Here is a 72,089-nt window from a genome sequence, read left to right as displayed (position 1 = left end):
TGTTCAGACACACACACACAAAAAGACTATCTGTATATCATATCACCTACTTCATGCGGTGGCATCAGATGGAGTTTTGTGGTGTTGGTCAGATGAATGGACGCATGGAAACTGTAAGTACTGAAGTGCGCGACTCAACGCTCAGTAGGCCTCACAAAAAAAAGTTAATATGTGCCGTATGTTGCATAATACGCTCGTTTTTTTTGCAAAACGCTGTTTCAATTTGACTGTTTGGTCTTGGTTTGCAATGGTGGTTGTGTACGCTATCGAATAAATGAAGCAGACACAAGCCATTCGGTTTAGAAACGAGCCCGATAGCATTAGACAGACGAGCGAGAGCAGAATTTCGCTCGCCTGACCACTTGGATACAACGCTGCCTCCTTTTTTTTACGTCCTTCCTTTCCTCTATACGTCCTCCATCTTTTATACATTGTTGCACTTGAATACACAGTCGTACCGCCAGCACCTTTTGGTTTTGTAATGGCGATGCGCGCACGCACCGCCTCGCCACTCTCGTCTGCGGGAGCAGCTGAGAAGTTGCTCTCTCACCGCCGGGGTGGTCGTGGAAACTCCAGCGCTGGTTCCCTCTTGGTCAGGCCGGCAGTAGGTCGGCCACCGTGCTTGGCCCGACGTCGTATAATCAACATCAGCCAACGCCATTCGGTCAGGTAAGCAGTACGTAGGCCAATGTACTGCTTACCTGACCGAATTTACCTTGTGCCGGCCTCTTTTTAGACCGGTGACAAATGCAAGCGTGGGCGATCACGCTTGTCAATTTGCCCGTCATGTAAGCAGACACACACATCTATTCTGTGCTTTTTTTTATTTTTGAAATATGGGTAGTGGCGTTACTTCAAATTCGGTGTAATTCCAGTGAACGTGACACATGAGGCCATCTATAGTGCAATATTCTAGCTAAGAATTCATTCTTACACAAAAATTACAAGGAAGCGCAGCAAGGAAAACTAACGTTGTTATCCCCGAACTATAAATATAATTTTTTCGCATTTTTATAAGACGCCACTACCGCCTAGATGAAGATAGGCATCTGTGGAATAGTAATGGCGGCTGCAACAGCTTGGACGGGTCATTTGACAGGAGACAACCGTCATCGTGCGAGCAGCGTGGTTCCAAGTTTGGTGAGTATATAGGCTCAGATTTATCGTAAAATTAACAATAGGATGACAGAAAAAACGCAACGTCATGTCCTTGGAACGGCTTTATACATCCGTGACCCCCTAAGCTCTCCCACCTCCCGTGCAGAAATCGTGTGAGGCTTAAAAATAGAACGTAGGAAAATCTTTGTTAACAAGAAAAGGTGCAATGTTCCAGCCATGTATTCGCTCTATTCGCTGTTAATGAGAGATGCAAGTTTGGTCCTATAACACTCTTATTGAATACATAACCGCATTTGATTGAACCGCAGTTTCATTACCGACACCCTCAGACTAACCACTTGGGGTGCTGTAAAGAGAAGCACAGTATTTGTGTCGCAGTATCTCAGTACATTGCTACACTATTCAAGATATAGCAATGCATATGCCATGATTTGCGAAACTTGTACAAATGCACGCAAAGCTAAAATTAGACACTACCTTTGGATGAGTGATCACTGCCTTTTTGCGTGCTCTGAAGCTGCTTCCATCATTTTAGGTAGAAAATATTGCCGTGCTGTGTCACTTAATTGAGAGTTTCGTTGCCTATAGCTTGTGGAGCATACTGACGGAGAGCCTCATTGTTTCAAACAATTCAGCTCCTTTCAGCGTAGGTCACAGTATTTACACTACTGTTGAAAAAAGTAAATAATTTATTGCAATATATATATATATATATATATATATATATATATATATATATATATATATAGTGGGAGTAATAATTCAATGGGCCAGTTAGTCTTCGTGAAGGTATGGGATATGGCACAACGGGAGCGTTGTCAACAAGGATAAATATATTTATTTCCCAACAGTTTCGGGAGGGTCCTCCCTTCATCAGGGGATGATTTATATATAACTCATCCCCTGATGAAGAAAGGACCTCTCCCGAAACTACTGGGAAATAAAGATATTTATCCTTGTTGACAACGCTCCCGTTGTGCCATATCCTATATATATATATATATATATATATATATATATATATATATATATATATTTATATATATATATATATATATATATATATATTTTCGGACATTTCCTTTTGTTTTCTTTTATGCATGAAGGTGTCATTATAAAATTGTCAGGTCTATAATCGACTTCCACAAGTAACTTAAGGTGTGTTTTCACCAAATGAAAAATTTGGTGATCATGTTCACATTGCTCCTGATAGTACGTTTTCACTAACCGTATCATCGCGCAATAACTGTCATGCCGCTTAACTGCTACATGCCGTATACATCGTCTCAGTAATATATATATATATATATATATATATATATATTATGACGACTCAGTTGTAACGAGGTTTATTGATAGTGAACTCGGGAACGAACAAGCGCAACGGACCCGACAAAGAAGTGCACGTTCCAAGAAGATGATGATTGTCAGCCAGAACATATGATGATGATTGACTGCTGTTCAGATGACGATGAAGCGCATAATAGATGCCAACACTGATTCCCCCCCCCCGTGGAAGCGGCCAGCCTGGCCGCTGCGGGCGGGTAGTCAAGGTGACGAGGAACGTCGTGTGAAAAGCTTCATGCGGGAAACGTGTACAATTTCGGTGGTGCGTTAACGGCAGTCAGTTGGCACGACAAGAGGCGTCACACGATAGTTGACAGGTGAAGTCTGCTCTAAAACAACATATGGGCCGATGAATCGAGGCTGGAACTTGTCGCAGAGACCAGGTGTGCGAATTGGTGTCAGTAGCAGCACCTCGTCACCCGGTCGGAATGATACCACACGATGAGAGGTGTCGTAGACGGCCTTCCTTGCTTGTTGCGTAGCTTTCGTGTTCATACGAGCGCGCTGGCGGCACTGGGCAAGGCGAAAAATGTATTCTTCGCAAGAAGATGGTGATGGAGGGCCATTGCTGGTGAAGAAGAAAACATCGATAAAGAAAGGAGGTGAACGTCCTTAAACGAGATAAAACGGTGAGTAGCCGGTTGTGCGCTGAACAGCGGTGTTGTAGGCGAAAGTGAGGAACGGTAGAAGTTTATCCCAGTTTCTGTGATCCGGTTGAATGTATACGGCGATCATGTCGGCAAGGGTTCGATGAAATCTCTCGGTCAGACCGTTTGTTTGAGGATGATAGCTAGACGCCATCTTGTGTGTGGTACCAGAAACGCGAAAAACTTCACCTAAAAGCTGTGATAAGAACACCTTTTCACGGTCACTTAGAAGTACACGAGGAGCACCATGACGTAGTATTATGGCCTGAAGGACGAAGTCAGCAACTTCCGATGCTGAACCAGTAGCTACTGAAGTTGTCTCGGCATAGCGTGTCATAAGGTCTACGGCGGTGACTATCCATCTATTTCCAGCACCAGTAACAGGAAGGGGCCCATAAAGATCGACACCGACGACCTTGAAAGGTGTTGTAGGGCACGTCATTGGCTGTAACTGACCAGACGGGAAAGATGTCGGAAGTTTGCGAAGTTGGCACGGAGAGCAGGAACCCACGTACTTTGCTGCGCTGGTAGAAATCCTAGGCCAATAATAGCGGCTTCGAATGCGGTCGTAGGTTTTGTGAAAGCCTAGGTGGCCAGCAGTCAAATCGTCATGAAAGGCGTTAAGTACATGATGTTGAAGAGCGCGTGGCAGAACAGGTACCCAGCGTTGGCCGTCAGGATGATATATGTGACGATACAGCACACCGTCCTGAAATTTGAAGTGCTCGAGTTGTCGACGAAGGCGTGCATTGGGTGGACGCGTAGCTCCTGAGAGTTGGTCTATCATGCGCCGACAATACGGGTCAGCCTGCTGGCGAGAACTGAAGGGTTGTTCATCGTCAATTGGCGGTTGGTACAGCGAGGCGAGCAAGGCAACAGAAGTGGGAGTCACGTCCGCACTGGTGTCGTTGGAGGTGGCAGCTGGAGTGGTGAAGGACACCGTAGGTAGTGGGCAACGAGAAAGAGCGTCGGCGTCTTGATGTTTTTGCCCGATTTATAAATAATCTCAAACTGATACTCCTGTAGGCATAAAATCCAACGACCCAAGCGTCCGGACAAGTTCTTCATTGTAGAAAGCCAGCATAAGGCGTGGTGGTCCGTTACGATGGTGAATTGACGGCCATACAGATAAGGACGAAACTTTGGTATGGACCAAAGCAGAGCGAGGCACTCCTGCTCAGTGATGGTATAGTTTTTTTTTTCGGTGGAAGTAAGCACTCGGCTAGCATATGCGATGATCCTTTCCCGTCCACAGTTATCGCTTTGGAGGAGAACAGCACCTATACCGCAACCGCTGGCGTCGGTATGCAGGAGTGTTGGGGCGGTGTCATCAAAATGGCAGAGTACAGGCTCTAACGTCAAAGCTTTCTTCAATAGGTGAAACGCCGGCTGACATTCCTCGGACCACACAAAGGGTGCATTAGATGCAAGTAGCTTGTGAAGTGGCGCAGCTATTGAAGCGAAATTTCGTATGAAGCGAAGAAAATATGATGCGAGGCCAAGAAAACTTCGCAAATCCTTAAGTCTTGTGGGGCATGGAAATCGAAGGACGGCAGCGATCTTTTCGGGGTCAAGGCGAATACCGTCCTTGCTGACGACATGACCGAGAACCTTGATGGATTTGGTGGCGAAACGGCACTTCTTAGTGTTGAGCTGCAGACCCGCACCGGCGAGGCATGTTAGGACGTCATCCAAGCGCCTCAGGTGCTGAGAAAACGTTGATGAAAAGATGATAATGTCATCAAGGTAGCAGAGACACGTCTTCCATTTCAGACCATGCAGGACGGTGTCGATCATGCGTTCAAACGTCGCGGGCGCATTGCAGAGCCCGAAAGGCATCACGTTAAATTCGTCTAGGCCATCGGGGGTTGCAAATGCCGTTTTTTCTTTGTCGTCATCGTGCATGGGAATATGCCAATATCCCGAACGCAATCAAGGCTTGAAAAGTATTCAGCGCCTTGCAGTGAATCAAGGGCGTCGTCGATGCGTGGCATGGGGTATACGTCCTTGCGTGTGATGTTGTAGGTGCCCGGTAATCAACGCAAAAGCTCACGGAGCCATCTTTTTTTCGTATCAAAACAACAGGGGATGACCAAGGGCTAGTTGATGGACGAATTATTTCTCGTTGGAGCATGTCAGCGACGTTTTCCTCGATGATTTTTCGCTCAGCGAGAGACACGCGGTACAGGGTGGTGATGTACAATAGATGTTCCCTCCGTCTGAATGCGATGCGCTGCAGTGGTAGTTCGGCCCAACGTTGAGGAGCATTTGTCGAAAGAATCGGCGTGTTTCGTTAATAACGCAAGCAACTGCTGCGCCTGCATAGCTGTCAAGTCATCACTGATAAGGGCTGTGAAGGGAGAGGATGAGCCAGGCTTACTCATAGAACGGTCGTTGGTAGAGGCAGGTTTAAGTGGCGTGACGCTGACAGGCTCAGCATTCACAACACAGTCTACTGCAGTGCCCTCTGGCAGGAGAACTTTCTCTGGCGTTTCATTCGTAGCAATGACGAGCGCGGAGCCATGGTGAAAGCGTACGACACCTGATGGAAGGGCTACGCCCTTTGCGAAGCAAGTCGACGAAGGGGACACCAAGACGTCACCGTGGTTGATGTCCGTAGAGATCAGGGTCACAATTCGTTCTTGATGTGGTGGTTGTTCGAGATCTTCGCGAGCGAACAGGCGTAGTGGCTTGTAGACGCCTTTGTCAAACATGAAGTCCGTATTAGTTAGGTGCAGAATCCGTTCACCACAATATATAGCGGCTGAAGAAGAAGATAGGAAGTCCCACCCTAGAATTAGCTGGTGAAAGCACCGGGTAAGCACAGTGAACTTGGTGTAATGCAAAATGTCATCAATAAACACACGAGCAGTAGAAAGAGCAAAAGGGCGGATAGAGTTCCCCTGGGCTTCGACTAGATTGGGTCCATTATAAGGTGTCATTACTTTTTTCAGGCGTTTGCACAAATCATACCTAATCACAGAAACTGTAGCACCGGTGTCCACCAAAGCGTCCACGAGAGCTCCTTCCACCGTAACAGAAACCATGTTGAACGGGCGTGCTGGAGGAATATGAGTCCTACTGTTACATGCAGTTTCTCCTCCGAAAACTGCATCATTTAGTTTTCCGACCGGTTGGCAGTCGTAAACGAGGCTGGCTGAAGAGGAGAGGAGGAGTGACGAAAGGGCGAAGGTGATCGGCGTCGGCTTGAACGGTAAGTGTTCCGCGTCTCAGTCGACGCGGGCGGAGATGGAGACCGGCGCTGTCCAGATGAATAACGCCGAGTGTAAGAATCCCCACTGGAAAAGTCCCGTTCGCGCATGTCGTACCCGCGACGCTCGTCCTGCTGGCGCTTGCGGCAGAAGTGCGATATACGGCCACGATATCCACAGTAAAACCATGTTGGGCGAGACGGGCGCCAAGGCGGGTAGTAGAGGGCGTTCGGTGCACCGGGAGATAGCGCACTCAAGTGGACAGATGGAGGGTCGGGTGTGATTGGCCGGAAGTGGACCGGTGGTGCAGCAGCAACCGGCGTGAATGATGGTAGCGGCGAATTATAGTTTACGTTGCGAGGAGGCGCGGCCGCAACTTGCGCGTACGTTGGAGGGCTAGACGGAGGTGGCTGTACGTAGGCTGGACTGGTGAATGATGTTAGTTCCTCCCTTACGATGTCACGGAGGGCCATGCTTGAAGGCTGTGTGACAGATGGAGAAGGTTGTGAGATGCCCATTGATTGAAGTTCTTCTCGTATGATCTCCCGTATCATGTCACGCAGGTCCCGGTCTGCTGTACGGTGTTCACTATTGCCCGACTGAAGGCGAACAGAATCAAGTTCGTCGAGACGCTGACACGTAGAGACCACGTCAGTGACAGTAGAAGGATTCTGGGCAACAATGGCATTGTAGGCATTGCTACCGATGCCCTTCAGGATGTGGCGCAGTTTGTCCGACTCGGACATCGAAGAATTGACGCGCCGGCAAAGCGCAAGGACATCCTCGATGTAAGATGTGTATGACTCGCCGGGATGTTGTTGACGAGTATCTAGGGCCCTCCTCGCTAGAGCGGATTGAACGGCTGGCGTGCCGAATACTTGGCGAAGCTGCTGCTTGAAGGCAGACCAGCCGGTGAGGTCGATCTCATGGTTCAAGAACCATGTCTTGGCAACGCCCGTGAGATAAAGCGATACTCCGCGGAGCTTGTTAGAATCGTCCCAGTGATAAGTTGCGCTTACTCGCTCGTAGTTATCGATCCAGTCCTCCACATCTTCGCCGCGGAGACCAGCGAAGATTGGAGAGTCACGCTGGTGGTTTACGATGTAAAGAGGAGGAATTGCGGCGCAGTGACGGCTTGCGGCGCAGAGACGGGAGCAGAAAGGGCATCCACCCACTCACTCTGAGACATGTTGGCGGACTGAGGGTCCAAGCGGCGGCCTGAACGGAGCTCCAGCGAGTAGGCGTTGTGAGGAGAGGTACTGGGAACGTCAATCCACCTCCACCACGTATAACGACTCGATTGTAACGAGGTTTATTGGTCGTGAACTCGGGAACGAACAAGCGCAACGGACCCGACAAAGAAGCGCACGTTCCAAGAAGATGATGATGATTGTCAGCCAGAACATATGATGATGATTGACTGCTGTTCAGATGAGGATGAAGCGCATAATAGATACCTACAATATATATATATATATATATATATATATATATATATATATATATATATCTGTGTGTGTGTGCGTGTGTGTGTGTGTGTGTGTGTGTGTGTGTGGTGCCCAACGCATTTCGCTGAACACTAATTGCTTCATCTACGTCATCCGCCGCACGACACATTGATATGAACTCGTTCTACGCACTGTTGAAATTCCGTGATGGACAAAAGGATTTGTAAATGTTGCTGAGAGTACAGTAACTGCCAGGAGAACACTGCGTAACCAATAACGCGGCGCAGAGCACGGATATTCTCCGCCATGGCTCAACACCAGACCTGGGGAAGCACATGCCCCCGCCAGCCGCGGCTGCTCATTGCTAGACCAGCTCCACTGCGCAACACGTAACCATCGCAACACCGCCATTGTGCCCAGTGAATATGGCTGCCATGATATCATTTTCTCCACACTTTCTAGAAGCCGCTGGCTGGGCATGCCCTCTTCTACTTTTCTTTCCTCCGTGGAGTACAGTTATGACCACACTCGCGCTCACTTTCTGCATTAAAGTTCAGTTAGAGTGTATTAGAAGTGCTGAGTGGCGTGACCACGCCTCACCGCCTGATGCCTTCCACGTTGCCCGTAGCGGCGGCGCTGCAGTCGAATAGCACTGACAGAGCCGCGCGCCGGGCGCAGGCACTGCTATGCGTTTCGGCTTCTCCAGAGCACCTTTTTGATGCAGATTCCTTCGTACCTGCCAATCATTCATGTCTTGCACATCATGTCATAACCCTTGAAGTATAACATGCCAATCTGCTGAATTTGATCTCCATAAAAGTCCTTAGGTCCGTTCGATTCGCCTGCACCACGTGAACCAGTTCACGAGGTGCTGCACCTTGCCATTCGTTTCAGCGGTGCAGCATTGACGACCGCTGAACCCTGCCATTCGTTTCGAAAGGTGCAGAAGAGGTGCAGCACCGGTTCACAATTTTTTTGCACCTCCTTTGCTGACGGTGCCGGCTTGGTGCAGGCGCGCGTGCAGCTGAGCAGACGACGCAGCACTTAGACGTAGGTGGCTGAGGCGCCGTACCCGCTTCTACAAATGCGGTGTGTTTTGCCAAGATGTTCGCGCCTCATAAGCTGTCCGCATGTGCGTTTCGCCATAGGTCAGTGTTTTCTGAACGTTGTAAATTAACCGATAGGAAATAAGGCCAACACCTGGTCGGCACATCTTCATTTGTTTCGGGTGTCGTGCTGTGCCTACACCGCTGAACTCACGCTGCACAATTTCTGAACTTCGCGTGCACAGCCGTGAACCGGTTCCGATCGGTGCAGGTGAATCGAACGGACCTCTTGTGAGAGATCGAAAATTATTTAGAAAGGGCGTGTCTTATTCTGATTTCTTCTCTCAACTCTTTCTTCGTTGAGCAGGCGTGTACAATATTAAGAATAACTGAGTCAATTTTTGGTAAGTTAGCTGCGCTCAGAAAGGTGTGAGATGAAAAAAATACCATGTCAAACGCACGCAGAACCAGGAGGTCGTAAGTAGAGGGGCGAGGAAGGGTATTTGAACCCCCCACACCACGAAATGTTTTCGTAATTTAACTCTTCAGGGGATACTGAAAAATTCACACGTATTCACAGCGACCACCGATTGCCAAATTTATTCGTTCTGCTGCACTCTCTTCCCGCCTTAAAAAAAATCCTGGCTGGCCCTGCACCGAACGCTTACAGTTGGCGAAGCTGAATAAAGCGTGCCTCTGTACTCATGCGCGCTGTAAATTTCACCTTTTCGACAGTATGATGTCTCAAAAATAGTTCAAGTCTAACGTAGTTGGACAAAAATGCACGGGGTAAAAATAGTGGCTGTTCTAGGGGGTATCGCATGGATATTGTTAAGGGGTAGTTGATGTGTGACTTAAACGCGTGTACTTGCGGATATATATATATATATATATATATATATATATATATAAATATATATATATATATATATATATATATATATATATATATATATATATATATATATGATCAGAGTTTCTTCCGGCTACCGGAATAAAAGTTATAAACTTCGAGAATAGTGCAGTATAGGAAACAAAACAATCAAATATTTATTTAATCCTAACAGTTTCGGCTGGTGGACCAGCCTTCTTCGGAGGATGTAAGTGAAATGATACAAGTTACCGTAGCAGAGGGTCACCCTCACAATTTGAAGACCCTCCAAAAAAAAACAAAAAACGAGACAAACGGGCGAACGAGGTAGCAAAAGACAACAAGAAGCAGAAGAAGGAAAGGAACTAGAAAGGAGCGACGGAGAGCCGCCGGGAACGAGCGGGGAATTCTGGCATTGTTACTGGGTATAGGTAAGACGCGCCGCCAGCGGAGGCGACCAAGAAAAACGGAAAAATGTGGAACATGTTGCCGCTTACTCGCATCTCACACATGAATCGAGTTTGAGTTCATGTGGTTCGGCGGCTGGCCCGCGGCATCGGTCCACACACACACACACACGCACACACACACACACCCACACACACACACACGCACACACACACACACACACACACACACACACTCACGCACACACACACACACACACACACACACAAGAAGCATACGACCCGCTCCAGCTTTCGGAAAATAATGGCCACGTTGGGAAGCTAATGTGCCCTCTCCCCCTCCCTCCACCTGCCCTCTCTTGCAGAAAACTGTACAACCAGTCATACTGAAAATAAATGAATGGGTATTCTTGTAAAGGATGAACAAACAAAAACGTAAACAAAAAATATATAAAAATAAATAATACTAGAAAAGTACTCAGAAATGAAAATAAAGTCTAATAATACTAACACACGCCGTTCGGTTCACATAGCATCGAATTCGTTTAGTTTCACGCGCTATATTGACCAACTTGCGTGTGCGACTTCCCGTATGTATAAATAAATTAATTGAGTAATTCAATTTCTGTGTTTCACGAAACGTCGCGGAGGCACGTCAGTCACCCAGGGCTCTCGTTGATTCCGTGGGTAAGTGATCTGAATTTCTTTATAAAGTATGACTCCCGCTGTTCGCGCTCCCGTGTGTTCTGGAAGCCGGATTGTAGGAGTATGACACTTACGCATTCGAAAGAGTGACCAGGAAGATTGATATGTTTGGAGAACGGCAAATTGGGGAGGCCCTTTACGTGTGCCCTGTGGTTGTTGAAACGCAAACGGAACGTGGTTTCCGTGTGTCCAATATATTCCTGTTTGCACACCTCACAGCGAATTTTGTATACCACATTGGCTGAGTCACAGTTAAGGTCGTCTTTAATTTTGTACACATAGTCTGAACAGGAGGCTTCGGCCGTATCTGTGGTCACCATGTGTGTGCACACCCTGCAGCGAGGTTTCCCGCACGGTCTACAGCCCTGATGGTGGTCGGATTTGTGTGTTTTCGCCCTGACCAGTAAGTCTCTCAGGTTTTTATTTCTTCGGTAAACCACCTTGGGTGGAGTCTGAAAAATGGCAGAGAGGCGACTACTCTGTTTAAGTATGTTGAAGTGGTGGTTTAGTATGGAATTCACCCGAGGGGCGGCGGCGCAGTATGTGAGGATTAAATTTGCCCCTGAAGTTATATCATCTTTATTCCCACCTTTTTCTCCCATTGTTGATTCTCGGTCCAAAGAGCGAGCGCGCTCAATTGCATTGTCAATTATTTTTTCGGGGTACTTTTGACGCAAGAAGGCTGTTCTCAATTCCTGTGCGTGGGTGTCAAATTGCGTGATATCAGAGCAAATTCTTCTGTATGTGTGGGCTTGAGAGTAAGGAACCCCTGTTTTGCAGTGATGGGGGTGACTGCTATGGAAATGCAGATACTGTTGGCGGTCTGTTGGTTTTTTATACAGGGAAGTAGATATGGTGGTGCCACTGAGTGATACAGTGACATCCAGAAAGTGAACACTCTTCTGCGAATACGTGTGCGTGAATGTTATCGAAGGAAATTATACAATATATATATAATATATATATATTATATATATATATATATATATATATATTTATATATATAACTATATATAAATATATATATATATATATATATATATATATATATATATATATATATATATATAGGCCAGTAGATCCTCCGTGAGCGGTCAAAACGTGGTTTATTTTGACGATTCGGCCAAGAGTCTGGCCTTCATCAGTATCAAAGGTACAGTTTGTTGGGGCTCAGCTTTATACAATCTCAAATCAGAGGGAAAGGAAAGAGGAAAAAGACAGAAAAAAACAAAACAAGAAAAAGAAAACAGAAGAAGAAAAAAGAAAAAAAGAAAAAAAGAATATGAGGTGGGCTCCCCTCGGGTGCCCCCCTTCCACTCTTCCTTTCACTTCCCCCTACATCATTCTCCCCTTTCTCCCTTTCAGCTTTCTGATGTCAGTGGTCTGTGTATGCTTCCTTTCACTAACGCAATCTCCCCGACCAGACGGCGCCTCCTGGCACTGGCGGTTCGGTGTGGGGAAAAAAAGAGCTTTTTTAAGAAGTTCTAAGCCTTTAACTACTCGGAGCTCTGTCACCATTTCGTCGTAAAAAGAGGGGTAGCGCGTATTGGGGCAGAGGCTGGTAAGCGGGCATTTCAGGAAGTTTTAAGCCTTTAACTACTCGGGGTCCCGTCAGCATTTCGTCGTAGAAAGAGGGGTTGCGCATATTGCGGCAGAGGCTGGTAAGGGGGCGCAATGCGAATTCCTTGCCCACTTCTTGATTACGCGTGCAGTGGGGGGCTCCCGGCTGTGTACAGGGTTGCTGTTGGGCCTGTCATGCATGGTAAAATGATTGGGTAGTAAAATAAAGCAGAAAACAGACGACAGCTGCACTTAGGAAGAGTAGTTACACTTGAAATTGTTTTGAGTTGTCCAGTGCCCTTCGCAGCTGCAGTGCCGTGAACTCAGTTACTGTTTTCATTATTGCCGTTATTGTTTTCTAATGCTTTAATTGCTGCAAGTGTTCCAGGATTCTCATTTATTTCTCTATCGAGGGTGTTAAATCGGTCGATAAGGTATGACTCTCGTTGTTCACGTTCTCGATTTTATTGAAATCCCGTCTCTATGAGCGTTGCTGATAGTTTGTCGAATGCATGGTCGGCAAGATTGAGATCTTTTGATAGAGGTAGACTTGGGGCTGATTTCGCATGGGCTCTGTGATTATTGAAGCGAATCCTGAATTGTGTTTCTGTTTGTCCGATGTACTGCATACCACACACGTTGCATTCGAGTAGGTATACCACATTAGACGAATCGCATGTTAGGTTTCCTCGTATGTTAATTGAAAACTTGGATTGTGTGCTGGTTGCTTTGTGTGTTTCTCGCATCGCCTTACATACAAGACATTTTGGCTTTAAACAAGGTCGGCAGGAATTATTGGGGGGTGAAGTGTTAATTTGAGAGTGGACAAGTGTGTCTTTGAGGTTACGTGGTCGTCGGTAAACGACGCCTGGAGCGGATGGAAATGCGCGTTTCAGACGTTCACTTTGTTCCAGAATGTTGTAATGTCGTTTAAGGATGTTGTTTACATTGGGGAAGTTTGTGCTGTAAGTCAAGCAGAGGTTTGTTCGTTGTGGGTCTTCTTGCGGTGGTCGCTTCATAAGTAAGTCTTCACGCTTTAGTTTTCTCGCTTTTTGAACAGCGTCATTAATTACATGGGGGGGTTATTTTGGTTTCTCGAGCATAAGTTTTAGCCTCTGTGAGCTCGTGTCAAAGTCAGCGTCTCTAGAGCACATTCGCTTAAACCGGTGAGCCTGGCTGTATGGAATACTGTTTTGACAGTGGCGTGGGTGATCGCTTTGGTAATGAAGGTATTGTTGTCGATCCGTTGGTTTGCGATATAGAGTTGTAGAGAGCTTTTCTTCTTCTATCGTTATGGTAACATCAAGAAAATTTACGGTTACTTGCGAGTATGTGTGTGTGAAGTGTATGTTCGGATATACAGCATTGTAAGTGTCGATAAAGCTGAGAAGTTCGTCCTCGCTGTGGATCCAAATAACAAAGATGTCGTCTTTGTACCTCTTGTACATAGACGACATTGGTTTCAAGGAACTTTGTGCAAGAAATTCAGACTCTAGCTTTCCCATAAATATGTTGGCATAATTAGATGCCATTTTGGTGCCCATAGCGGTCCCGCTTATTTGTCGAAAATACTCTTGGTTAAACTCGAATGAATTTAATTCGAGGACCATCCTCGTCAAAGTTGCGATGGCACAGAAATCTGGGGTGTTAGATTGTCTATGGTTTGTGTACATGTTTTGTAATGCAGCTATGCCGTCATCGTGAGGAATATTTGTATACAATGAAGAGACATCAAGAGTAACTAAGTACAAATTTTTCGGCACACACAGACCTGCAATGTCTCGAAGAAAATGTGTGGCGTGTTTTATGTACGACGCGAGGGTGCATGGAATGTGGCTTATTAGTTTGTCCACGTACACTGATATGGGTTCAGTTATCGTACCGATGCCTGATATGATTGGTCGACCTGGGTTACCGGGTTTATGAATTTTTGGGAGGATGTAGAAGCGGCCTGGACGAGGGTATGCTTCTCGCATCAGTTTGTGGTCAGTGTTGGTTATCTTTTTTGCATCAAACAGTTTCTTCAGTTCTGTTTATACGATACGTTTGTATTCGTCTGTCGGGTCACCTGGGAGGCGTTCGTAAAATCTCGAGTCGTCTAGTTGGCAGTATGCTTCTTGTAAGTAGTTGGTTGTATTAAAGACTACAATTGCTCCTCCTTTGTCAGCGGGTTTTATTGTTATATCTGTACTAGATGCCAAACTTCTCATACTTACTCTTTGAGATTTTGTCAAGTTTTCTCAGTTTCCTTTTTGTCTGTGGTATTTGTGTACTATATCTTTCTGTACTGCGGTGATATAAAGGTCCAAGCACTTGTCTCGATTACTGTTCGGTGTCCAATCATTTGATTCACGACGGTGCATTGTTTCGTGGTTAGAAGGCCTGTCCAAGAAATATTCGCGCTACCTTAAGGTTCGAGCGAACTTGTCGAGGTCTAAGGGCAAGTGGAACTCATCGAAAAGTTTTGTGGTCGGGCAGAAGCTTAGTCCCTTAGATAGCATTTTTTTTCGTCAGGTGACAAGCTCGTGTCCGATAAGTTTACAACCACAGTGTCACAGGGTGTGTTCCTAGATGGGTGCTCGTTTGTACCGTTTGTGCTTTCCTGTGTGGTGGTGTTGTAGTGATGTGTTGTAGTGATGTGTTGTAGTGATGTGTGGTGTTGTGTTCTTTTTTTTCTCTTTTTTTTCTTCTTTTTTTCTTTTGTTCTTTTTTCCTTTTTCTTTTTTTTCTGTATTTTTCCTCCTTCCTTTCTCTCTGATTTTAGATTGTATAAAGCTGAGCACCAACAAACTGTACCCTTAATCCTGATGACGGCCAGACTCTAGGCCGAAACGTCGAAATAAACCACGTTGTGACTGCTCACGGAGGATCTACTGGACTATATGCAACGCTTAGGCCACTCAACCACCATGCCTGCCTCTCTCTCTCTCTCTCTCTCTCTCTCTATATATATATATATATATATATATATATATATATATATATATATATATATATATATATATATTGAGGAAGCGCTTTATTTGAGACAAGCTCGAGCTGACACAGAGTGATGATGATATGTACAGATGAGGAAGTTATACAAACAATGATTACATGTTCAATTTATAAAGAAGTGAGTGACTGCACTCAAACTTATTCGCCATCATGCTGGATGAAGTGACCTCTTAGCCGCGCGACAGGCAATTATAGGAATTGCATAAGATATACAGCTTCAGTCGAGAAACATGCACAATATTTGTCCTAAGACAACGGTGATTGGAAGGAGCCATAAGTGGTGAGATACGGTAATTAAGGGGGGATGTTTCTTCAATGATAATGTAAAGTCCTACAAAATTGCTGAGGAATTTTTTTCATTAGCCGGGCACATGCACGAGAGTCCAGAGAACAACTTTGTCTCTTGCTGAAAAGATGACAGCCCGGTGAATTGATTCGTAGCGAGACTTGCGAGCTTCCTGGAAGATGCCGGTGTTAATTCTGGCCAGATGACGGCGAGAAAAAAATAGTGCGGATCAAGGGCCTGCTGAGGTAGCCGGAACCGAAAGTAAGGAGAAGTGGAGAGTTACAGTCAGGGAACAGCAATAATCAGGGGTCCAAAAAATAGGGAGAAAAGCCGGTGGTGCATTGCGTAGTCGTATTGTGGACGAACTTAGAAGTTTGGCAGCTTGGGCTAGTTGGTATGGCATGACGATAGTTATAGCGCGAGAACAAAACGACGACACAGAGACAAGAAGGACACAAAAGACATGAGCACTCGTGTCTTTCGCGTCCTTCATGTCTCTGTGTCGTCGTTTTGTTCTCGCGCTATAACTATCGTCAAGAAAACTAACGTTACGAATGGCAAAATGGCGTCCAAGTTCGTTAGGACGGGATCGACGTATATGGCAAACATGTTCTAGAGGAAGCGCTCGGTCAAGGCATTGGTCTGTGGATGCTGAGTGAAGTTGTCTTGTGGGTGGTGTTGGTGGCGCGTAGAACCTCAGCAACATTACAATAAAAAAGACCTTGCCACGGGTGCTCAGCAGAGCATTTGGAGCTCCATAGCATAAAAATAATTTACGCAGGAAAAATCGGCGACTTCAGTAGCTGTACCAGCGTGTAGCGAGGCTGTTTCTGCGTAGCGAGTGAAGTGGTCAACAGCCGTCACCACTAACAATTTTTACTGAGGGTCACAGGAAGAAGGCCATACATGTCTATCCCTATGACTTCGAATTGCAACGTAAGACAAGTAAGAGGTTGCAAAAAGCCGGAAGGAGCAGTAGTTTGCCGTTTGCGCCATCCACATAAGACTCACGAAGAAATATATTTGGCAATGGCTGATGAGAAGCCTGGCCAGGTAAACAGACTAAGTTTTTGTCGTACGTTTTGTGATAGTCGAGATGCCCAGCAGCAGGAGCATCATGAAATGTCTGAAGAACTTGAGGTTGTAGACAACGTGGTATAACAAGAAGCCATTGGTTTCTTTCAGTGTGGTAAATATAGCGATGTAAAGCACCATCGCAAAGATTCAATTGTTTAGGCTGTCGGCAAAGTTGCGCGTTCAGTAGCGAATGTGCCTTCAAGCGTGTTAATATAGAGCAGTAGTGAAGGTCAACGCGTTGATGCGACACAAGGATAGATGGGCTATCGGATCTCAGCCAACTGAGACCCGCGATGGGTAATGCTGTGTTGGGAAGTAGCGAAGGTGGGCTATCACGGTTGAGTAGAGGGCTGCGGGATAGAGCAGGTGCTTTTTACCAGACCTGTAGAGGACATCGAAATTGTGCTCCTGCAAACGAACCACCCAGTGACTAAGACGACCCGATAAGTTCTTTAGCGATGAAAACCAGCACAATGCGTTGTGGTCGGGGAAGACTATGCAGCCGTGCAGTTAGGACCTAAATTTTGTACCGCCCATACAACAATGAAGCACCCCTGTTCGGCGATTATGTATTTATTCGCGCCAGCAGTCAAAGTACGACTGGCATAAGCGATGACACGTTCGCGTGCGGTGTTGTCATATCACAGGGCAAGGGTACAGATACCATGATTTATTATTTATTTATTTATTTATTTAAATTACCCTCAGGGCTCATAAAGGCATTTTAAAGAGAGTGGGTAATACAACAAAAATTCAGTAAAAATAGGTAATAAAAATACAAGTCAGTGAGAATACATGTTCAACAACAAAAATGGTATTTAAGGCACATAACAATCTGTCAGTTCACTTTTGATTGATGATGCGTCTTCAATGCAGGAAATGGACGAGGGAAGGCGGTTCCACTTGGTACTGGTTTTTGGCAGAAAGGAGTTGGGAAAAACATTATTGCGACAGAGATTAGTGAAACCTTTATGCTCATAATTAGGACGTGACAATAATGTTACGAGTAACTTGTTTAATGAGCTATTCACAGCGCAGAGAACCCGACGAGCAAGATGGCGTCAGAACAGCATCCAACGAAAAATCCCACTTCGTCCTCCTCTTTCTTGCAGCCGTGTTTAGCCGCTGTTTTGTATCATAACCCCCGGCGGTAGAAGCACCGTCCCGGTGCTAAATTTTCGCAGATGATGTTGAAGGGGGGTAATAGGGCTTTAGCCGAGCCACGTGAACGGTGTCGCTCGGAGCTGACGATGACTTTGTTGGATCGGTTGGAACAATCTCCTACGTGACGTCTGTCACTTGGCGAACGATACGGAATGGTCCAGTGTATGGTGACAACAGTTTTTCAGACAGTCCCACACGCCGAGTAGGTGACCAGAGGAGCACAAGAGAACCCGGAGAAAAGTACACGTCCCTGTGGTGAGATTTGTAGAGCTGTTGTTGGCGCGCCTGTGAAGCCTGTAGACGGTTACGGGCGACTAGGCGCGCGTGGTCGGCGCGGGCAATGGCTTCACCAGCATATTCAGTGGCCGCAGGTAGTAACGTGTCTAAAGGTAGAGTTGGGTCCCGGCCATATAGTAGATAGAAGGGCGAATATCCGGCAGTGTTGTGACGAGATGAGTTGTAGGCGAACGTCACATACGGCAAATGAATGTCCCAATCATGGTGGTCTGGCGCAACGTATTTGGCAAGCATATCGGTTAGGGTCCTGTTAAGGCGCTCCGTGAGGCCATTTGACTGTGGATGGTACGAAGTAGTAAATTTGTGCTTGGTATGGCAAGACCTCAGGATTTCATGAACGACAGCTGATAAAAACGTGCGGCCACGGTCGGTGAGAAGTTGACGGGGAGCACCATGCACTAATATTATGTCGTACAGCAGAAAGTCCGCAACGTCGGTAGCGCAGCTGGTCGGGAGTGCTCGTGTGATTGCGTACCGCGTCGCGTAGTCCGTGGCAACAGCAATCCATTTATTTCCGGCTGTGGAGAGTGGGAAAGGGCCCAACAGGTCGAGACCAACTCGAAAAAAAGGCTCGTTGGGAACGTCGATCGGCTGAAGGTAGCCGGCTAGGAGGGCAGACGGCGTTTTGCGACGCTGACAGGGCTCACTAATACGTTTGCGACGCTGACAGTGCGTTGATAGATACTGGCGCGCATGTGTCCATTATGAGTGCTAACCTTCGCCGCCGACTTAGAAAAGTTGTCACGCCCGCCCTCAACCGAGCTGTACGAGTCGCCGATGGAGGAACTGCTGCAATTCTTGGCATGTGCTCTGCGCGAGTGTCTATTGGGGAGAGAAGCACTGTCGTTCTTTTCGCCGTCATCGAACATTGATCTCATGAACTCATACTCGGTATGGATTTTCTAGCCATGCACTCTGCCCTCATAGACTGTTCAGCTGGTTCTCTCCATCTCGATTTACCCCTCTTTTCCGACCCGACCAGCCCTCCGCAAACCAGCCTCTGCTGCATTGATTTCACGCGCCTTCCTCCTAACTCTGTCACACATGTCGACTTATCCTCCATGCCGCCAGTACCTGATGGTGATTACATGGTGGCCCCGATTCCTGCAGTGATGCTTACGCATGGGGTTGCTGTGCCGCATATGATTCTGACGATTAAGAGAAACCGCACCTTCCTTCCACTGGTCAACTTTTCACTCACCACCCAAGTTCTACCACAGGGTATCTCCCTGGCAAAAATTACTGCTCTCCAAGATGACCATGTCGAGCCCTTCAGAGTGGACAATTGCTGCAGCTCGGTCAGTGGTTCCACTCTATCACGTTCTTGGGGCGCCGACATCGAGCGAATGGTGTCATCGGACCTTACGTCTGAGCAAGCTGCAGCGCTTTGCCACGTTCTTGAGGGCTATCGTAGCATTTTCGACTTTGCCAGCAACTCTTTGGGCCAAACGACCATTGTCACCCATCGCATAAATACTGGCCATGCAAGCCCCATTCGCCGACACCCCTACCGTGTGTCGGCGTCGGAGCGTGCAATATTACAACATGAAGTCGACAAAATGCTTGCGAAAAACATTATTGAGCCTTCATGCAGCCCCTGGGCTTCTCCAGTCGTCCTTGTTAAAAAGAAAGATGGAACATGGCGCTTTTGTGTCGATTACCGTCACCTTAACAAAATTACCAAAAAAGACGTTTATCCTTTACCTCGCATCGACGACGCCCTCGACTGCCTGTACGGTGCCACTTATTTTTCAACTATTGACCTTCGATCAGGGTACTGGCAGATAGCCGTCGACGAGATGGACCGCTAGAAGACCGCATTCATCACTCCTGATGGTCTTTATCAGTTTAAGGTGATGCCCTTTGGACTCTGCAATGCACCAGCCACATTTGAAAGAATGATGGACTCATTGCTCCAAGGGCTGAAATGGTCCACCTGCTTGTGTTACCTTGACGATGTTATCGTCTTTTCGCCCACATTCGACTCGCATCTTGATCATTTGTCAGCTATTCTGGACGTTTTTCGTCGAGCCAGACTCCAGCTTAACGCCTCCAAGTGCCGCTTCGCTCGTCGTCAAATTTCCGTGCTCGGTCACCTTGTCGATGCTCAAGGCGTGCGTCCAGACCCAGAGAAAATTTGCGCAGTCACGAACTTTCCCGTTCCGAAGACCACAACAAAGGATGTCCGCAGTTTTGTGGGGTTGTGCTCATATTTCAGGCGCTTTGTTAAGGACTTTGCGACAATTGCACGCCCACTCACAGACCTCTTGAAGAAAGACGCCTCGTTTACATGGGGCCATGACCAAGCGTCATCGTTTTCGCAACTTACGACATTGCTTACAACGCCACCATTTTTGGCTCACTTTGATCCATTAGCTCCAACCGAGGTTCACACGGACGCCAGTGGACATGGCATAGGAGCTGTGCTATTGCAGCAACAACGCGGACACGACCGTGTTATAGCCTACGCAAGTCGACTGCTATCTCCAGCCGAGCGCAACTATTCCATCACGGAGCGCGAGTGCCTCGCCCTTGTATGGGCAGTCGCCAAGTTTCGCCCATACCTGTACGGGCACTCATTCCGTGTTGTCACGGATCATCACGCGCTCTGCTGGCTAGCCTCCCTGAAGGACCCCACGGGACGTCTCGCTCGTTGGGCTCTACGCCTTCAAGATGGCGTCAGAACAGCATCCAACGGAAAAACCCACTTTGTCCTCCTCTTTCTTGCAGCCGTGTTTAGCCGCTGTTTTGTATCAATATGTATGGCAGTTGTGATATGAGCTCCTGGTTAAAAGTTGTTCAAGTGAAGAATTTCGGGAAAAAGCATACACAAGAAATTTTTCTGCTAAGCTGCAAATCAAGTAATAGGAGATCTGATTTTATTAGTGAAACGCTAGCTGTGCAGGAATATTTTAACATAATAAAACCTGCTAATTGATTTTCAACGGAATCAATAATAGTTTTTAACGTTTTATACCAGGGTCCCAAGCAGAAGACGCATACTCGGGTTCAAGTCTTATGAGTGTTTTGTAAAGTAGCAATTTTAAATGACATGGTGCATTAGAAAATTTCCTACGTATGTACGCAAGGATATATTGACATTGTTAGTGATGTAGTGAATGTGTGTATGCCAAGAAAGGCTATTGGTTATGTTAGTGCCGAGATACTTTACGAGGTTACGTATTCAAGGTTGATGTTATTGATAGCATAGCTGAGAGGAATGAATGCATCTGAGCGACTTAAAACAGTCATAATCTTGAATTTCGTGGAATTAATTAACATTAGTCATTGTGAGCATCACTTTGACGTGTTATCTAGATCGGACTGCAAAATGAGGTTATCATGCAGACTAGTTATCTCACTGTATACGAAACAATTGTCAGCGAAAAGTTTAGTGAAACTAATAATAACGGTAGGTAAGTCACTAATATTTATTAGAAATAGCAAGAGACCCAAAACAGAGCCTTGAGGAACGCCAGACTTTACACCCCAGTGGGATAATACAGCATCATTTTTGGTTACAAGTTATGTACAGCTAGTTAGAAAACATTCTATTTACTTCTAATTGTTAAGGTGAATAATAAGAGTACAGAGTTTTAAAAAAATTAAGTGGTGAGACACTTTGTCAAAAGCCTTAGCAAAATAAAAAAGCACCGTAAATAGCCTGATTTTATCTAAAGTGAATAAAATGTTAGGCACAAACGATACAAGTTGTGTTTCGCAAGCATAGTTCTTGCAAAACCCATGCTGAAATGAAATGAAAATGTATTAAATTCAAGAAATGAAACGAGGTAAGTAAATATGACATGTTCGAGGATTTTGCAAGGAATGCCAGTGAGCGGGATGGGTCTGTTTTCAGGGGGGAATGCGGGCCACCTGATTTAAAAAGAGGCGCCACCTTCCCTACCTTCCAATCTGCAGGCACAGTCGCGCACTGAATAGACTGGGTTAAAAGGTACATAAGAAATACACAGGAGTACGCAGCAGAATTTTTCAACAACTTGGAAATAAATGTATCAGCGCCACAGGAAGACGATAGTTTCAAACCATAAACTATTTTCAAGATACCCGCAAATTCACTTGCAAGGGAATCCATGTGGAAAAAATTGTTTTTGTACAAGAGTGGCTCCGTGTAAATATAGCTATCAGAAAAAGATTTTGAAAAGGTGTCATTTAGCAGGATGCAAGATTCTTCATTGCTCATAGCGCAGCCATCAGAAGCTGTAAAACAAATGCTTGTTTCCTTTTTTTAATGGTTTTCCGAAATTTTGATGAATTATTAGAAAGGAGTGATGGTAAATAAGTCATAAAAATTGCGGTTTTTGCCTTTTTAATGCGATGAGATAAGCACGCGGTGCGTGACCATAAGCATTCCAACTGTGATGACGTTTATTCGAGCCGAGAAGTCGCAGCGAGGTCGCAACGGAAAGTGGGCGTACGGCAAGTCTGGCAGAGGCGGCACAAACTCTCGCGCAAGCAGAGCACGGGCTTTTTGTTGTCTTCCGAAGGCGCATACGCGTTGGTGCGTATGCTCCACTACAATACCCCCGGGATGAAGGGTAGCCATCCTGGCGACTCAGGGAGTAGGCACAATGATGGGGTCGTAGTAGGGCTTGAGACGGTCGACGTGTACGGTCTCGCGTCCTCGACGGCGCAAATCTGGTGATTGTGTTAACGGCTCGATGATGTAATTCACCGGGGAGGTCGCGTCAATGATACGGTACGGACCATGGTACCGGGCCAGAAGTTTGGAAGATAGGCCAGGAATGTGCGGGGGCACCCAAAGCCACACAAGGGAGCCAGCACGAAATGTAGGAGCTATGCGGTGAGCGTCGTCGTGTCGAGTCTTTTGTAGACCTTGAGCCTCACTTGTCAGAGACCGAGCCAACTGACGACAGTCTTCAGCGTATCTGGCGACTTCCGAAAGCGGGGAGCACTCAGATGCATCAGGGCGGTACGGTAGTATAGTGTCGAGGGGGTGGGAAGGTTCGCGGCCGTACAATAGAAAGAACGGAGAAAAACCGGTAGTCGCTTGCGTCGCGGTGTTATAAGCGAAGGTAACAAAGGGCAATACAGCGTCCCAGTTAGTGTGGTCGGAGGAGGTGTACATCCTCAGCATGTCGCCAAGTGTGCGGTTGAACCGCTCAGTAAGACCATTTGTCTGTGGATGGTATGCGGTAGATTTCCGGTGGATAATGTTGCATTCAGCGAGGATAGCTTGGATGACCTCCGACAGGAACACTCGACCCCTATCACTGAGTAATTCCCGCGGAGCACCATGGCGTAGAATGAAGCTGCGGAGAATGAAGAGTGCAACTTCGTGGGCGGTCGCTGCCGGTAGAGCTGCAGTCTCAGCGTAGCGTGTCAGATGATCGACTCCGACAATAATCCACCGGTTTCCAGAGCTACTATATGGGAGTGGGCCATAGAGGTCTATACCCACGCGGTCGAATGGGCGAGCCGGGCACGGCAGCGGCTGTAACATGCCGGTAAGGTGCCGCGGAGGTGTTTTGTTCTGTTGGCAAGTGGTGCAAGACTGAATGTATTTCTGCACAAAACGATACATTCCTCGCCAGTAATAGCGTTGGCGCAGCCGTTCGTAGGTTTTCAGGACACCTGCGTGAGCACTTTGGGGATCTGCATGGAAATTCATGCAGATGTCAGAGCGCATATGAGTTGGGACAGCAAGGAGCCACTTCTGACCACCAGGCGTGTAGTTGCGGCGGTACAGAATGTTGTCACGTAAGGAAAAGTGGGCTGCTTGCCGGCGTACCGCTCTCGTGGAAGGGACAGAAGATGGTTCGGTAAGGTAGTCGACTAACAAGGCAAGGTATGGGTCTTTACGCTGCTCCGAAAGCATGTCAGTGCTGTCGAGTGGTGACAAGGTGGTAAAAGGGGGTGACAGAGAAGCCACATCTGGTGTTAATGGCGATCGGGAAAGTGCATCGGCGTCCGCATGCTTGCGACCGGAACGATATACGACACGGATGTCGTATTCCTGCAATCGAAGTGCCCAACGGCCCAGACGTCCGGACGGGTCTTTCAAGGTGGACAGCCAACATAGAGCGTGGTGGTCTGTGACCACATCGAAAGGACGGCCGTAAAGGTACGGGCGAAACTTCGTAAGCGCCCAGATTATGGCCAAACACTCCTTCTCTGTCACGGAGTAATTCAATTCAGCCTTCTTAAGAGCGCGACTTGCATAAGCGACTACGTATTCGGTTTGGGTACCTTTCCGTTGTGCCAAAACTGCGCCAAGACCAACGCCGCTTGCATCAGTGTGAACTTCTGTGGCAGCAGTGGGGTCGTAGTGGCGAAGAATAGGTGGCGAGGTCAGCAGGCGGCGCAGCTGGTGAAATGCGTCGTCACATGCAGGTGACCATGCAGATATACCTTTGCTGTTGGAAAGCAGACTAGTCAGAGGTGCAATGATGGACGCGAAGTTGCGCACGAAGCGACGAAAGTAAGAGCAAAGACCAACGAAACTTCTTAGGGCTTTCAGTGATGTGGGCATGGGGAAGTCAGCGACAGCTCGAAGCTTATCGGGGTCCGGAAGAACACCGTCTCTTGTGATGACATGTCCCAAGATGGTTAGTTTGCGGGCTGCGAAGTGGCACTTCTTGGTGTTAAGTTGTAGGCCTGCAGAAGCTAGACACGCCAGAACCTCGTGGAGACGACGAAGATGTGTCGGGAAATCAGCTGAAAAGACTACGATGTCATCTAGGTAACACAAGCAAGTTTTCCACTTGTGGGCCCGCAATATGGTATCTATCATGCGTTCAAACGTCGCAGGCGCGTTGCAGAGCCCAAATGGCATGACTTTGAACTCATACAGGCCATCTGGCGTTACAAAGGCTGTTTTAGGGCGATCACATTCAGCCATTGGCACCTGCCAATACCCAGAACGCAGATCCAAGGATGTGAAGTACTCGGCGCCTTGTAAACAGTCAAGAGCATCGTCTATTCGTGGTAGCGGGTAGACGTCTTTCTTTGTAATCTTGTTTAAGCGGCGATAGTCCACGCAAAATCGAACGGTGCCATCTTTTTTCTTTACCAGAACCACGGGTGACGACCAAGCGCTTTGAGAAGGCTGTATGACTCCACGTTTAAGCATGTCATCTACTTGCTCCGTAATGACGCGGCGCTCTTCGGCAGAAACGCGGTAAGGACGCTGTCGCAGAGGCGAATGTGAGCCGGTGTCAATAGTATGAGTGACAGTCGTGGTGCGGCCCAAAGCAGGTTTCTGAAAGTCGAAAGAAGAGCGAAACTTGTTAAGGAGAGCAACAAGTTGGCTGCGATGCGAGGGGGGAAGGTCTGCGTCAATAGCATCGTCGAAGGCTGGTGAGCTTGATGGCTCAGACGCCTGAGTGATTGCGGCAATCTGACATGGCGTTTCGTCGGGAAGAATAATATCATTGATATGGTCGACAGGTTGCACATATCCTAACGTTTCACCACGAAGCAAGCCAATGGGGTAGTTGCAGTGGTTGGTAACCAGCATTACGGTTAAACCAGACGCAATCGTAAGAACGGCAAATGGGAGCACGATGCCCTTGCGTTCAGTAAAAACAGGGGATGGCGTAAATACCACCGTGGCGTCAGGTTGCGCCACACATGAAAGGCTAATAGGGACTGAAGCTTCCGGAGGCAAGGTGATGTCGTCGTCAGCGATGAGTTTGCAGAGCAGTGGTGAATGGTCGGGCGATGGAAACTCACAATTTGGCACTAGGGACACTTCCGCACGGCAACAATCGATGATAGCTTTATGACCTGATAAGAAATCCCAACCCAGGATGAGGTCATGAGAGCAAGATGGTAGTACGAAAAATTGGACGATGTACAAAACGTCTTGGATGACGACGCGCGCCGTACACACAGACGAGGGCTGAATGCGTTGCGCGCTAGCCGTGGACAGCACGATGCCACAGAGAGATGTGGTCACTTTCTTCAGTTTGCGACAAAATTTTGCGTTCATCACAGAAACGGCGGCCCCAGTATCAATTAACGCTTGTGTGGCGACTCCCTCAACATTGACATCAACAACATTTCGCGGCGAAAATGGAGGCCTTGATAATTGCGCAGAAGTTGCAGTTCTTGCCTCTGGAACTGCACTGATTAGTTTCCCTCCTCTGGAGGTGGTCTACGACGCATAGGAGATGGTGATCGGCGACGAGGAGATGGGAAACGAGAAGTTGATGGGCGACGATCCGAGTCAGAGTGCCTCTGTTCGTATGCAGACGAGGTGGCCTGCTGCGACGCATAGGTAGGAGTTCCAAAGGAGGCGTACGCAGGTGTGGGACGGCGGCGGCAGTAGCGTGCAATGTGGCCAGCGATGCCACACGCGAAGCAGATAGGACGGTTGTCATGGGTGCGCCACTCATTAGATTGACGGAAAAAGCGAGGTGAGGGCCTGTAAACCGGTGGCGCTGCCGGAGGAGTTGGAGCCGATAAGGCGACTGGATGCGGTGGGGGCCGCGCGACCACAGCTGCGTAGCTGAGAGGTGAAGGCGGCGCAGTTGGTGCGTAGCGAGCAGTTGAGAGATCAGATGGCACCGAAGTGCACGGGTAAGAGGCCGGAACTGTAGGGAGTGCATTGCAAATTTCAGTGCGTATGGCCTGCTGCATATTCGAAGGGAGGCTTGTCGTGGGCGCGTCACTATGCGGCAGCAGGGAAAGCTGTCGGGCGACTTCCTCCCTGATGAAGTCTTTAATCTGGTTCGACAGAGTTCCTTGGTGAACGTTGCCATTGGCGAGTGCGACGGCCGAGATGGAATCTGGTGATGGAACACTCTGTCGGGCGACGGAACGCTGACGACGCAATTCATCGAAGCTCTGGCACAGGCTTACGAGGACCGCCACCGTGGTCGGGCTCTTCGCCAGCAACATCTGGAATGCGCCATCCTCGATGCCTTTGAGAATATGTCGAATTTTCTCTTCTTCAGGCATGGATGAGTTAACACGCCTGCAGAGGTCGAGCACATCCTCAATATAGCTAGTAAAGGTCTCACCAGGTTGCTGGGCTCGGTGGCGCAGACGCTGGTCAGCGCGGAGCTTGCGGACCTCTGGTCGGCCGAACGCTTCGGTCACGAGGGTCTTGAAGGTGGACCAGCTGGCGATGGCGGTTTCGCGGTTGGTGAACCACAGCTTGGCGACGTCAGCCAAGTAAAAGATGACATAGGCAAGCTTGGAGTCGTTGTCCCATTTGTTGCTGGCACTCACGCGTTCGTACAAGGAGAGCCAGTCTTCGACGTCTTGCTCACCACTGCCGCTGAAGATTGGTGGGTCCCGCTGACGGGTAGCACCGGGGCAGGTCGACGGGGCAGCCGATGGTGCTGGCTGGGCTGGGACGGGCTGGTTGGCGACTGCGTCAGTCATGTTTCGCGGTAGTCTTTCAGGCAACTTGCGAGAGCGGAGCTCCAGGTCTTCTTGGGGATCTCAGCACCCTCCACCAAATGTGATGACGTTTATTCGAGCCGAGAAGTCGCAGCGAGGTCGCAACGGAAAGTGGGCGTACGGCAAGTCTGGCAGAGGCGGCACAAACTCTCGCGCAAGCAGAGCACGGGCTTTTTGTTGTCTTCCGAAGGCGCATACGCGTTGGTGCGTATGCTCCACTACACAACGAATAGATGTTTGAAAACGTTTCGCAAGGCGAAAGAGGCGTTTTTTGTTGTTTGATAATTTTTTTAGTGTTGTCGAAAACCGAGCGGAACGTCTCTTTTCGGGAAGTCTGCGCAGTGGAATATATTTAGCAACAAGGGACGTGGCTTTATTTTTAACCAAATTTTAGTTATCTTCTATTTTGCGCCTGAAACATTCTGGCATGTACTCGTTAATGAGCCGTGCAAGCTGATTATTATTGCTGTGTAATTACTTCCCGCATAATCTCTCATCAGTTTCGGAGTGTTTTTCTGGCGTGTGACGTGGCCCTCTACAAAAAATAAAAAAAGACAGTGATCGCTTCTTCCGGGTAAACAAGTTAATGAAGGTACTATGTTAAGGTTGTTGACGAGCACGAGGTCGAGAGTATTTGATGAAGTAGAGCTAGTTTTAGTAGGTCCAGAAACAAGTTGCGTAAGATTAGAGTTTCAGCACAAGTTAATAAAAGAGTCGCTTTCAGTGAAGGAACGAACAACAGAGGGAGATTGTGAAGCCCAATTAATTTTAAGAAAATTAAAATAACACGAAAAAAGCAAAAGAGAGTGGAGAAATTCTGAGACAAGAAAATTAGGAACGTCACGAAGTTCATCGCAGAAAGCAGTTGGTGCATTTGGCAGATGATAACAAGCACAGAGCAACATGTTCTGTTGATATAAGACAGCACGTACGCATACGAATCCCAGAGACGTCGTGAATGGAATCCTAGCTGACACTATATTATCGGCGACGCCTTTCAGTACTTTACCACGTGGTTTTATAACATGGTCTTGACGGTACACAGCAAAATTCTTCTCGCACTGAAACCACTCCTTGATCAAAATTTTACCGGTCAACCAGGTCTCCGTCAAATCACTCACGCAGCGGCACATGAACCAAGAATAGGGGCTAGAGCGTCGCGTTTATTGATTAAACTGTGCGCATTTGACAACAAATAGGATAAGCCTTCAGAATACTGGCTGCGTGGCTGATGTCTAGCTTTGTCTGAAAAGAACCACCAGAACGGCAGTTTCCAGAATTAGACGATAGTTCAGTGTTACTTGGAGCATTGCCAAAATGCAATTCACAGACCCTGTTGGTGTCGTGGGAGTTGACGTAACACTTTTTGTTGATGTTTAACTTGTACCTAGCGAAGGAAACTTCGCCGCTTTTCTTGCCAAAATCTTACAGCTTTATTGTGATACTTCTGGTTGCCTTACAAAAATCTTCGCTTACGGCAAGACAAAATGCTCTTAAATTACTTTTAGAAGACAGAATTGCTTCTCTTTGAATACAAGGTGAAAACCGAACAATAATACGTCTGGTTTTTTCAGTGACAAAACGGCCAAGTCTGTTTGCCTGGGAAATCCGGTCTTCGCTGTTGTTTAGGTTCATGCTTGAAGCTGAATTTATTATTGAGCAAGCGTTTTCTTCTGATTGTGCCCATGTTTCAGCAGCGGCGTCAGTTATGCCACAAAATATTAAAGTTTCTCGACGTGAACGGTCTTGAAATTCATTTAGCTGTTGGTTCAGTACAGCCATTTGAGGCGCTACGTTTTCCCTTGTTGCCCCTCAGACGATCGAAAGCTGTGTACAACAGTGGAGAGCCTATTACCGATATCGGCAATTTGCTGCTCTATTGAAAATTGAGCTTCTTTTACTTCACTCGTGGCAGACATGACTTCTTCATGTTTGGCATCAAACTTATCGTGAAGTTATTTAACAAGCTGTAGTAATTCCTTGTTACGATCTTTTCTGGGGGGCCCAGGGTTTAGTTCGTCACTGGACTTGAATAACAACTTCGCAACAAACACACACTCATCTGTTAATTGAAACAATATTTGAGCGCCTGAAAGCACTGGCAGCCAAACTTTGCTTGACTTTTTACACTGAAGTTGCAGTGCTGTATTCACCCGCACCCAGAAACGAAAAGGTGTTTCAATCATGTTGACGGCTGCAGTGCCTTCATTTTCTCTAAAACTGTGCAAGCTTTTCAGCAGCCTTTACGGCTTGCCGATGACTATGCGTCGCTCGAATTGGTAGCCGGGAATAACAGCACGACAGTAGTACGCGGTCAGCTCGCACAGAGTGTCTCTGTAGCTTCACAGCGGAACAAGGGCCTCGTCAGTCGGCTAAGCGGGTAGATGCTTCTGTCATTAAATGCCATGTTTACCAGCACTTGCGTAATTTTGCTAAGGTTGTCCCACACAAAGAAATTGTTGAACAGGTGCATCCAGAAACGGGAAGGTGTTTCATACATGTAGACCGCTGCATATGCTCATTATAAGCGTCAGTGGAACGAAGCTTAATGCGTGTGCCTGGATGGAAGTGAAAGAGTGCTGGCTTGGATTTCGGTACATGTTTCAACGCCGAGAAGCATTTTCTGAGTCTTCGGACCAAACGAATGCCACCTCACATACGAACAGTTGTTGGAGTTGAGACACAAGCATCGCGAATTCGCGCATGGAGAGCCAACAGTAAGATGCCACGTCGAGAAAACTGAGCAGGTCTTCATGGCGCAACGGACGGGAAAGCTCGAAGATGGCGGCAAGATATTCAGGATCCGGTCGAATACCGTCTTTGCTAACTGTTCTAGATCCTTGATCGCCTTGCTTGCGAAGGCCATTTTTTTGTATTCAGCCGTAAACTAGCTTTTGCAAGGCAATCTAGGACTTTTTTGAGACGTTGGAGCTGTTGAGAAAAAGTATACGAAAACACTTTGATGTCGTCGAAGCAGCATAAGCAGGTTTTGCACTAAGGCCACGTAGTTGGCTATCGGTCATCCGTTTTAAGGTAGGGGGCGTGTTACTTAGTCCAAAAGGCATTATTTAAAAAGGCATTAGCACAGCCCTTCAGGGGTGAAAAAAGCGGTGTTTTATTTGTCAGATTCAGGCACTGGTGTTTTTCAGTAGCTCGATCTCAGGTGAAGGCTGGAAAAATACTCTGCGCTAAGCAACGAGTCTAGTGCATTAACAATCCACGGCAAAGGATGAGCATCTTTGCGCGTTATTTTGTTCAGCACACGGTAATCAACGAAAAACGGATTGTTATGTTTTACTTTCACAGAAAAACAACTGGCGAGGACCATGGAGTCAAGGAAGAGCGTATGATATTCAGTTGAAGCTTCTCTAAGATGTTTTGCTCGATTATTTTGCGTTTTTTAAGGGACACATGGTATGAGCACTGGTAAATAATTTGGGAGCCGTCAGTCTGAATTCGGTGAGTCGCAGAAATTGTCATACCAAGGACAGTAGAATGAACGTCGAGCAAAGAAAGATGTCCGTTCAATAGGCTTAGCAATTTTGACTCTGGGCTGCTGTAACACCAGGGCATATTGTTGCCAATAAAGTAAAGGGAAAGTTGAGTAACGGCGAGCTCGGCTCTGGTAGGTCTCCTTGATTAAGAAGGGCAACAATTGCAACTGGATGCAGGTGAATAGCACTAGTGACTGCTGATCCACAGGGCAAGAATTACAGTTCACTGGTCTTATTTATGGCGGTAATGAAAGCAGACGTTTTAGGGAAACGGACCAGAAGTATCAAAATGCTCCGATGTACAGTGTGGCCATGAGGTATTAGAAGAACGTCTCAATTCGAACTGTTGATGCAATTAACGCTAATAACGTTACATAGGGATGACCAACAACATAATCTGAGGCGGTGATGAGGTGAAAGCACCCTTCGTGTTCAGCTAAAAAAGAGTCAAAGGCATTGAGATGAATGAGGAACTGACGACAAACTATAGCAGCGCACACAAACGACAGGAAGTCCCACCACAAAATGAGTTCGTGGGTGCATTCAAGGAAAGCTGCAACGTGAATATTATGACGAATATTGTCTAATAAAACACGGACCGTACACTAGGTCAGTGGACGAGTAATGGCGTTTGTCGCAGCACGGAGAGTCAAGCCCGAGTAAGGTCTGGTCACTTTGTCGAGACTGAAGCAAAGGTCATAGCAAATAATTGAAATAGCTGCGTCAGTATTCACTAGAGCTTCGACGCCTATACTTCTTATCTACACTATTAGCAAGTGCATTGGTCTGTCTGGAGGAATAGTTGGCTGTCTGGTGGATGCAGTTTTTCCTCCTAAAACTGCATTGAAGACTTTTCTGAGTGGGCATTGAGACATTGGAGTTGGGTCGCAGCGGCGACACGAGAGGGTGATTTCCAGATGGTGAGCGGCGGCGAGATTCACGGGAGTTCACAGGCATACCCATACCGTAAAGAGAAGAGGGCGCACGCCTAACGGAAGACTGGTAAGACGTGCGCTGCAGTAGTTCAGGAGTGGGCGGAAGCATCCTCGTTCCTCTGGAGCATAGCCACGTTGCTCGTACTGTTGGCGCCTTTGGGAAAAGCGAGATATATAGCCCCTCTAGCAACACTAGTAGCAAATCAGGCGAGGAAGACTCTGCACGGTGTAATACGGCTGCGGACTCATTGGTTGCGACGCTGAAACCCCGGGTACGCGGCCACCTGGTGTAGCCGCGAGGACAGTAGTGGGGGCTGCGAGCGCCGCAACTTCGGGGTACGTTGGTACCTGACAAAGTCTGGATCCAGTTAGACAAGTTAGATGTGACGCGGATGCAATCTCTTGCCTAATGATGTCCCGCAAGTTGGTTGGAGATGAGGCTAAAATGGATGAAGGAGCGCAGGCAGAGCGGTGTTCATGAAGCTCCTCACGAACGATGTCTTGAACCAGGACACGGATGTCGTTGGCCGCAGGAAGACAAATGTCCGAGGCATGATAGCAGAAACGAAGAGACAAGTTCTTCTAGTCTCTGCAAATGATAAATATATCTCGAGTCATGGTAGAATTCTGCAAAACAAGGGCGTTTAATGCGATGGTATTTATGCGTTTGATATATTGCCACAAGGCAGCAGTGAGATGGTAGCATAAAGCGGTAGAGGGTCTCTGCCTGGAAGAAAAGACTACAAAGTGGTTAGAGACTGGTCCCAGCTCGCCAGTGTGCCACCCATTGTCTTCGCACGTAAACACTGTAAATATCCGCAAAAATACGTTTCCTTGTAGGAATATTGGTGGAGGTGCTGGGTACGCCTTTCTATCTCTCCCGGCAAACCAGCACGGAACTTCAGTGGTTGCCACCTTCATTTTCCTGCAATGGCTCGACAGGCCAACCCACAAGAGCAACAGCAGCAGCCGCAGCAGCAGCTGCATCCTCTAATTCTCCTGCCTCCACGAGACCCCGTAAACTTCTGAAATAAATGCAAGGACATGGTGAATGTTGAAGATTAGATCGCATTTTACGAGCGAGTGAGTGAATACTGTAGGTGGGACCCCCCGTTGATGCTGGCCAACGTTGTATTTTGCTTGCGGGTTACTACACTCACCTGGTATGACGCATGAGTCAGAGTGGACGACCTGCGATATTTGCAAACTGAAGCTTGTCGAGTTGTCCAGCAGGCCATTTGGGAGACAGCAGGTCGCGAGGAATGACCTGGAATGTCGCGTGCAGACATCGACGAAATCTTAAGTGTCATACACAGGCCGTGTTGACCCTCTGTCGAAAGGTGGATGATGAGAAAAACTGACAAAATCGCCCACGTATTAAAGAAAATTGCCGATGACGCCTTCAATCAGTTGATTGTTAAATACTGCGCCACCATCGACGTGGTTCTGAAGGAATGTCAGCGGTTCAAACACGCCAAGATCCGTCGCTTAACCCGCCAGCTTGCGCGTCAGCCTAATACTACAACCACTTTGACCTGCGAAGAATGACCCAAGTTCACGCAAGCTGCATCATCCAAAAACGTCACCTGCATTGTTCGCCACGAACTCGAAGCAATGGCTCCTGCAGCCATTGCTTCCGATGGCCCTCAAGATAACGCATTCACAGTTTTCCGCATCCAAGCCGTCGTTCGTTAAGAAATAGCAAATCTCGGCATCGCACCCGTTTGCACTGTTCGCACTAGCGACGGTTCAGCTTCGGTTAACCAGATCCCGGTGTACGCTTCACGCTACCTTTCCCGCTACCGGAACCCTGCTGAATGGAGGACGTCGGATGATTGACGGATCTGCCTTCACTGCTCTCGCGCCGGAAACATTGCGCACTACTGTCGCAACCATTGGACGTCCAATTCATCCTGCAACAAAGAGATATGACAACGCTTTGAAGGCAACTATCACCGGTTTTCTATTCTGTACTATTCCCAGCATGCTGCTACTAACGTTCAGGATCGAAGGCTCAGCCCGTCACCATCACCCCAAGGCCGTTGATTTCTCTCGCCGATGATTCCTCGCTCCAGGTCCCCTGCACGACCTGGGCCCTCAACCTCAGGAAACTAGACCATGCAGCTCCTGGAGGTGACGCTGTATCAACGACCCGGTCTGCAAATCCTCTTTTGATGATCCCTACACACCGCAATATTTTAGATCTTTTGTTGAATGACGTAACCGTTACAGCCTTCATAGACACTGGCGGACAAATTTCAGGCATGAGCGCTCCTTTCGTATTAAACTGCAAAAACTAATCACGCCTCTTCTTGAGTGTGCACTAGTGCTTGCCGATGGGAGCACATCTACCATTCTCGGCATGTGCACTTCTGGCGCTTGTATTGCTGGCCGTCAGACTGTCGTATCGTTCACCGTGTTTGAGCAGTACCCACATGACGTGATTCTTGGTCTCGACTTTCTCTCTGTGCACTCCGTTCTTATAGACTGCTCTACGGGCCTTCTTCAGCTGGAACTGCCTTTTGACGCTGCTGTTGCTCGTGAAGCTCAGTCGCCTTTGTGCCACCGAGTTCTTGCATCTTCCGCCGCAAGCCACGAATTACGTGCAGCTCATGTGTGATATTCTGTGCGTGATGGTGAATATATCGTTTCACCCATTACCGACGTTGTGCTAAATCATTCTATTGCTGTCCCGCACACCATGGTGAGAGTACGTCACAACCAGACCTATTTGTCACATTTGAACTTTGGTTTCTCCACGCACGTGCCACCTGCTGGTATTAATCTAGGCGTCGTGTCGTCGTTGCAAGAGTGTGATATATCTGAACTGTCGGCTGAGCAACCTACTCCGCGCGTCAATTTGCTCACTGCGCCCAACTTTTCAAGCATTGACATTGCCAAAAAGATAGCACCAGATCGTTCACCCTCCGAAGCACAAGACCTCCACCGTCTCTTGACATACTTTGGACACATTTTATCTTGACAACCGCCCTTTAGCCTAGTCATCAGTTGCGACCCATCACATCAACACCGGCGATGCCAACCCAATACATCGCCGCCCTTACCGTGTCGCCGCTGCCGAACACTCTGTCATCCAGAAAGAGGTCGAGAAAATGCTCGCGAAAAGCATCGTCGAACACTCATCTAGTCCGTGGGCATCTCCGGTCATGCTTTTTAAAAAGAACGACAACACACGGTGGTTTCGCGTCAGCTATAGACATCTCAACAAGGTCTATAAGAAGAACGTTTACCGCTTATCAAGAATAGATGGCGCCCTTGATTGCCTTCTTAGCGCGAAGTGTTTCTCGTCCATTGACCTTCGATCTGGTTATTGGCAGATCGCTGTGGAACCACGAGACCGAGAAAAAACAGCATTTGTAACCCCGAAGGGTTATATCAATTTAAAGTAATGCCGTTTGGGCTTTGCGATGCGCCGGCCATCTTTGAGCACATGATAGAATCCCTTTTGCGCGGCTTCAAATGGTATACATGTTTCTGATACTTAGATAAGAAAATTATTTTTTACCAACGTTTGCGAGCCATTTTGAGTGACAGTCCAGTATTCTCTAAGTATTCCGCAATGCTAGTCTCTAGCTGAACACCTCCAATCACCGTTTCAGCCATCTCGAAATAATTGTACTTGGTCACCTCGTTAACGCATTTATGGTACAGCCCGATCCGGATAAAATTCGCGCAGTGACTCATTTTCCTGTACCCTGTTCTGGTAAGGATGTCCCGAGCTTACTTGGTTTGTGCTCCTATTCTGCCGCTTCATGCGGAATTTTGCCGATATTGCACGGCCTCTCACCGAGCTTCCTAAAAAAGACGTCTCATTTACTTGAAACTCGCCTCCAAGTGCTGAAGTTTCGGCGCTCACACAAGCCCTCACGACTACGCCAATATTAGCCCAAATGTATTAGACCGCACCGACAAAAAATTTTACTGACACCAGTGGCTACGGCATTGGTGCTGTTTTAGCTCAGCGTCAGCATGGACATGACTGCGTCATCGCCTACGCTGGCCGCCTTTTGTCCTCTGCCGAGGATAACTATTCCACTGGCGAAAGAGAGGGTCTCGCTCTTGTTTTGGCTGTCGCTGAATTTCGCCCGTGCCTGTTAGGCCGTAGTTTTACTGTTGCAACTGATCACTATGCACTCTCCTTGCTTTCGTCAATCAAGGATCCCATAAGACATCTTGGTCGTTGGTCTCTCCGCGTCCAAGAATACACTTTCTCGGCCGTGTATAAACTTGGTCACCTCCATCAGGATGCCGACTGCCTGTCACGGTATCCAGCGCATCCGCCAGACGCTAGATACCATGAGGCTTGCGTCTTATCAATATCAGACTTTCTTGATATCGCTTCTGAGCAACGCTGTGACTAGAATTTACTTCTTTTCAAAGAAAGCCTGAGTTCCGCTACTCCACCCACTTCTCTGAACTCGTATTTCCTTCATGAAAGTGGTTCTCTACCGCCACAACATGCGCCCCAATGGTCTTGACAGCCTTCTCGTCGTGTCTTCCTATTTGTGTGTAGATGTTCTCCGACAGCTTCACGATGAACCTGTCGCTGGTCACGTGGGATTCAACCGCACTTATGATCACGTCCAGCGCCGGTTTTTCTGGCCATGCCTTTATCACTCTGTGCAAAAGTATGTCGCAAGCTGCGACCTTTCTCAACGTTGCAAACGACCAACATCGCTTCCAGGTGGCCTCCGTCACCCTAGTGAGATCCCTGCTGAACCATTCTACCGGGAAGGGCTCGACCATTTCGGGCCATTTCCCACTGCTGCTTCCGGGAACGAATGGGTTCCCGGACTACTGCATGACATCATTTTGCATCATGGTGCTCCACGACAGCTCGTTATTGACAAAGGCGAAGACTTTATATCTCGCGTCGTCCAAGATATTGTACGTTCCTGATCCACGAACCACAAGTTCACAACGACATACAATCCACAAACTAATGGACACACAGAGCGCCTGCATCGCACTATCTCCGACATGTTGTCGATGTATGTCTCTCCAGGCCACCGTGACTGGGACGCAACGTTACCCTACGTCACCTTCGCTTACAGCTCCTCCAGACATGACACCGCAGTCTATTCCTCTTTCTACCTTCTTTACGGACGTGAACCCTCTCTGCCTCTTGATACACTCTTTCACGCTGGTTCAAGCTCCCCTGTCACATACATCCGCGATGACATTGAATGAGCCAACGCAGCACGACAGATTGCCCGAGAACGACTCATACTATCTCAAGCCTCTCAGAAAGATAGGTACGATCGTCACCACCATGAAGTTTCGTACGCGCCCGGTTCTCTAGTACTCTTGTGGACACCATGTCGTCACATCGGCCTCTCAGAAAAGCTTTTATTTCGCTGTCACGAACCAAACAAAGTCCTACGCAAGGTCACTAACTTCACCTACGAGATACAGCGAGTCGTCGATGAAGCGCACTCAACGCCACTACCATCTACTGTTGTGCACGTCGTAAGACTGCAGCCTTATGTGTCACCCAACACTCCGCTTTCGTGACAAGCGCCGGGTCGGCGCTTTAACGCCACGGGGTAGTGCCACATAGCAGTAGTGAGATTGTGGCATAAAGCGGTAGAAAATCTCTGCCTGGAAGAAAAGACTATGAAGTAGATAGCGACTGGCCCCAGCCCACCAGTGTGCCAGCCTTTGTCGCCACACGTAAACACCGTAAATATCCGCACACATACGTTTCCTTTGAAAAATATGGCGTGCTTGGTTACTTTAGGGCATAGATTAGTTTAGGCGCTTGCAGAAAGCAAGAACGTCTTCAATGTACGATGTGTATGATTGACCCGCCAGTTGAAAGTGTTCAGCAAGCTTCTTCGTTGCTGCCTCTGCGCTAACACTTATGCCTCAGTGCAAACACCAAAAACATGAAGAAGCTGCCGTGGGAAGGTGTCGCAGTCAGGTAGGTCTTAAGGTTGTGCCATAACCAGGTTTTCGCAACAACAGTCAGGTAGAAAGGGACGCTACGTAACTTGTATAGAGTATCCCACCCGTTCAACTTGCTGAGTAGCTCGTAGGTATGTAGCCATTCTTCAATGCCATCACTTTGGAAACCCAGAACACTGATGGATCACGCTAGTGGCTGTGGATGGCCAGGGTGCATGACGGAGGCTGCAGTGGGCCGGTGTTGTTGGACGAAATATGATTGTCTTGAACTGCCATTGCAGGTGGTAGTAGGCAGCGACACGAGCGCAGCTCCAGTGATAACGTACGAGAGGACTTGGGTATCGAGAAGCACCGTCCTCCCCTTATGAGGAAGCGCGTTATTTGAGACGAGCTCGGGCTGGCACACACTGATGATTGCATCTACAAACGAGGAAGTTATACAAACGATTATTACACGTCAAATTGTCCAATTGATAAAAAATAGTCAGTGACTGCACTCACATATTACATATATAGATCGGCGACGTATATCAGCGATCAGACAATTCGTGGCAATAGCGTGAAGTGTTCAAGACAGTTTAGTTAGATATCATGGGAAAAAACATAAATATATGTATAGAAATGTAGAACTTTAGGGAACAGAAATCACTTCTTCGCGCGCACAGCATAACCCGTAAGACTTGGCGATAGATAACGATGAAACTACAATAAAAGCATGAATATCAAAATATCAAAACACCGCGTGATATTAGAGCCAGATTGTGCGTCACATACACAGCTCAGTCATTGTGACAAAAATAAGTTGAGTACCTGACACTCTTATTGCACCAGCGTGTTCAAATACAGTCTTGCATCCAGATTCGTGATAGTGGCGATGATTATTCAATGCAAGCGACTGTAAACCTTGAATACACAAATATAGACGATGAGAGAAGAATTAGAGACGTTATTTAACAAGCTTTACCGATGACGCTACGGGTCATGAGTTAAGGCTGACAATACTTAGAAGGCACGCCAGAAAGTGCGCCTGTACTTTTGTTTGTCCGATGACACGGTGTTGAATTTGTGGGTGATGTGTGACTCGTGAACTTCCCGATCGTGGTGACAATGAAAGCCCGATTGAAGTGTAGTGACGTTAATTTTTTTTTGTAATAGTTCCATGGTAAGCGAGCATGTTTTGAAAGCGGGAGGTAAGGTTGAGTATTGGTGATTTGCGTGCACGTTAAAGAACCATGAGTGATTGAAATTTCCGGAACCCTTCACTACGGCGTCTCTCATAATCTAATGGTCGTTTGGGACGTTAAACCCCACATATCCATCAATCATATCAATCTATAGTTAGCGTATTCGTATGAAATCTATGGTTATTGAAGCGTATTCGGAACGATGTTTTTGTATGGCCAAGATACTGTTCTTGGCCGACGGCGCACTCGAGCTATTATATAACGTCAGCGCTTTCGCAATTAAAGGAGCCACGAATTTTAAGGGTGGAGTTTGACGACGTACTAATGGCTTCCTGTGTGGTTTGCATATGTAGACAAACCTGCAGCATGGTTTCTTGCAAGGTGCATAACCAGATTTTGTTGGTTTGTTTAATCTTGACGATGTTAGCATATCGCGGAGATTCTTCGAGTGCCGGTGAACTACGTGAAGTGGTTCAGGAAAGATATTTTTTTTCAAATGCTCATTTTGGGTAAGGATGTTGTGGTGGCGTTTGAGTATCGAAAGAACCTTTGGCACTGATGCCGAGTTAGGTAATACCAGATTAGTGCCAGCACGTTGTTCAGGCAAATGGTTTTCGCTAAGATTGTGGGCTCTATTCAATTGGTGTGCTTGGTGAATAGCGTCATCAACCATGTCCGCCGGATACCATCGTTTAATAAGGACGCTTTTAAGTGGCGCGCAGTTAGATTGGAAATCTTCATGGTCGGAACACAATCGCTTAAAACGGTGAGTCTGACTATAAGGTATACCTGTCTTACAATGTCGCACACTGCTGCTCTTGGAATGGAGAAGCTGGTTTCTATCAGTAGGTGGTGCAGTACATTTGTGCGACCAATTTTTTTTCAGAGAGTTTGACAGTGAGATCGAGAAAGTTAAAAGAATTTGTCGAATGTGTGAAAGCTTGCTTGACGGATGGAAATGATCAAATCCATCCATAAATTTTAAGAGCGTGTCCTCCCCATGCGTCTAATGTGTCTAAAACAAAGGTATCCGGCGGGCTTGATCGATGACCGTTGACATGTACTTGTTAATCAGACAAAGGCTGGTCCACCAGCCGAAACGTCAGTCAGAAAATATACCGTGCGAAACTAACGTGCGTCGCACTCTATTTTCCCTTGTTATACTGAAGCTAGCGTTACTTCCTAGATGCAAGTATATATGTATATATAAATATATATATACATATAAATATTTACACACACATATATATATATATATATATATATATATATAATAAGGGAAAGAAGTGTTTACCTAATGGCTCGTTTTTCCGTGTTTTAACACAATATTAATGAGATCTAACAGACAGTAATGCCAAGGAATGTACAGGGGAAGTTATTAGAACCAATGGAATGTAAATACGAAGATAGAAAACTGGATGAAAAAATAACCAGCCGTGAGCAGCAATCGAACCTACAACCTTCGAATAAGGCGTTCGAGCATTGAACGCGTTGTTCGAAGGTCGTAGGTTTGATTCCTGCTCACAGCTGGTTATTTTTTCATCCACTTTTCTTTCTTCTTATTTACAATTTATTGGTTCTAATAACTTCCCCTGTACATTCCTTGGCATTACTCTCTGTTAGATCTCATATATATATATTTCGACCGGTGGACCGGTCTTCTTCAGGGTTTGCGAACAAGTGCCACGCTATGCGAACATGCGGCATCGGCATCAAGATAGTGGTGCAAGAAGGAAAGGGAGAGAGCGACAAATTTGTGGTGTTTTACAGTGGTGACATATCTGTTGTCAGACAGTTTCTTCTTCGAACAGTTTCTTTTTAGTCTCATTCCCTGGAGCAAACCAAAAAAACCAAAAAAGAAAGAAAAAGGAAAAAAAGAAAAAGAGAAAAGAAAGAAAGAAAAGAAACAGGGGTAGAAGGAGAAAGGAAGAGAGGGATAGGGCGGCTTACGCGACGCGTCTTTGAAGGTCACGAAGGGACAATGTGGGTGAGCTTGAATGGCAGGAAATTACCTGTAGCAAGACGAGGGACTCCGGCAGGGAGAGTGCCTGATGCAGCCCCTTCTGTGGTCAGTTAGAAAAAGGAAAGAAGAACCATGTGTTTCGTTTTCACTGAAAATATACTAACATATTCCATATGTGGTGGAGGGGGGGGGCAGATTTCGGGGCAAAGATAGTGAAAGCACAAGAGGCGTTTTGAAAAGTAGAGCTGACAACTCGGGCGGGAAGGCACATGTCAATATGACTGTGTGCGTGTCTGAAGCCCTTTCATCCCCTCCCCGAAGCACCTGTGGTTTAAATTGGCTGGTGCTGGTTGAGCCCTGTCACTTACAGATAATACGGCAAATATAAGTTAAACAGAAGGGCAAATAAAATATAAAGAAAGTGGAAGAGTGAAAATGAAACAAATAATAACAAACATAATGGAATGGGTGATAATCTGCGAGAGATATGTGCACAAATCCAGAAACTCATAGAATGCAGACAGAGAAGAAGTAACACAAAAATGAAATAGATAAAATAAAAATCTGAATAAAATTACAAAAAAATAAAAATCACACATTAAAGGTACATATAGGAACAGTACATGGAAAAATTTTTTCGGTTGGTTCATGCCCCCGAGATAACTATTAGGCACCTCTGTTGAGCATAACGAGGAATAATAATTATAATACTATATTTAAAAATAACAGTTACAGTTAAAAAAGTTATTTTCTTTTAATAAAAGTTAATAAAACATTTATTAAGATTAAAAAGTTAAAAAATTGAAATTTACGCCAGACTGAATTCCTGTCCCAACTCACCGCTGCACGACCTAAGAAACGATAGGTCGCCGATGCTTTCATAGATATCGTGTGTTAGTGTTCAGAATTTGTGGATGAACTATGACTCTCTTTGTTCCCATTCACGAGTCCCGCGGAAGTCTGACTGGAGGAGAGGGACTGGTATTTTCTCTAATGAGTGCCCTGGCAAGTTTGGATGCTTAGAAAAAAGCAGATTTCGCAGACTGCGTGCGTGGGATTTGTGGCTATTGAATCGTAGTTTGAATGCCTACCAGTCTGACCGATATACTGCTGACCACAGACATCGATTATTTTATAATCAATGTTGCTATAAGCCGGGCACGTAGAATAGATAGGAATGAACTTTTCTCAGGCTCGAAACCACGCCATAAAAAAAACTAAACTAACCTTGTCATCACAAACTCGTCCACACTACCGCACCTCAACAATATCCTTTCAAACATTTCAACATATACAGCATAGTGTCCGTCTACCCTCATTTTTCACGGAGCGGCCGCGAGTGATCTACCGCCACGGAAAGAAGATAAAAGACGCCCTAGTGAGAGCTATGATGATCTAGTCTGAAAGCAGTGACTGGGGTTGTAAGCCATGCGGGAAACAACGTTGCCAAGTCTGCAAACAGATGACTACAACCTCTTTTGCCGAGGCTTCGTCCTCAGATTTCACAATCAAAATTAAGGACGCGCTGAATTGTGACAGCCAGAACGTAATATATATGCTGCATTGCGATATCTGTGGCCAGCAGTATATCGATCAGACTGGTACGGCATTCTGACTACGGTTCAACAACCACAGAGCCCACGCACGAAGTCTGCCAAATCTGCTTTTTTCCAAGCATCTAAACTTGTCAGGGCGCTCATTCGAGAAAATACGAGTCACCCTCCTCCAGTCAGGCTTCCGCGGAACTCGTGAACGGGAACGAAAGAAGTCATACTTCATTAAGGAATTCTAAACACTAACACACGGTATCAATAATAGCATCGGCAATCTATCGTTCCTTAGGTCTTGCAGCGGCGAGATGGGACAGGAATAGAGTCTGGCATAAATTTATTTTTTTTAATTTTTTAATTTTTAAAGTGTTGTTATTAACTTTTAAATTAACAAACTCATTTTAACTGTAACTGTTATTTTTTAAAAAAGTAATAGTATTATTATTCCTCGATATGCTCAACAGAGGTGCCCAATAGTTATCGAAGGAATGAACCAACCGAAAATACTTTTTTCTTGTAATATTCGTATATTTACCTTTGTTGTGTGATTTTTATTTCTTTATTATTTTAATAGTTTTTTATCATAAATATTTCACCTTGTGTTACTTCTTGTCTGTCTGCATTTCCCTGAGTTTCTGGATTTATGCAAAGATCTCTCGCACAATCTCACCCATTCCGTAATGTTTGTTAATATTTGTTTGATGTTCACTGTTCACCTTTCTTTATATTTTATTTGCCATTCTGTGTAACTTATATTTGCCGTATTATCTGTAAGTGGCAGAGCTCAACCAGCACCAGCCAATTTCAACCAGAGGCGCTTCGGGGAGCAGTACGAATGGGATTTAGACACGCACACAGTCATATTGACGTGTGCCTTCCCGCCCTAGATGGCGGCTTTACTTTCCAAAGCGCGTTTTGTGCTTTCACCATCTTTGCCCCGAAATCTTCCCCCCCCCTCCGCCACATATGGAATATGTTTGTATATTTTGAGTGAAAACGAAACACATGGTTCTTTTTCCCTTGTTCTAACTGACCAAAGAAGGGGCCGCATCAGGCACTCTTCCTGCCGGAGTCCCTCGTCTTGCTACAGGTAATTGCCTGCCATCCAAGCTCACCCACAATGTCCCTCCGTGACCTTCAAAGAAGCGTCGCGTAAGCCGCCCTATCCCTCTCTTCATTTCTCCTCCTACCCCTGTTTCTTTTGTTTATTTCTTTCCCTTTTTTCCTTTTTCTTTCTTTTTTTGGTCTTTTTGGTTTGCTCCAGCGAATGAGACTAAGAAGAAACAGTTCGAAGAAGAAACTGTCGGACAAAGCATACGTCACCACTGTTAAATACCACGAATTCGTCACTCTCCCCTTTTCCTTCTTGCACCACCATGTCGATGCCGATGGCACGTATTTTTTCGGTCTTTTTGGTTTGCTCCAGCAAATGAGACGAAGAATAAGTTGTCCGAAGAAAAAATCTCTTGGGCACAGCATATGTCTCTAATGTAAAACACCATGAATTCGTCGCTCTCTCCTGTTTCGTTTTTGCACCACCATGTCGATGCGGCATCTTCGCATTGCGCCACACTTGTTTGCAAACCCTCACGAAGACTGGTGCACCGGTCTAAACCGTTGGTAATGAAGTTAAGACAACCAAAAATTTGTTTCTTCTCTTCCCAAGTACGTTTTGCCCATTATAAAAGCTTCCTCAAATATATATATATATATATATATATATATATATATAGTCCAGATGTTCCTCCGTGAGTGGTCACAACGTGGTTTATTTCGACGTTTCGGCATAGAGTCTGGCCTTCATTATATATATATATATATATATATATATCCTGCTCACAGCTGGTAATTTTTTCATCCACTTTTCTTTCTTCATTCTTCTTATTTACACTTTTCTTTCTTCATTCTTCTTATTTACATTCCATTGGTTCTAATAACTTCCCCTGTACATTCCTTGGCATTACTGTCTGTTACATCTCATTAATATTGTGTTAATGTCATTATATATATATATATATATATATATATATATATATATATATATATATATATATATATATATATATATATATATATATATATATATATATATACTAAGGGTAAAGAAGTGTATACATAAGGGCTCGTTATTTCATGTCTTGGCACCTAATTAATGAGATCTAACATACAATAATGCCTAGAAACTTATAGGGGAAGTTATAAGAACAAATGTAGTGCAAATAAGAAGAAAGAAAAGTGGGTGAAAAGATAACTTGCCGTGAGCAGGATAACTGATCATGGCAAGTTTTTTTTACCCACTTTTCTTTCTTCTTATTTGCATTACATCGGTTCTAATAGTTTCTCCTATATATTCCTTGGCATTACTGTCTGTTAGATCAGATATATATATATATATATATATATATATATATATATATATATATATATATATAATTCAATGGGCCAGTTAGTCTTCGTGATGGTATGGGATATGGCACAACGGGAGCGTTGTCAACAAGGATAAATATATTTATTTGCCAACAGTTTCGGGAGGGGTCCTCCCTTCATCAGGGGATAACTCATCCCCTGATGAAGTGAGGACCCCTCCCGAAACTGTTGGGAAATAAATATAATTATCCTTGTTGACAACGCTCCCGTTGTGCCATATCCCATACCTATATATATATATATACATAGGTATGTGACGCAAAAAATTATTGCGTCCCAAAAATTATATATATATATTGTAAGCACATTCCAAGCATTTGATCGTTCTCACTTGCACATACCCATCATCATCGTTCTCACTTGCACATACCCATCATCATCGTCCTCTCTCTTGGGGTGGTTCTGAGCGGAGCCAGACATCGCAGAATAAACGCTTCTGCTCGCCCTGCCTGCTCGCCGTACCTAGTCTGCCTGCGTCTTTCAATATATATATATATATATATATATATATATATATATATATTTATATATATATATATATATGGTAAAAGAGTTGTATACTGAAGGGCTCGTTTTTTCCGTATTTCGACACATTATTAATAATATCTAACAGACAATAACGCCTAGGAAAATAGAGGGGAAGTTATTAGGCCGAATTGTAATGTAATTGTGAAGAGAGAAATGTGAGTGAAAAGAAGATAACTTGCCATTGGCGGGAACACAACCTGAGACCATCGAATATTTTGTTCGATGCGCTTCCACTGAGCGACCGTGGCAGCTATATATATATATATATATATATATATATATATATATATATATATATATATATATATATATATATATATATATATATATGTTTATATATATATACATGTATGAACTTGTGGGCGGCGAATCTTGTCCTCACTTCGTCGTACAGGCCCGGTACTTATTATGCAATTGCCGGGCAGTTCTTGATATCTGACATATTTCAAAAGAGTTGAGCATTGACTTCCTAAAGTTTTGTTACCGAAATCTTTGCCAAACAGTAGCTTACAATGATGCTTTGTGCCGTGCGCTGCGGGTTTCAGTTTGAAAATAGATTATTACTCTCGTAGTTTTCGTGCCCCGCCGTAGTGTCACATTGGTGTGTTTTGCAGATGTCCCGTGTAAATATCGCACATACAAAAGGGATCTGGCAAACAACAAAAATGCGAACGCGTGTGTGTGCACATTATCATTGTGCTCAATGAAAGCTTAATCGAGTGTCCGCGGTATGTGTCTATACCATCCGAGTCGTAGTTGGCACTACACAAGTAGATTGAAGACGACACAGCCACCTAAGTGTTGGCATGGTATATTTTAGTAGTTTTGAGTTCCAGAAATCACACTGGCTTGGGTCGCACTAGCCCTTCTCGTGAAGTTTGTAGTTATTTATCTCAAAAAAGTTTTTATTATGTAAATGAATTGTATAGTTGTTGTTGTCATTGCTTCAATATCACCTATGCGAATGATAACGAGAAAATTTCCTAAAACACTTCTTCGGGGACTTTCACAATTAGGCCCTTTTTGGACTGAGCATCCCATCTGCAAACTAGAATCTGAGTTCAACATTGTAAATAGGATCAGTATGGGGGCCGTCTTCAAACCCAATTGCTTTGAAGCCTTAGGTTCTCATATTCTAAATGAATATAGTATCTGAGATGGCTACGTATTTCAGACAATTCATGAAAATAAAGCGTGAGCTAAGTTTCAACGTTAAGAGAGCAATAGTAAAGCAAAAGCTTATTATTTCGGCACACGATTGTTTGGAAAATTCGATTATTTGAATGTGTTTCTCGCCTAGCCAGCATATGTATTGTTTATTGGCGCCAGAACTCTCATTAAACTTTGTAAGCTGCCCAAGTAATTCAGACGTTCTACAGACTGCAGTGAGCGTGATCCTCGCAATTATGTGACGCAAAGCAAGGAAAACGCGTTTCGCGGGCAGCTGAAATCGGCACGGCCTTTCGGAAAGCCGTGGTCATCACTCACAATCGCATTGTTGGTATGTAGCAAGATATGAAAATAAAGGACATTTTGGATTGAAACACAGAGGTCTTTAAACGCGTTCACATCGTGAGCGAAGCCAGAACTTATAAAATTGTGCCATTTCAGCAGCAACAACAAAAAAGCACACATAGAGCTCCAGTGGTGTGAAGTCTGAAGATAGTGCGCACCTGGGCAGCCTTCTTTGTATCTTTTTTCCTGTCTTTGTTCTTCAGTTTTCATGTTTTTTCCTCTCATTTTTCACTATTTATCTCTGTGGTTTTTTTGTCTCTATTTGTTTCTATTTTCTTTCCACGTTACCATTTCTCTTTCTGTTGCGTGCGTAACTGCTGACACGGCATTGCATTCCCGGATGGAGGATGGGTTAGTGCGTAAAATTGAAGAAGGAGGAAGAGGGGAAGAGAAGAATCAGGACCGGGACGTAAATTCAAGAAGTGTATTTCATACACCAGGCCGGTATTTTTTGCGTCACGAAACTCTCGGTCACGTTACTTGCCACAGATTTGGACTCCTTGGAAGCTCCTTCGAGATCTTCGTTGTTTGGTCATGAATTTTTAATGTGTATTCACTTAAGCACTCATATATTCGTTTTTTTCGATAAATCTTGAGTTATTAGTTTGCGCCTTGCCCGCGTTATTTTCTCGTGTGTTAATGTTGTTCTGCGCACCACCTCGGAGTTCAGATGGTTTTAGTAAGGCGGTGCGCACTGCAATGATCTTAACTGAAATTATCCGTCAAATCGCCTGCGGAATGCGCAATGTCGCAAGTCTGCGAAGTTTTGTTGAGTAGAGATTACAAGTGTCTGATTAACAGTGCATTACTATGGTAAAGATTTACGTTATTGCGGAACAGTATCTCCCTAAGAGCGCAATTTAAGGAATATTCCCGGTGATTAATCTGGCGTCGGCTTTTACAGCAGTTGGCGACATGAATTCATGTGCTGTTAATAAACATTTTCAGTTGTAATGTGCCCATGCTGAGCCGCTTATGTACATGTAGACCTTTCTGTGAACTATGAAATCCTTCACAAGTGGTCAGTCTTCTTTGTCCAGAAGGCTGAGGACTACCTTCCTGCTAAAATCGATCAAGTCACGAGGCATGCATCAATACTGAGCATCCCTCTTTGCTCGATTCGACTAACGTACCTATCGCAATGTTGCAAGCCACCAAGATTGTTTCGACCTGCTATTTACCAGGCGACGCTGGTAAATTGGAGGCTAAATTACAATTCATTTATTCTTCTCCCGACTCGGGCCCCTTCAAAGACACTTCCACGCTCTCGTTGACTCATAGCAGCTAAGATATAGAGCAGCCGTTATTCAATTAATTCGTTTTTAAGATACCGACTTATTCTTAAGGCGGGAACAGCTCACGATCGGTCGGTTCATAAAGCGTTTCCCACTTTGTTCCCGCCTGCACCTGCGTCAGCTTTAAGGCAAAAATGAGGCTTAGCAAACCCTATTAAAGACATGACAGAGTGATCTAATGTTCTAGCACAACTGTTAAGCGGTAGTTTTCTCTGCAATGTCCGATCGCAAGGCGTGAAAGTGCTGCACAAGCAGCCCACAATGAACAAAGCCTACAGTTCATGACCACGCGACTAGGAAAAAAAACCTTTTCAGCAGAAAACTAGAAACACATGTTTGCAAATCTGGTGATATATAATTACGTCACTGCTGCAGTGAATGAAAGTTTTCCCTCAGTTCTTGTCTAACTGGGCTGGCGACAATAAACACTGCCGAAATTGAGAGGGGGGGCAGCACCTACCTTGCACCTCCGGCAGATACGCCTATGCGTCCATGCTTCGGTCCAATCGTCATTTATACTAGTCGGTGACAACAACGTAGTCGTATAGACATTAGGATCGGGCTTCACCCACTCATTATCATTCATTTCGTGGAGATGACTGTTTAGTTCCTTTTTCTTTCATGTTTGTTCTTGTTCTGAACTTGATGTTTTAAATTTGACGCTTATCTTGACAGCGCGAACACACGGGAAAAAGCAAGACGGTACAAAAACAAGTGCAGACTGATATTGTATTCAAATCGTAGACAAAATATATACAATAAAAGACGTCGACCTTATATATACCCTTCAAGGTACAGGGCAGCTGCTGCGAGAATCTGCGCTTGCGAGGGCACTGCAACGCGCTAAAGTCTGCGATACCAACTATCCTGCTCATCAACTTTCCTTCAACATTGAAGCTGTTCTATGTCGACCTACAATGTGATAGCAGAAAATCACAAGCATCATACATCAGCTCGCTACCCTTCGTTGTGCTCGTCTTCTGCTTCAACCCGAAAAGTTCGGCAGAGGCCACGTAGCTTTGGAGTCAATGTTATGTGAGGCATGTGGATGCAACTTCAATGTGTTCAAATGTTTTTTATTGAGCGACACTTTATAAAGTGACGCTTAAGATATGTAAAAATCAACGCGCGCACATGCGTTAAACAGCCGCATATGTTTTATAGAAGCAATGGTTTACAGTCGTATAACGATGCCAAAATCAACAAGGATATTAGCAACGCCAGAAGCAGCAAGTTGATATCATGCGCTAGTGTTTGCGCTGGAGCTCTCAAGGATGGTAGCCCTTAACACTGCTACACAAATCAACCTCAGCGGTCTGCATCTAACTACATCTGACGGCAACCTCACATGACGGCTGTATCTTAGGTATACATATGTGATGTATAAAAAAAATTAATAGCCAGTACTGCAATCAGAATTGATGTTTCAAGAACGTTAGGGTCTACTTGAAACATATTTCTGAGACCTGGCGTCGCTCTACGGTAAATTGCTTGATTGCCAAGCAGCAGGCTTGAGCTCGATTCCTGCTGGGAGGCTGACAATTAAACTTTCCACTTGTGTGGTCAACGCTGCCTAGTCTAGCTTTATTTAGAGTTCAAGCGTTAATATTACTCATGTGTGTTCTCGCAGTTTTTGGGCAGATATGAATTGTCTATCACCTGCGGCACATACAGGCTCCTGAGCATGTGCCACTGTGTTTTAGAAAGTGTTTGACGTTGTACGGGACGAGATTATGACATTATTCGTGTCATGACCAGCGCGTGGTATTTGTCGAACCATCTTACTTTCCCGTACAAATTCTGCTGTACCCCAAGTGAAGGGGGAATTATGAGAACATCCGGACATAGGCGGCTATATAGATAGGTGCGGAAAGTGTCTCCAGTATGTAAAAAAATGCTTCATTGATAAACTTGTGTCAATTTGTCTGGTAAATGTGAATCGAGAAACACAAAGTGATGTAAGAGGTAAGGGCCAGATTAAAGGAAAAAAATAAATATAGGTTTCGACATGAATTTGTGAAGAGAAAGCCAAGGTGGCAAAAATAACTATTCTCGTGATAGAGTGAGATTTCAACCCGCCTACCGAGGATCCGAAGTTGAGCACTTTGACCACCTGGCTATCCCGACAAACTAACGGAGCATAGCTTAGCCTTGTAGTTGAACTCATAATAATGGGATGAAAAAGAGAACTGAGAGGGATGATCAAACATGTGTTGGTGAGGAGGAGGGGGTAAGACCATCTAGTGAATGACAAAGACCGAAATCAAAAGAAATTCAGAGTGAACAAAAAAACAGATTACGGGAATTTAAGGAGAAGAAAGAAAAACATTGCAGAGAGAGGAAGCAGAAAGCAAGAGGAAATAAGCAAAAACAGAAAGAGAGAGAGGGAGACAGAAACCTAGGAAGGTAAAAGAATCAGTCAGAAAAGAGAGAGAGCAAAATAGAAATAAAACAAGGAAAAAGAGGTAGAAAATGAAAATGTTCACAAAAATAAATAAATAAACCACTAAACGATTATGAGAGATGCCGTAGTGCAGGACTCCGAGAATATCGACCACCTGAGATTTTTAACGTGTACCCAACTGTAAGCACACCGGCCTACAGCATTTTCACCTACATCGAAAGTGTGACCGTCGCGGCAGGGATTCGATCTACCGATTTGCGGGCCAGCAGCCGAGTATGGCTTAGCTGCAAGGTCACCGTGTCGGGGAATGCAGAAATAAAGAAGGCCACCATGTTGTATACAGAAACATATACAAATATGTTGTTCAGCTCGCGCTGATGGCGCCGTCCTTTGCTGTACGATGCTTTGCGCAACCTGGTGAGAAGAATTTTTCACATTTTTTTCTGCCTATGAATCACCGCAAGATGCATGCAGTGGTTTCTAGTGGGTAAAGTATAATGAAGCACAGTCTCTCTCTTATTGTTTTCTGTAGACCGCGGCTTTAGGAATAGCTGTCATTACGTTTTACTTCACAAAATCCACCTGCCGCTCAAGTGTCAATACTGCGCCATTCATGCATTCTATACATGCTAGCAGGAACTGGCAAGCCACACGTTAAATGGTGCCATCTAACTTCGGTCATACAGATATACAGTAACACACATAGTAACATGGTGAATTCCAAATTAAGAAAAGAGCATACTTCTGACTAGACAAACTACGCGTGTACACATTTTGTCAGAAGTATATCAACGTAACTCTAGGTCACATATTTATTACTATAACAAAGCAGGCATGGATGCCACTCTCTCAAACGTTATCGCACTCAATTTTGTGGGCACTGCACTTGAGAGTCACTGTTCATCACGTTCACAAATTTTCGCACTCCTTTTTCATATTTGCTGCCGTGTAACCTTTCAGAAAGTCTAGTATCCTCTTGAGGAGCTTGAGCCGTTCATACCGGCCACGGTATTGGACTGTTGCACAGCTCTTGTCCTCCATGTCTGCGTCGATGTCATACACCGAGATGCCGAAGTTCAATTTGAGGAATTTCGATTTAAGGGCGCACAGCTGCATGAAGAAAACCAAGACGAAGGAAAATTGTTAGCTGTGTGTACTTTTCGTGTTTCACCTGAGGTACAAACACTCTTCTTTCAGGTTTTATGCTATTTACTTGCGTCCGACTGATGGCTCGACGGGTGCTCTACGTAGGAGAGCAATAGTTTTGATTATATCATATTCAAAATAAGTGGTAAAAATATTCTAATTAACACAATTTAGGTAATTGTTTTTTAAATAAAAAGAAACTGCGAACGGTAATGTTTTTTTCTGGGCGCACTTTGGTACTTTAGTGCTGTGATAATCACACCAAAAAACAACACAAAGTTGTATGGAGTTCCAAATTCAAAGGCCTGCAGAAAGGGGGCGTGGGGTTGACAATATGTCATATCACCCATCCCAGAAAACACTAGTTACGGCAAGCTATCAGTCGTTCTTATTTAATTCGATTATATTATTACGCGGTAAAAAAATCTGGGCTGCGTGCTCACGAAGCGAAAAAATGGACAAATCCCACGTTCTGTGGAAATAATGATATGCGAAGCATGAATGAGGAAGATCGATATGTCACTTAAGATGAGCACAACGTTACAGGCGGACGTAAATCATGCCCTACATGACTTTCATCGCCTGGTCGTCTTCTCGGAATGTGTCATTTAGCTTCGTTATCTATTCACTTCACGTAATGCCAAAGACAGGAAACTTCGTGTTGGGATTTAACTGTTTATTTGGGCGAACCTGTGCCCGGTAAAGGGAAAGTCTAATTACAGCAGCAGTCTTGCACAGATAGCAGTCTCGGACTGATAGCGGCGAACGCAGCGTCGGCCTTCGATCAACAACTGACAAGCGGCGAAGCGCGTCGGCATTTATACCCTTGCCGTCGAATGTTCTAGCGATATCGCTGGCGGTGGCGTAGGTTCCAGAACAATCTGTACCGTTCGCACAGTGGGCGTGATCTTATCGAAATGATCTAATACAGTCCGGAACCTTCTCGAAACCTGCAGGAGCGGTTGGCGCCGAGAATCGTGTGGTGTTTCGGAACGGTAACAAAAACTTGGGAAATGGAACGTGGCATTGCCCCCCTCTGAAAAAAAGGCATCGTCCCGATGCTTTAACTAAAGATGAAGGTACAATAATGATGCAAGAAAGTACAATGAATAAATTACAATACAACAATAATACAAAAACACTGTTCCAGTTTGTTAACGTGCATGAAACGGCTTGAGGCGTGCGACATGGACGACTTCAGGTCGCGATCGGCGTCGTTGAGAGTTCGTGATGCCGTCGGGGACAACCTCGTAATCAAGTGGGCCGAGACGTCGAACCACCTTGTACGGTCCGAAGTACCGTCGCAGAAGCTTTTCACTTAGTCCACGTCGGCGTATCGGCGTCCACACCCAAACACGTTCACCGGGCTGGTATTCCACGAAGCGTCGTCGAAGGTTGTAACGGTGGCTGTCGGTCGCCTGTTGATTCTTGATACGGAGACGCGCAAGTTGTCGGGCTTCTTCGGCGCGTTGAAGGTACTCGCTCACATCGAGGTTTTCTTCGTCGGTGACGTTGGGTAACATGGCATCGAGCGTCGTTGCCGGGCTCCTTCCGTAGACCAATTTGTATGGAGATATCTGCGTCGTCTCCTGCACCGCCGTGTTGTATGCGAAGGTCACATACGGAAGAATGGCGTCCCACGTCTTGTGTTCGACATCGACGTACATTGACAGCATGTCGGCGATCGTCTTGTTAAGCCGCTCGGTGAGGCCGTTGGTTTGTGGGTGGTACGCTGTCGTCCGGCGGTGGTTTGTTTGGCTGTATGCCAAGATCGCTTGAGTTAAGTCGGCAGTGAATGCCGTTCCTCTGTCGGTGATAAAGACCTCCGGGGCGCCGTGACGTAGGACGATATTTTCGACGAAGAACTTAGCTACCTCAGATGCACTGCCTTTTGGCAGGGCTTTTGTCTCGGCGTAGCGGGTGAGGTAGTCGGTAGCTACCACGATCCACTTGTTTCCGAAAGCCGACGTCGGGAACGGCCCCAGTAGGTCCATACCAATCTGCTGGAAAGGTCGGCAAGGTGGATCAATTGGCTGCAGAAGTCCCGCTGGCCTTGTCGGTGGTGTCTTGCGTCGCTGACAGTCCCGGCATGTCCCCACATAACGAGTGACGTCGGTGGTAAGACGTGGCCAGTAGTACCTTTCTTGTATCCTCGCGAGCGTGCGAGAAACACCGAGGTGCCCTGCCGTCGGATCGTCGTGCAGGGCCTGCAGGAGTTCTGGTCGCAGAGCTGAAGGCACCACAAGGAGGTACTTAGCTCGAAGCGGTGAAAAGTTTTTCTTTTGTAGAAGACCGTTTCGTAGAAAGAACGACGTAAGTGCGCGCTTGAATACCTTCGGGACTTCGGCGGTCCTGCCTTCGAGGTATTCTATTAGGGCCTTAAGTTCCGGGTCGGCCCGCTGTCGTTAAGCGAAATCATCGGTAGTTATCGTTCCCAAGAAGTAGTCGTCATCCGGGTGATCGGGTAGCGGTTGGTCGACAGGCGCACGAGAGAGACAGTCAGCGTCGGAGTGTTTTTTGCCGGACTTGTAAATGACAGTAATGTCATATTCTTGGAGTCTCAGGCTCCATCGTGCGAGGCGACCTAAAGGGTCCTTCAAGGTGGCTAGCCAACACAAGGAAAGGTGGTCGCTCATAACTTTTAATGGCCTGCCGTAGAGGTAGGGGCGAAATTTCGACGTAGCCCAGATGATGGCGAGGCACTCCTTTTCTGTTGTGGAATAATTGGCTTCTGCTTTGGATAGCGATCGGCTGGCGTAACTAAAAACCCTTTCAAATCCGTCAGTTCTCTGCACAAGAACGGCGCCAAGACCTACGCTGCTTGCGTCAGTGTGTATTTCTGTCTCGGCGAATTCGTCGAAATGGGCAAGTAACGGAGGCGTCTGTAGGCGATGTTTAAGCTCCTAGAAAGCGTGTTCCTGCGGCGTTTCTCACTTGAACTCCACGTCGGCCTTGGTAAGGTTAGTGAGAGGATCGGCGATGCAGGCGAAGTTTTTCACGAACCGCCTATAATAGGTGCACAGGCCAAGAAATTGGCGCACCGCCTTCTTGTCAGTGAGCGGCGGGAAGTCGGTGATGGCGGCTGTTTTCGTTGGATCGGGACGAACTCCAGACTTGCTAATAACGTGCCCCAGAAACAAGAGCTCCTCGTACGCTAATCTGCACTTTTCTGGCTTCAGTGTGAGTCTGGACGTCTTGATAGGTTGAAGTACAGATTCAAGGCGCCGAAGATGCTTGTCGAAACTCGAGGAAAACACGATGACGTCGTCCAAGTACACAAGGCAAGTCTGCCACTTCAATTTTGCCAGTACTGTATTCATAACGCGTTGAAACGTTGCAGGCGCTGAGCAAAGGCCGAAGGGCATCACCTTAAACTCGTAAAGGCCGTCCGGTGTTATAAACGCCGTCTTCTCTCAGTCTCTTTCGTCGACTTCGATTTGCCAATAGCCAGTCTTGAGGTCCATTGACGAGAAGTACTTGGCGTTATGGAGCCGATCAAGTGCGTCGTCTATTCGTGGGAGAGGATACACGTCCTTTCTTGTGATTTTGTTCAGGCGGCGATAATCGACGCAGAAACGTAGGGTCCCATCCTTTTTCTTCACTAACACCACGGGGGATGCCCACGGACTCTTGGACGGCTGGATAATGTCATCTCGCAGCATTTCGTCAACTTGTCTCTTCATGGCCTCACGTTCTCGCGTCGAAATCCTGTACGGACTCTGACGGAGTGGTCTGGCATTTTCTTCGGTTATGATACGATGTTTCGTGATTGGGGTCTGCCGAATTTTCGATGACGACGAAAAGCAATCTTCGTATTGCAGGAGCAGGGCCTTGAGCTGTTCTTGCTTATCGTTCGGAAGTCTGGGACTGATGTCGAAAGCTATGAGAGGGGCTTGGTTCCTCTGAGCAGGTTCCGCAGAATCGGCGAGGGCGAAAGCACTAGTGGCTTCGACAATTTCTTCGATGTATGCGACCGTTGTTCCTTTGTTCACATGTTTGTACTCATTGCTGAAATTCGTGAGCATAACCGTTGCTTTGCCTCCCCGCAGCTCTGCAATTCCTCTTGCGACGCAAATATTTCAGGTGACCAACAGATGCTGACTGCCTTCAACGACGCCTTCCAAGTCAGGTGATTTAGGAGCGCCGACTGAAATAATGACGCTTGAGCGAGGCGGAATGGTGACTTGTTCTTCCAGCACATTCAAGGCATGGTGTCCTGACGGCGTGCGCGGCGGTAGTGCTTCTTCTGTGGATAACGTTATCGACCTTGTTTTTATGTTGATGACAGCACCATGGAGGCATAAGAAGTCCATGCCAAGGATGACATCTCTCGAGCAACGCTGTAGGACTACGAAGTCTGTAGGATAAATACGGCCGTTAATGGTGACTCTCGCTGTGCAGATTCCTGCAGGCGTTACGAGATGACCTCCGGCTGTGCGGATTTCAGGGCCTTTCCAAGCTGTCCTAACTTTCTTTAACTTTGCGGCGAACGACCCACTGATGACAGAATAGTCGGCTCCAGTATCGACGAGAGCAGTCACACTGTGGCCGTCGATAAGAACGTCGAGGTCGCTAGTTCGCCGTCTCGCATTACAGTTAGGGCGTGGCGTCGGGTCACGGCTGCGTCGGCTTGTTCCGCTGCTTCCATGTTGCGTCGTCCGGCCACCTTCGGTAAGTGAGCTTTTGCCTTCAGGGCTTTGCCTGGTTGGTGTTGTGTTCAAAAAGCTCCGTCGCGGCGGCATCGTCGTCGGAGGATCTTCGGTAGTTCGTCGCACAGAAACCGCACCTCCATCGGTTGCTGCCCTTAGTTTCCCGGATACGGGCTAGGAGACCGGCCCCGCGTTGGGCCAGAGTACTGCCGGAGGTGCGGTGACATGCGGCGGCTGGGCGGCGGCGAACGAGAAGGACTTCGTGGTGTCCATTGAGTTCCTGCCAGGTAGTCGGCGATGTCACGTGGCCGATCTCCTGGCTGCGGACGCGGTGCATTGACGGCGAAGCCACGCAGTCCCATCTGTCGGTACTGGCAACGGCAGTATGTGTGCCCGGCCTCGCCGCAGTGGTAGCAGAGCGGGCAGTTGTCAGGTGCACGCCAAACGTTCGTTTTCCTCGGTGCACTGCGCTGGCCCGCTGGGGAACGGTAGGACGTCGGTGGGGGTGGTGGTGGCGGTGGCGTCTGGCGACGGAAGTGCGACGGGGCGGCGTTTTGGCGTGGACGGGGAGAAGCGTTGTGGCGCACTGCAGCGGCGTAGCTCATAGTTTCTGGCTCGGGCGGCGGTGTTTCGGGAATTCGAAGCGATTGCCGGACTTCTTCTCGCACAATGTCGGCGATCGAATACACTTGAGGCTGCGCCGAAGGCAACAGTATGCGCAGCTCTTCCCGCACGATCGCTCGGATCGTTTCACGCAGGTCGTCGGAGTCACTGGCTTGAGCAGCAGCGCATTCTGGAGTCAGGCGACGATTATACTGTCTGGTGCGCATTTCCAGCGTTTTTTCGATGGTGGTCGCCTCGGCTACAAATTCTTGGACGGTGTTCGGTGGATTCCTCATCAGTCCCGCGAAGAGCTCCTGTTTGACCCCTCGCATGAGGAAACGAACTTTCTTTTCCTCAGGCATGTCTGGGTCAGCGTGACGGAATAGGCGGGTCATCTCCTCTGTGAAAATTCCAACCTTTTCATTTGGCAGCTGAACCCGGGTCTCGAGTAGAGCAGCGGCCCTCTCTTTGCGAGCGACGCTCGCGAACGTTTGCAGAAATGCGCCGCAGAAGACATTCCATGTTCGGAGCGTGGACTCCCGATTCTCTAGCCAGGTCCTTGCGGTGTCTTCCAGGTAGAAGTACACACGACGGAGCTTTTCTTCGTTGTCCCAGTGGTTGAGGGCGGCCACACGGTCGTATGTTTCTAGCCAGGTTTCAGGGTCTTCAAACGATGAGCCATGGAACGTTGGTGGTTCCCTGGGTTGATGAATGACGATCGCGGGCTGGGACGCTCCGGTTGTCATTGTCGCTGCAGTCGAGGTCATGGTCTTGGTCTTCCGCGCCTTGTCTTGTAGAAGGCCGTACTCCGGTGGGAGACCTTGCTGTCGGCGGCTCGTTCGCTGCTCTTGGTTGGCGTCGGTGTCTTCTCCGCGACGGGGGCTGGGTTCGCGGCTTGACGGGGGCGTCCGGTACATGAACGAAGCAGCACCTCCACCAGATGTCACGTGGTCGTGACGTGGCCGAAGACAGAAAACTTCGTGTTGGGATTTAACTGTTTATTTGGGCGAACCTGTGCCCGGTAAAAGGAAAGTCTAATTATAGCAGCAGTCTTGCACAGATAGCAGTCTCGGACTGATAGCGGCGAACGCAGCGTCGGCCTTCGATCAACAACTGACAAGCGGCGAAGCGCGTTGGCATTTATACCCTTGCCGTCGAATGTTCTAGCGATATCGCTGGCGGTGGCGTAGGTTCCAGAACAATCTGTACCGTTCGCACAGTGGGCGTGATCTTATCGAAATGATCTAATACAGTCCGGAACCTTCTCGAAACCTGCAGGCGCGGTTTGCGCCGAGAATCGTGTCGTGTTTCGGAACGGTAACAAAATCTTTTGAAATGGAACGTGGCAATATGTGGAGCTAGGAAAACGACTATGAGCCCGCTATGAGTGTAACATGTGATCATGTTTCACATGACTTGTTTACCATGATTATCATGTTTAGGCATCTCATTTACATTCATCATGTATTAACAACACGTGATACAAAATTTTGTATATGTGGAGCTAGCGAAACGGCCACGAGCCTGCCATGAGTGTAACATGTAATCATGATCCACATGAAGCGAATGTAATGATTATCATGTATGATAATAGATATAAGGATAGTCACATAGAACATCATCAAAGTAAGCTTGCACGTGTAGTTGGTGTTTTAGTAAAATTCCAGAATCTATTGCCTGAAAAGGCAAAGCTTACGTTGTACAACGCTCTGTTTGAATCACAGTTAAAATACTGCATATTGTTATGGGGAAGTTGAACAAAATATTAGTAAACTAATCTAAATGCAGAAAAACACGCTTAGAGCAATTGCTGACCTGTGCTACAGAATGCATTATAAACCACTGTTTACCACCTACCGTATCATGCACTTAAACATGTGCCATCATCATCTTTTACAGCACTACAAATCACAGATTGAACACGGCATATTGTTCTGATGTGAAGTCGCTAACCTCCACACCAACATTTTTACTACTTTACAAGGCACCACGAGTATTGGTCTGTGGCTCACCTACAGACTAACTACAGCTTTCAAACTCGAAGCTATACATTGCCTTCTTTGCTCAAGAAGTTTGGCTTTTTTCACACCCCGATTCGCGAACCTTCCTGTAAATTTCTTCGAAACATATTTTGTTGATGTGTGCATTTCCGCACCGTCTGAAATATATTTTGTGTACGCAACCTTATTTGAATATATCTGTAGATATGTTTTTGTAGTATTGACTAGTTTTTGTGCACCGAGTTTTTCAGCTTTTCAGTTTTTGTTTTTTATGCTACACATTAGCCTGTGCTATTTCTGCTTTCGTGCATACCACAGTTTCGATGTATTCCGGGAGAAGAGAGCAACGTGAAGCCGCGACTGTGTGGTTGTTTTTTTCTCTTCTCCTCCGCCATTTATTTGCACTGCACCTCTACCAAAAAGTGGAGGGGGCACGGCGTTGTACGGGGAAGATGAGCTCGAAGGGGGATGCACCCCGCCGCGATGGTCTAGTGGCTAATGTACTCGGCGGCTGACCAGCAGGTCGCGGGTTCGTAAGCCGGCTGCGGCAGGTGCCTTTCCGATGGAGGCAGAAGTGTTGTAGGCCCGTGTGCTCAGATTGGGGTGGACGTTAAAGAACCCCAGGTAGTCAAAATTTCCGAAGCCCTCCACTACGGCGTCTCTCATAATCATAAGGTAGTTTTGGGATGATAAACCCCACATATCAATCAATTGAAGGATGATGCGTACGCCCTGAACAGAATTTGACTGTTTCGCCAGTTGGCATTACACAAGCAAAGGAGGCTGTCATCGGTGGCGCAATTCTCGCGTTTGTGGTGAGTACGGAGTGTCACGTGTAATGTATTGAGGTGGCTGCAACACCGGGCGCCCTCGTCTCATGCCAAGCCTGTGAGAACTTCAGCGGCAGTCCGTCAACTCCAATTGTGAAACACGAACTGGGCCTGCTGGCTGCGCAGGGAACTGTTTATCGAGATTTCCGTTTTTGCAACCGTTATTTTATTCACCCCTGTTTTTATATATTGTTTAGTGTGTGCCGCGTTGCACGAGAAGTATTCGAGAGGATGATCTGTTTTTAATAATATTTGTTTGTCTTTTAGCTTGTATTTTGTCTCTTTGTTTGTCTTTTTGTTACCTTCGTGTCCACTTTTGTTAGTAACATTCTGCGTTGTTTGTTGGTTAGTACTTGCATGTTATTTTTCTCTAGAGCCAAGTAATTTTTACTTTTGCATTCGTTAACCTTTCATCGCAAGAAATCCTTTTGACCGCATAGTTCGTTTTTAATATCTTATGCCATTGTGCTCATCGTAATTAAATGGTTGCTTATGATTAATAAAATGTTTGTGTCTGCTCACTGAGTAGGTCAGTCAGACCCAAATAGGCACCTGGCATTGCAGTTTACGAGATCTGATGACAGCGCCAGAACACACAGCCTAGCAAGTAGGCGCAGCGAAACCGAACTTGCACCTGCATATCATTTTCATTTTAGTTGTGAGCAAGGGGGTCACGGCTTATTATATAAGCGCCCAGAGAGCATTCTTTGGAAACGTGCCAAAAAGGGCACTGAAACCTCAGCGTGTCACTGTGTGCAGTGAGCGTTCCATTTTCTTAGTATCCTTGGCGGTTGGTACCAACAATGCTGAGGCGGCCTAAAGAGCTTGTCGTGCCCTTTGATCCACTGTCGGGTGCCTATTCCACGGCATGGCATGCCCGCACGGGCCTACCATGCGGGCATGTACCAAAACGAATTGTAAATGTACCACTTGCAGACCTTTCAGTCATCGCAGGCGTAAACAGAAAGCAGAACTCTGCGAGTCAGCTGCAAGCCTCTATTAGATCGGGGAGACCACATGAGAAATGTGTGACAACAAGATAAAGCCCTGCTAAGTAGTCTGGCTGCATGTACATCATGGGGCAGAACAAGAGCATCGTCCAGAAGTTTGGTGTGGCTTTGTATCAGTCAGCCTCTTAAACATAGCCGTTCGTCTGTTCTCAACGTCTGCCAGCTAGACATTCAACTCAGGTTAGCTCCACCTGCCTGGGTTCACCGTCAAGCGCCAGCTCCCAGACACATCAGCGTCGCAACGCCACCGGCATCGCGTCGAGCAAGAAGTCTTCGGGGCTTCTCGCATTGCATAACGGCGGACTCAACGCTTCCGGCCATCACACGTATACCATAATCTGCTAACACTTCAGAGGTTTTGCATCTTTAGCTACTGTTTTGTATAGAGCTTTTTATAGCATTTTAAAACGCTATGGAAAGTGACGGGGGGCACCAGCAGCGTTCTTTGTAGACGCAGACGCAGCTCAGCGTTTGAGGCACGTGTAAAAAGTGGGACCTTCGCACGCGTTATAACCACGAAGTCAGATCGAATAAAGTAAAACAAAATATGAGTATCATACTGATGTTACGTGATTTCTGTCTCAAATAGCTTCACGTAGAAGATAAATGGATAACTTTTGCATTTTACCATAAAAATGTGCGCGCTATTCTGAAACTACGTTCACCCACGATATTTGGCTGTCTAGTCTTCGCTCCAAAGCCAAAATAAGTTGTCGCCGAGTATAACAATGGGTCCTGACGTTCGAAACACCGCTAGGAGGCTACGCAATGCATTAGGATTTCCTCACAATTCCAATCGGGGAGTTGGAGCATTTTTGTTTCTGAATTTTTGTATTTTCCGAAAAAAAATGTGGGCAGTCAAAAAGTCCAGTCGGGAAAGCTCAGTGGCTGACAGCCCTTTGCCCTACGTTAACGTTTATCAATTACGCACAGGCACTTGTGCAAGTAAAAGTATAATATCTTATGGTAAAAGCTGATAAGAAAGCTTCCATCCATTAAGTAAATGCATGAGGGTGATACCATAAGCTCTGGGTAACTTATGGAACGAGGTAGTTTTTTTTTGAACAAAAAATGACCACTGCCTTCCTGCAGTTACATACAGTGCCACACAAACACTCAACACGCGGTAAGAAAAACGTGAGAATTTGTATGAAACTACAAAACATAAATATAAGGCACGCAATCTGCATTAACGGCAAGTGCACGAGTGTTTCGGGGTAAATTGCACAACAACCTGTTTAATTGCACAACAACCTGATAAATTGCACCACAACGCTGTTTAAGTACAGCTTAGGCACCAAAATATCACACTTTACTTGATAGTAATATTTCTCTGTAGTGGTACCACGGCCAGATAAGCACAACAAAAGCTGATCGCATATGCGATAAACTGCAGTGACGTTGTTATATACCTAACAACAACACGTACGTGTACTACCTAGAGCCTCTTTTTTGTTTATAATGGAGTGAATAAGCGCCGCATTTACACATCGGCTAATAGGTACTATTCATGTTTGGGTCGATGCTAAGTACTGGTATTTCACGATGTTCTTGGAGCAGAAAGTGGCACCCACACTGAAGTGATCTGGTGAATAAAGGCCACAACGACAATACTTAGCAGTCTCGAAGCTTGTACTCACTTTTCTTATTAACGTGCATTAACAACCGAGCAAGACCAAACTCTTTCGTACGTCATCTAAGGCCTTCGTGGAAGCAGTTAAGCTCGCTCTAATATTGCCGAACAAACCACTTTTTAAGAAAGTGCATAACGTACTTGCATACGGAAAGATGGCCTAGCTAGCAGACAAAGCAGACATCAATCTACACTCCACGCATACGGCATTTAGGAGGCATCGGTAATTTAGAGGCGCTTCAGCCAGCTGCTGCCAGGTGGCGACTCCGCTCAATCTCGTGGCCGATAGTGGCGAAGCACGTCCTTGTTCACCTGCGCGCAACCGCTAATCGTCGTATGTTGAAAGGTATCATATTAATTGGTGGGGTTGAACGCTTTGAAACCATGACGTATTTATGAGAGACGCCGTTCTGGTAATTTGGCTGCGTGTGGTTCTTGAACGTGCATCTTCAAGCAAACGGGTGCCAAACATTTTGTCCTACACCTCATAAAAAATTAACCAGCAGGCCTGCGTAGAATGCGCAGCAAAGTTACAGCGAAAGCTAGAAGAGCGGCCTTTAGAGACTTTTCGAAACACTCATTGGGTAACTACTGGAAGCCCACTTGCTTGATACCCACTGGGTCACTATTACAATTTTTTCGGGTAGTAGGCCGCCATTGGCTATGCTATTTTTTGTCATTTTTTGAGAAGCGCGTTATCAGCTAAACACTCGCAAGGAATTTTGTGCCAAAGGGCTGACGACGTTAAGGAGTTATGGAGTTGTGGAACAAATGCGTATGCACCGCAGTTATTAGGGGAAAAAGCATAAACTTTTGTGATGGGTTGGAGCCTTGGATGGCCCACACTTACGCTATTCGCATTGTGCGAGGACGTCTTTTTCTTTCGCTGTTTCAAAACGCTTCATAAGTCGTAATAACGCGTTTGCTTTTCCGATAGTATGCTTGCCTTAATCAAGTTAGACAACAAGTCACAAGCACCGGTGTAGCCAAGTGGTAGAATACTGAGCGGGCATTCAGCGGACCTGGGCTCGAGCCCCACTGTGTCATTAGTGCTAGGTTTTTTTCACGTGATGCGGTTACGGACACCGGCGGCGGCGGCGCTGCCGTGGGCTATCCGCACTTGGAAGCGCGCGGAAAGCGAGAACGTCTACTACGCGCTATAATTTTTTGCGCTGTGTTCCCACACAGCACACTGGAAATCTACTCAGTTTTATTATTGTGATGCGAGGGGAGCTTACCAGCCTTTAAGAGTTGTGAATGCGCCTGGGGCAACAAGAAAATACAAAAACTCGTGTCAAGCGGCAACAGTGTAATCTGGCTCTAGTGATTGAGCTTGAGAACGTTGGTGCGTGTGTGAAAACGTGAAAAATTAGCAAGAATAAACAGGGAGGACTAGAAAATTGCTCGCACGGTCACTCACGCGCACACTCAACTGAAATATACTAACGTGCAGTGATCGCTTCGCTCAACACTACATACATGCAACGGCGCTCATGGTTACCACTGGTTTACTAGCCATATGCAAGCCGCTTTACTCGATAATTTGTTACTCTCGACTAGCGCTATTTTTACGAAAAGACCAGATAGAGAAGACGTAAGGAAAACGAAAGAAAATTTGGAACAGGCGTACAAACTTAATACTGTTTGCTTACTTTTACTTCTCATGTCGCGTACAAAGCTCTACAAGCGCAAAGCTTAAGGTAAATTCCAAGAACTGAAGAAAAGGAATGTCAGGTAATGTTATACTATACTTCAGAAATTAGTGCATAAAAAAGGTATAACCACTCTACCTTTACCCAGACATCATGAAAGTTCCAAATACCCAATTTTAACTGTACAAGTGTATTAGCTGCGTGAAAAAAATCCAGCAAGTTTAAAATGTAAAAGTGTAATTAGAAAATGACTCAAATATTGAGATTATGCACCTACGTACCTAGACTTAAAATAAAAAAATGAATATATATATATGTGACGCTACGATGACTGGGTGACGTGGCTTGGCTCATACGCCATGTTTATTCTCGAGCACTTTTTCTTCATCGGCTTCTACCATGCCTTCATACGTCACATGATTCCCCCTCCCCCCGAAAGAAGGCGCGAGTTACAAACAAAACAAAAAAAAGCATAAAGTGAAGAATGTCAAATTGCGCGGTAGTTCGATTTCAGGAGGAAGCTGCTTAACTCGCACAAAAGCTTCCCAGTATAGGGCAGCAGTCCGGTCATATCTAGGGTAGCTCTGGTGGACGAGGCTGGCTGTTGTGCCCTGGATAGCATAACCCTGCCCTGCACATCTCCACTGCTGATGACACGACTTGAGGTCTTGTGAAGAACGAACAAGGCTTGAAATCTGTGTAGCATTGGATTGACGGATGTCTTTGGCATTGGATCCAGCGCCGTCGTGGCAATACATGCTTTGCTTCTAGTCGGCGCGCGTGAGAACCGAGGATGATGGGACGATGTATTATTTTTCTCCGCTGTATGCGTAGTAGCTTCATGTCTCTTTCGTAACTTTCTGTGGCGTTCTCTCTGTTTGTTGGATCGCAGACATGGCTTTGAGAACTGGTGCAAAAACTTTTGTCGACGTTGCTTTCTGTGAAGATGGCTTAGGCATCGACTTTGTCTTTGCTTCTTTCATTGATGTTGTCTCTGATGACCTTTCAGCGACAAGTGTACTCGTGAGGAGGTTTCACCTGATCGTTGCTCTTGTTCGAGTAGCCGTTGCAGTTCTTGGAGTTCGTGGAGTTGCCTTTGTTGAAATTGCTCGTCTTCTTGTGAAAGTTCGTCAGATGGGCCTTTTTCAGGAACATGAGTCTGCTTTTCTTTAGATGGTGATGTGATCAGTAGATTGTCGGTAGTCGACACTGTACTGCTAGGCTTGTCGTGCGATGAAAGCAGCGTGACAGGCTGACGAGAAAGCTCCCAAGATGGTTGTGAGTCATCCTTGATTGTAAATGCTTCTGTCAGTTGACAATGCGCCGGCGTTGGTGAATTCGAAATTTCTGCAGTGCTTTGACTCACATGTGTGTTATCACTTGACGATGAGAGCACAACATACATGGCTTCAGGTGGTTCTGATGGCGTATGTTTTTCTTTTTGGAGCGTAGTTAGGCTGACATTGTCCGTCGAACGACCCTGGTCCGGAACGTCAGGGTAGGGGCTGGTATTGTGAGGATTCACTAGCTCATCACGCCGAAATTCCGTCGCACGCTCGAAACCATCTGGGCCTTGTGTGTGACACGAAGCATCAAGGGACTCGGGTGGTTCAGTAAAATGTGAAGTGTTGTAGTGCAGTGAACACGTTGAAAATGCCGATTTCATTGTTCTTCGGAAAGCCGGCTTTTGGCTTAGTCTTTTGCCGAATTGGTCTAAATTCCTTTCGGCATACGGAGGCTTTACCTTGTCTGTTGCGACGTGCAAGTTACCAGTCGGTGTTCGAATGCGTGACGTTTTTTCGGAAGAGTCACATGATGGTACAATGGTGGTATATTTTCTCTGAGGTCTCGTTTGAAAAATAGGCTTACTGCGGGAAGACTTCGCGTAACTCTGATGGGCGAGTTGAAAAGCTTTCCGCTGATGAAGTATGGGCAGGTCTTCATTGTATTCCTTGAAACGACTGATCATTTCTTCTTTGATCTTTTTCCGAGGCTCATCGTTCTCGAAGACGTGGGTAAGGTAAAACTTGAATGCCTCACCCGAGATGTTGTCAGTGAAGTTTATGATCATCTCCCATTCCGACCAGGATGCAGCGGTGGCGTGAAGCTTGAAAAGGTTGAACCAGTCCTGTACGGGTCCGTCGTTCGCTGATCCGGTGTACTTGGGGATGTCAAGGTTGTCTGATGGTGCTGTCATGATGCTGGTCTTGGTGTAGAGTTGGGATGTACTTTTGTGGTCCACGTTCGGTCACTGCGTCTTGCTGAGACGTTCGAAGATGGTGGCTGGTTGAAGAAGTGGCCGCCATGTCTTCATCTTGTCGACTCGTGTGACAATACATGCGGGAGACGTGGCCTGGCTCATACGCCATGTTTATTCTCAAGCACTTCTTCATCGGCTTCTACCATGCCTTCATACGTCACACACACACACACACACACACACACACACACACACACACATATATATATATATATATATATATATATATATAAATATATATATATATATATATATATATATATATGTATATATATATATATATATATATATATAAATAGCCCGCGCCACTGTGAAAACAGTCTTCCATACAACCAGGCTACCGGTTTAAGTTTAAGCGAATCTGCTCAAGAGACGCTGATTTTGACACGAGCTCACAGAGGCTAAAACTTATGCTCGATAAACAAAAATATCCCCGACATATAACTGATGACGCCGTTCAAAAAGCGAGAAAACAAAAGCATGATGACTTACTTATGAAGCGACCACCGCAAGAAGACCCACAAGTTTCCCCAACGTAAACAAAATTCTTAAAATACATTACAACATTCTGGAACAAAGTTAACGTCCTAAACGTGCATTCCCATCCGCTCCTGGCGTCGTTTACCGACGACCACGCAACCTCAAAGACACACTTGTCCACTCTCAAATCAATACCTCAACCCCTCATAATTCATATCGACCTTGCTTAAAATCGCGACGTCTTGTATGTAAAGCGATGCAGAAAACACACAAAGCAACCAGCACACAATCTAAGTTTTCTGTTAACATTCGAGAACACCTAACAGGCGATGCCTCTAATGTGGTATACCTACTCGAATGCAACTCGTGCAGTATGCAGAACAGCGGACAAGCAGAAACACCATTACCGATTCGCTTCAACAATCACAGAGCTTTTGCAAACTCAGCCCCAAATCTACCCCTATCAAAACATCTTAATCTCCCCAACCATGCACTCGACAAACTATCAGTAACGCTCTTACAGATGGCTTTTTAATCAAACCTAGAACTTGAACAATGAGAGTCATACCTTATCCACTGATTTAACACCCTCGATAGAGGAATAATTGAGAATCCGGGTACACTTGCAGAAATTAAAGCATTAGAAAACAATAACGGCAATAATGAAAAAATAACTGAGTGCACGACACTGCAGCTGCGAAGCGCATTGGACAACTTAAAGTAATTTCAAGTGTAACTACTCTTCCTAAGTACAGCTGCCGTCTGTTCCTGTTTTTACCTCACCATCCAATCAATTGTGACAAACATGACATGCCACACAGCAACCCTGTGCACGGTCGGGAGGCCCCTACTGCAAGCATAATCCAGAAGCGGGCGATAATTGCCATTTCACCCGCTTGCCAGCCTCTATGGCAAAACGCGGCGCCTCTATTTCTACGATGAGATGTGGACGGGGTGCTGAGTGATTAAGGATCAAACTTCTTTAAAAAGCTCCTTTGCCCCCACACCGAACCGCCAGAGCCAGGAGGCGCCGTCTGGTCGGGAACAATGCGTTAGTAAAAAGAAGGATACACAGGCGACAGACAAAGGTGAAAAGGAGTAAAGGAAGAGAGGTGGAGGGGGAAGGGGAAGGAACAATGGAAGAGGGCACCCGGGAAAGTCCACCTTATATTATTTTTTGTGCTTTTTTTCTTTTCTTTTTCTTCTTTTTTTTCTTTGTTTCTTTTTCTTTCCTCCCTCTCTGATTCAAGATTGTATAAAGCTGAGCACCAAAAAACTGTACCCTCAATCCTGATGAAGGCCATCTCTAGGCCGAAACGTCGAAATAAACAGCGCTGTGACCGCTCACGGAGGATCTACTTGACTACTTACAACGTTACGGCCATTCAACCACACGTCTTCACACACACACACACACGCATATATATATATATATATATATATATATATATATATATATATGTTTGTGCGTCGTGTGTGTGTGTGCGCGCGTGTGTGTGTGTGTGTGTGTGTGTGTGTTCAAAGCCCTGACACTCCAACCGGGATCGTTAGCTGTCACAGCGACGTTAGCTATCACAGCGACGTTAGCTATCACAGCTGTTGCGTCGTTAGCTATCACAGCGACGTTTTTTCTCCTTCTGGGTTGCTTCCGTGTTTTTGCGAGCAATTAATCGGCATTGTGTGACTCGGGCTGCGAGTTCTTCTGGGAGTGACCTGCAGCTCGGAGCATGCGTAAAGAAGGCTGCTGTGTCGAAAACCGAGGATTCAGATCGACCATACACGAAGAAAAACGGGCTGTAGCCAGTTGATCATTGTGTCGCGGTATTGTACACGAAGGTGACAAGCGGTAAAATGTCATCCGAGTTTTTGTGCTCAGGATGTAAGTACAGAGATATCATGTCAGAGATTGTTCGGTGGAAGCGCTCAGGAAAGCCATTCATCTGTGCATGGTATGTAGAAGTGGTCCTATGCGTTGATTACACGCCCGCAGGACTTCCTCGAAGACCTTGTAAATGAAGTCTTTGCCACGGTCACTCAAAAGAACGCGGGGGACTCCGTGAGGCAAGACAATGGAGTGCAAGAAAAATTCGGTGATTTCTGTGGCAATAGCATAATGAAGATGTGAAATCTTGGCGTACCTTGTTAGATGGTCGACTACAGTGACGATCCAACGGTGACCCCAAGACGCCAGTGGCAAAGGACCATACAAGTCTATTCCGACAAACTCGAATGGCGTGGTCAGACAGAGAAGTGGCTGAAGGAAACAAGCCGGTGGGGATATTGAGCGCTTGCGGTGGTGACACGACGCGCACGAGTTCCCGTATTTTCCACCGTTGTGGACAACCCAGGCCAAAAGCAGCACGTCTTGATGCGATAATACGCCTTGTGGAAGCGTAGATGACCGGCTGCAATATCATTGTGGAGTACATGTAAAACTCGAAAACAAAGGCAGCGGGAAGGAACTGGTAGACTATTCTTAGCGGTGGTTTAGTAAATGTAGTGCTTCAGCAAACCGTTCTCGAGGCGAAATTGTCGAAGCTGGCGACGCAAGCGGCTGTTGGGTGGTTTAGTGGCACCGTGAAGACGATGAAAGAAAGCCCGACAGAAGGAATCTACCAGCTGAAGTGAACGTGAATCGGAGCTCAAAGTTAGTTGCATAAGTTCCAGCGAGGCGAGCAATACGCGTTGTGAGGAAAGCGATGTGGTAGATGTATTGTCGAGAAAGAGCGAAAGTACGCACCGGGACAGCACGTCGGCATCATGGTGACATTTGCCGGACTTTTAAGTGTTGGTAATTTCCTACTCTTGCAAGCGCAGTATCCAGTGCGCTATACGTCCTGTCCTCTTCTTTATTGATGAGAGCCAACGGAATGCGTAGTGGTCAGTGATGATGGTGAAGTGACAACCATAGATGTTTGGGCGGAATTTCTGTATCAACCAGACGATAGCCAAACACTCCTGCTTCGTAATAGTAGTTCGACTGAACTGTTTACAGAGTCCGGCTAGCGTAGTTCACGGCTTGTTATTCGAAGGTGGGATCACGCTACAGAAGGTCTGCTCCAATGCTCTGTGCACTTATGGAATATAGTGGGCACTCTCTCGTTGAAGTTCGCAGCACTTGTACGGAAGTCAGGAGTTCTTTCAAAGTTTCAAGTGCAGACTCACAGTCATTGGACGATGAGAAAGGAGCAGCAGTGGCCAATATCTTATTTATCGGAGCCGCTAGGGTAGCAAAGTAGCGTATAAATTGACTAAAATAGAATGCGACACCAAGAAAGCTGCGCAACGTTTGGTTGGATGGTCGAGGGAACTGTAGCACAGCTGCAATTTTCTCGGGATCTGGTTTCATTCCGTCTTTGAAGATGACATGACCTAGCACTTTGATACTTTTGCGGCCAAATGTGCACTTTTTTGTAATTATCTGAAGACCAGCCTTGGAAAGACATTGAAGTACCTCGTCTAATGACTGAATATGTTGGGCAAAGTTAGATGAAAAAAGAGCGATATCATGCAAGTCACAGAGGCAGGTCTTCCATTTTAGGCCACGAAGAAGAATATCAATCATGCGCTCAAACGTAGCTGGAGCGTCGCACAAGCAAATGACAATACATTATATTTATAAAGGCCGCCCTGCGCAACAAATGCAGTTTTTTTCTTTGTCAGCCTCGTTCTTGGTGATTTGTCAGTTGCCTGATCATATTTCAAGCCTCGAAAAATATTTCGCTCCTTGCAGTGTGTCTAAAGCATAATCGATTCGAAGCATAGGATATACGTCCTTGCAAGTGACCTTATTTAACGCTTGGTAGTCAATGCAGAAAGGAACAGTGCCATTCTTTTTTAACTTAAACGACTAGAGGTGCCCAGGATCTTGAAGAAGGCCTATTCTCTTTCGCGATAGCGCCTGTTTCACTTAATTTTCAATGATTTCTCTCTCTGATGGCGAAACCCGATATGGCCGACGGCGTATCACACGAGAACCGTCAGTTTCAATACGATGTACCGCCACAGAAGTGAGACTCAAGTGTTGTGGCACAGGTTTCAAAGCAGGCTTTGTGCTTAGCTAAAAGGGCAAATTTGTAAGGTCTGATCCAATTACAGCTGAAAAAGAGAAAGAACGTGAGCCTGGAGCTGGTATTGGCGACGAAGACGAGCAGAGAGTCGCGATGAAGGTCAGTGGGGAGATGTTGATTTTTACCACTGTCATTCCCTTGGGCAGCAGCGCTGTGTCACAAGCAGACAGAAAAGCGCGGCTACTGGAAAACCAGAGGAGGCAAGAGACGACGAGAAATACAGGGGAAGTGCCGCGAAAAGAGCGAGCCACCATCAGTTACTTGGGTAGATGCGACAGCTTTCCTGTGTTTGTGACCAGGGTACAGGACGCGGTCTTTAACATTGACCAAGTTGGAGATAGAAGGTGACGAAACTGGAAGGTTTGCACCCGTTGTATTCTTGTTGTAAATGACATTCTCTTTAAATTATACAGCAGCAGAACCAGATTGCAGAAAGTCCTAACCAAGGATAAGTTTATGAACGCACGTAGGTAACGCAATCATCTCGATGCGCTGACGTATGTCATCGATGGAAGCACGAACCATACACTGTCCGTCAGGTTGAATCCGTACGTTATTTGCGCCAAGCAAAACAGGTCCAACATGGAGCGGACTTTGCGGATCCCCGAGCACAAGTCACTACGTAAAGCAGAAATGGTTGCACCGGTGTCAACAAGAGCTTTCACAGGAATATTTTCAAGAGTCACTGACAACATTTTGACTGGGCGAACAGGATGTATTTTTCACGTTCGATGGGGCGCTGTTTTCCTTTCAAAAACTGCAATCCTTAGTTTTCCGAAGATTGTTCGACAGGACGGGAGGTGGTAGGACAAAGCAGCGATGCGGAGCGGCGGTAGGGCGATGGAAAGCATCGTGTGGAAAAGCGGTATTCCTTAAGTAGAATAGCGGACACTGGAAGAGGCGGATGCCGGTACTGCGTGAACGTGTAGGTGTCTGGAATAGAAAGTTCTGGTCTTC

The sequence above is a fragment of the Rhipicephalus microplus genome, chromosome 2 (assembly GCF_043290135.1).
Source record: "Rhipicephalus microplus isolate Deutch F79 chromosome 2, USDA_Rmic, whole genome shotgun sequence".
Taxonomy (NCBI): Eukaryota; Metazoa; Arthropoda; class Arachnida; order Ixodida; family Ixodidae; genus Rhipicephalus; species Rhipicephalus microplus.
Note: the sequence above shows the minus strand (reverse complement) of the source record.